Here is a 72,089-nt window from a genome sequence, read left to right as displayed (position 1 = left end):
CATTGCTCTTGATAAAAATCACACATGGGAACTTGTCAAGTTACCACAAGGAAAAAATGTTGTTGGGAATAAATGGATATATAAAATACAGTACAATAGTAATGATACAATTGAGAGATACAAGGCAAGGCTGGTTGCTATGGGATTTACTCAAACGTATGGAGAGGATTACAAAGAAACATTTGCTCCTGTTGTTAAAATGAACACTATTATAATTTTGCTCTCCATTGCAACCAACCTTGATTCGCCATTGTACTAACTTGATGTTAAAAATGTGTTTTTTCAAAGAATCTTGAAGAATAAGTTTACATGAAAATTCCCTGAGGTCATCCAAAAGAAAACTCAAATATGATTTGCAAGTTAAGAAAAACTATCTATGGCCTGAAGCAATCGCGAAGAGCCTGGTATGCCAAATTGAGCTATGCACTTATTTCTTAAGGTTTCTCTAGGAGCTCTGCTGACTCCTCTATGTTTGTATAATCCAGAAAACAATGTAAAATTGTTATTCATGTTTATGTGGATGACATCATAATCACTGGAAGTGATGTTCAAGGAATTTCTCTATTTAAGAAAAATCTTCATCATGTTTTTTATCTAAAGGATTTAGGGAAATTAAAGTATTTTTTAGGTATTGAAGTTGCATACTAAAAAAATGGCACTTTCCTCTCTCAAAGAAAATATACTTTGGATTTGCTAAAGAAAACTAGTAAATTAGGTACTTGTCCTATTGAACCATCAGTTGAAAAAAATAAAAAATCAACTCTTGATGATGGAGAACCAATCAAAGATATTTCAAGATATCAACAACTTGTGGGAAATTAATTTATCTAACTATCACTAGACCAGACATCACTCATGTTGTGTGTCTAGTTAGTCAGTTCATGCATGCACCTCGCACCACACACATAGAAGCTGTCAACAAGATATTAAAGTATCTTAAAAGTTCTCTAGGAAATAGAATTTTAATGAAGAAAAATGACCATCCTGCTATTATGGGATATTGTGATGCAGATTGGGCAGGAGATCCTTCTGATAGAAAATCCACTATGGGATTTTGTACTTTTGTTGGAGGAAATTTAGTCACTTGGAAGAGTACAAAACAAAGCGTTGTAGCTAGATCTAGTGCTAAAGCTGAATACCGGGCTATGGCTTCTGCAATGTGTGAACTCATCTGGCTCGAGGCTCTTCTCCATAATCTTGGTTTCAAAAACTCCAGTCCAATTAAGCTCCATTGTGATAATCAAGCTGGTATTCACATAGCATCAAAGCCTGTGTTTCATGAACGAACTAAGCATATTGAGGCTGATTGTCATTTCATCAGAGAAAAGGTTCAAGACAAGATCATTTAAACTCCTTACATCAACAATGGAAACCAACTTGTAGATATTCTTACAAAAGCCATCCGGATGGAGAAATTTAAAGAAATTCTTAACAAGTTAGGTGCTTTCAATCGTTTCGCACCAACTTGAGGGAGAGTGTTGGAATTGTTGACTATAACTATGTTGACAAGTTGTATATATCGGTTACCTCAAAATCTGAGATTTCTTTCTATCACTTCTATCACTTTCTATTTTTACTCTTCTCTCTGCTTTGAAGTTGTAATATATATAATGTAAGGGAAACAAGGAGCTATGAGATAATAACAAGCAATATCCTTTCTCGTGGATATAGGCAAAAACGCCGAACCACGTAATTCTTTTCTTCTTCTTATTTTTCTTAACACACTCTCTCTGAGGGCCATTGTTGTGGCACTTTGAATGCGAGAGTTTAAGCATTAAACACAACAAATTGCAAGAGATGTGGCTAGTCGGTGAGGGCCTCAGTGAGATTTTCATTTTTTTCTTTTGGGACAAATATTTTGGACTTAATATATAATAAAATCCTTACAAGAGCAAGAGAAACAAAGATTACAACATATCCTTTCTTTTTAACATTGTCAATAACTTTTAATGGTGAAATGTGTTCACAATGGAATCACATAAACAAAACATCTGAAACCAACGGTTCTTGTAGAGAATCATTTGCTCGTCTATATACATGTGAAGCTGTTACATATATCCAAGACCTTCATCTATATATATCTCAAGGTCCATGGTGGTTCAAAATTCTTATTGCACCAGGTAATAACGTTGAGCGAGTTCCCCTCCACCATGCAACATCCACCATTATGCCTTTCCTTTCAAATTTTTAGTCCTTGTAACAAAGTAGGAAACTCTGCCTTATTCACTGTAGCATTTCTGCATGGACCTATTGATGGTTACCATACTTACAACTGCCTGGTAATAAGGATCAAAATGGATTGCCCAATTAGCAAGATATTGAGTTCCCTATTTTGTGGAATTATATATATAATGGGATTTGTTTCAACAAAACTAAAAGTTATAACGCTATAAATCTCAGGGAAACCAGAGTAATCCCATGAATAAGAGACTGGTGTTACCCTTGGTAGAAGTAAGCACCATTGTCGAACCACGTATATGTCGTGTTGATCTTTATCTTTCTCTCTTTCGTCTCTATTTCTTTTATTGCAAATTCTACATGGTACCAAAGCTTGTCGATCTATCACTAGTGATCCATTGCTAGCCGGTGATTGCTTCTGTTACAAATAGCCATGATCGTGTTCTCATGTGCAGCCACTGAGAATATCCGGCTGCAACTTCAACCATCTTTGGGTCTTCAGTTCGTTTCGATTAAGGCATCTTCCATTCTTTAATTACTTTATACTACTGATCAGGACAGTCTTCTGGTTATGCTTATCTCTTTACAATGGTGAATCTGGAACCTAACTCTAACATGAGACTTACTATTGTCCCTTCGAATAGACTTAATCATCTTAATTGGTCGGAAGCTATTTCTTGTTCTCTTCTGGGAAATCTAAACTTGGACACATATAATGGGAAGAAAAAGACTCCTAGCAAGGAGGACCCCTCATATGAGGAATGGCAATCCAATGATGATCTTGTGATGTCAAAGATCTTGAATTCTATGGAACCTAAGCTTTTAAAAGATTGGCGTTTGCTGAAAATGCCAAATATTTATGAAAATCGATTTAGGAAATGTATTGCAACAAAACAATGTTGCTCAATTTTTCCAACTAAAATAGAAAAGTATCAAACAAAAACAATCATTGAATATCGTGGCGCTCTCATGAGTATTTGAGATGAGTTGGCAATGTACTTACAACTACTGACTTGGCAATCTTGCAAAAATTTGCTCAGTAGGACAAAATATCTCAATTTTTAGCTTAGTTAAAAAATGACTATAAATAAACCAGGACTCCATTTTTTATGACTACATAATTTCCTCCCTTTAGCAATGTTTATGCTACTATTGAACTTAAGGAAACTAGAAAGAAAATCATGAATCATAATTTCAAAGCCTCTGAAGAAAGTGTTGATAAATTTACCTTGGCTACTAATAATGAAAATACGAAATAAAAGAGGCTCAAAATATTGGTGGAGGTAGATGTTCTAACAATTATTACGATGGTGGAAGAGGTCTCAATAATATAGGGCATCCAAAATGTGACCATTGCAACAACATAAGACATGTGAAGGATAGGTAATAGGTGTTATATCTATATTTAAGACCCACAAATGACAAAACAACCAAATAAGCTACTGCTCAAGCCACAACCACTCAGACCCATCCTGTAATTGGGATAATTTTTGGCAACTAAGTAACAAAAGTGGTTCTTGCTATACACATCATCTTTCCTCCTCTCAGGATATATGTAACATTTATGCTTTCATGTCTTCATGTAACACTTTTCTTTGGATAATAGACTCAGGTGCCACATATCATATGACAGATAACTTGAAGTGCCTATCTAACTTAAAAAACAATGGTGGTATGAGCCCTATGTTTAATGCCAATGGTCCTTTGATGCATGTTCATGGCGTTGATAAGATTGTTTTTTTCTCGAAGTCTCATAACTTTGATGTTTTATTTATGTCCTATTTTCCCTCTAAGTTGATTGTCCATTAGAAGAATTACTTAAAGCAAAAGTTTTTCCTATGTTCAAATAATTTTCCAATTTGATTTCCAGTCAATATAATGTCAAGATTAAAATTCTGTGATTTCATAATGGCCCATGGTATGTAAACATAGATTTTTCTGAGCTTTTATGTAATTTTGGTATTATACACTAAACATCATGGGTAGGGACATCTCAGCAAACCGAAGTTGTTCAAAGAAAAAATACACACCTTTTGGAAGCTACAAGGTCTATGTTCCAAAAAATTATTGGTCAGAAGTTGTTTTAACTAGGGTTTTAAAAAACGCCGAGTTGAACCGAACTCGTCCAGTTCGACTCGAGAATCGCCACCGGACGAGCCAGTTCCACACATAAAACGGGAATCGCCGAGGTCCAGAGAGAACCGGGCGATTCCCAATAGTAGACTCGTGATTCCGTCTGTGTCAGACCAAGTCACCCGGAAGAACACGGGCTGCACAGTGTTCTTCACGGGATTTCAATTTTTTTTGTCATTTTGTGATCGATTTTCAACGTTTTCAGCCTTATGAACGAATCTTACAGGCTTTAATTCAAATTTCGAATCATTTCCACTCAATAAAACGAATTAAAACCACCATTTTTTATCAACAAATTTGGATCGAAGAGTGAGTTTTAGGGTTTTGCCCATTTCAGTGATTTCAACCGAAATAAAGCTTCATTTTTTGTAAAATTTCAGGCTGAGTGATTGTAAGAGTGTTGGTCAGAATTTTGTGTTCATAATTTGTAATTATCTTGGAGGAATACATATCAATTTTGAGTTTGAATGCACAGATGCATGAAGAATAGGTAAAAACTCTGTTTTTTTTTTTTTTCCGCCATACGTTCAAATCTAGTCAATATTTTACAAATCATGTATTAAATTTATAGGGTTTTGATTCTTTATAGTGTTGTTTATCATTAGATATATTCAATTTGATTATATTTATTCAATTTGAGTTGGATTTTATAGAAAATAAGAGCAATGTCTGTTAAAAAAGAAGTAAACTGTTTTTTTTCCGCCATTTTCATAATTTCAGTAAATATTTTTCAAAGAATGTGTTAAATTTATAGGGTTTTGATTCGTTATAGTGTTGTTTATCATCTCATGTATTCAATTTTATCTGATTTATTCAATTTGAGATTGATTTTTGAGATTGAATGACTAATGTCTGTGAAGAACTGTGTTTTTTTTTTTTCTTCCCTCAATTCAATCTATTTTATTTAATATTTTGACAATAATATGTTAATATTATAGGGCTTTGATTCATTATAGTGTTTTTTATCAAAACATGTATTAAATTTGATGTAATTTATTCGATTTGAGGTGGATTTTTGAGTTGGAATGACTGATGTTAGGTTGGTCTATGAAGAACTGGGTTTTTTTTTTCATGATCAATTTTTTTGAGAAATTGTGATTTTTCGAAAACTTGTTTTTGATTATCATGAGGAATTAAACAATATTTTTAATTTTTATTGTTAAATTTCTAGTTCAAAAAATTGCATGTTGATAGATTATGTATGCAAAAAATACATGTTATTATGTTTTTAATGCAAAACTGTATTTTTTAATTTGTTGTTAATGCAAAAAAATACATTAACAAATACATGCTGTTAAACTGTATTATATTTTTAATGCAGTTTTGCATTAAAAATTATTTTTAAATTTTTAAATTTGTAATACAAAAAATACATGTTGTTAAACTGTATTATCATGAGGAATTAAAGTGAATATTATTGTAAAAAAATCGTGGCGTGTTGTTATATTTTTAATGCAAAACTGTATTTTTTAATTTGTTGTTAATGCAAAAAAATACCTTAACAAATACATGTTGTTAAACTGTATTATATTTTTAATGCAGTTTTGCATTAAAAAAGTTTTTTTAATTTTTTAAATTTTTAATGCAAAAAATACATGTTGTTAACTGTATTATCATGAGGAATTAAAGTGAATATCATTGTAAAATATCATGTATGATAATTATATTAGCTTGCAATTATACATTTTATTATTAAATTTTTAATGCAAAAAATTTATGTTCTTGATAATTGAGTTGTAGGCATGTTTGGAGCTTGCTTTTTTAATTATATTATCTTGCATATTTGTGATTGAGATGTATGAATATTTGGCATGTGTGACTTATACAGACTTTTTTTTATCTATAATGTTGCATAAATATTTTTTTTTCTCAGTAGGAGCTAATTCATATTTGTCGAAATGAAGATTTGTGACAAGTCCATATGTAATGGCATTGTGAATTACTATACCATTGTAAATATATTTTTTATTGATACTATATCAAATTTATTGTTCTTTATGTAATGGCTGATATAGGCTATTTTTATCTATAATGTTGTATAAATAAATTATTTTTCCCAATAGGAATTAAAATATTTTTGTCAATAAAAGTATTTTGCATTAACTAACAAATATAACTTCATGAATTACCCCTACATATTAGCACTACACATGGTGATTCTTTTTCATGTTCAACTGTCAGGTTAATTTTGTAATTACTGTTAAAGAGTGATAAGTAGTGGGGTACATAGGTTCAAGCAACACTTGGCAGGGGTTAAGGGAGATGTTTCTGCGTGCAATAGTATACCTAACAATGTAAAAAAGCAAATTGCGGCATTTCTCAAGGCTACCAAAGGGAAAAAAATTGCAAAACGGACGATGGATGAGGGGATAACTAGTTTATATAGGCCATCAAGCGGGAATGATCTAAAAGAGCAATATAATAATGACTTGGAGATGGCCACAAGAATGAGTTTACATGAAACATACTAGAGGGAACGCGAGTTTAGAATGCCTGGTGGTTATGACATGGGCATACATGGTGGACCTAACTCAAACATGCATGGCGGGCCCAACTCGAGCATGTATGACAGGCCTAGCTCAAATATATATGGAGGGGTTGGTGGCAATATGTATCAAGAAGAATAAGACATTGAAGAAATTGTTTCTAAGTTACTTAGGAGTGCCAGTATTGCAGGTCATGATCGTATAGACCCATTTCTCTCAAAGCCTAAGTCACAACAGATGACTCTAAAAGGCATAGTTAAAGGTACAAGAAACATGTTGGGAGATATGTTGGTAAATGGTTCTACGATAAAGGGATTCCCTTTAATGCAGCCAATAGCCCATATTTTTCACCTATGGTCAGTGCAATCTAAAGAACCGGGCTCGGGGTAAAACCCCCGACGACATATGAGCTCAATGGGCTAATATTAGATGAAGAGGTGGAGGAAGTTACAAAGTCGATTGAAGAATATAAACAGAGTTGGCCAAGGACATGCATTACTCTCATGAGTGATGGTTGGTTTAATAAAGTTAGCAAAAAGGAGTTTTTAAACTTCTTGGCCTATTCCCCAAAAGGTACAACTTTTTTGTCTAGCAAAGACAAATCAGGACGAAGGAGGATCCAAACTTCTATGTAAGACTATATGATCAGATAGTGGAGGAGGTGGGAGATAAGCATGTAGTCCAGTTTATTACAGACAATGCGCGTGCATGTGTTTCTACTGGCAGTAAGTTGATGGATAAGAGGAAGCATCTAGTATGGACCACGTGTGCTGCACACAACATTGATCTTATATTAGAAGAGATCGGTAAGATCAAAATTGTGAAGGAGACTCTAGAGGAAGCAAGGTTGGTGTCGAGATTTATATACAACCACTCTAAAATTTTATTTCTATTTAGAGAACACTCTAAGAAAAAAGAGATAATCAGGCTTGCCATAATCCGCTTTTCGACTGATTACTTAGCTGTGGACTCCATTCAGGAATCTGAAGGTGTATTAAAGAGATTGTTTACCTGTGAAGAGTGGTTAAATGACCGCCTCTCGAAGTCTAATACCAGTATAAAAGTGGATGACATAGTCTCAAATAGGAGGTTCTAGTCTCGATGTTCTAGTGTTGTAGAGGCCACTGTCCCTTTGGTTACGGTGTTAAGAATGGAGGATGCTGACAAGAAAGCTACCATGGGCATCCTTTATGAAGGTATCGAGAGGGCAAAATCAGCTATTGGGGAGAAGTGTAGTTTTGCTAACAAAGTGATCGTGATTATAGAAAAGAGGTAGAAAACCAAATTTGGACGTCCAATTCATTATGCTGGTAAATATATATTTATATCATTAGAATGTTTCATTTTAAATCATTTTTTTATGAAATTGTAAATGACATTTTTCTATCTATATATTTTCTAGGCTACTACTTCAACCCAAAATTTTTCTATTTGACACCTGAACATCCCTACAAGATTATGGAAGGAGTCAGATACATTATTAGAAGGTTGGAGAGAAGCCATCGAAACCAAGTAGTTGCAATACAAGAGGTATTATTTAATGTTTGGGTAAGAACTTCATTGAGTTGTTATATTTATGAGGAATAATGCACTAAAACGAAATATATTTGTTTTAGCTTGCTATGTATAAGGATGCTATAGGATCCTTCGGAACTAGACTTGCCAAGAATTCTCGAACTAAGATGGATCCAAGTTATCCCCTCGCTAATATTTTGTTCATTCATATATTTAATCTTATGAATTGTTCTTTCCCTTACAATGCTTTTTGTATTTTAATCCAGCTGAATGGTAGGAGATATATGGTACTGATGCACCTCACCTAAAGAGGATAGCAATCAAGGTGCTCTCCCAGACATGTTCTGCTACTGTGAGCGCAACTGGAGTACGTTCCAATGGTTGCACACTACTAGGAGGAATCGACTCGCTTCGGAGAAGCTTCATAAACTAGTCTACATTTATTATAACTTAAACCTCCGAGAGCGACAAATAAGAAGGAAGCTTGAAGACTATGGGCCAATAGATTAGACACAATATTTGTCACAGACACAGCAGACCAATGGGTAGTAGAAGAGGAGGAGCCAGTGTTACACAAGAGAGTGTTCCTTGAGGCTATCGGTAAGGAAGATCTTGAAGAAGGTGATGAGCAGCATGAAAGAGGAAGCAACTAGCCAACGTATCCACAATTCCTCGGAGATGTCGGTGATATTGCACCTAATGAAGGAGAGTGGGCAGGGGGTCTAAGGGAAAATGAGAGAGATGATGATTCTGAGGCCACCCTATCCTAGCCATATTATTCACATATTGAGTCCCAACAGCAACAATGTAGAGATGAGCACGATAGTGTAGGTGAGTATGATGGATGGACAAGCTTCGGGGATTTTGGATTGGGAATACAACAGAACACTAACACTCAAGGATTTGGGTATAGTCAGACGACTGCTAATATCGATGATTCGTTTTTAGATCGAATCAATGAATTGTTAAACGAATTCAATCAATGGTACCAGCGTGACCAAGAAGAAGAACGACGTTGTCTGTCATTTTAGTTTTAGATCGTATGTTACTAATTGTATGCTTTATTGTAGTCCATGTATGTTGATATACTTATTCCATGATAATTCTATGTTTATCCTTTTGTGTGATGTAAATTAAATGATAAATAGTAGTTCATGCAGGGAAAGAACATATCAATATTCGCATATTCATACAAAGACATGAAAATTCTTAATGGAGTACCCTCATTTCTTATTGAATTCCTAAAAAACAATATTTATAATAAATTTTAATAATTTTTTCGGATTTTTTTGAAGCTTTAATCTGATCGATTCAGCCGATTCCCGATCTGGATTCCCAATTCACCGATCCGGATCGGTTTTTGAGGTGCCCGATCCGGGTCATCGATCCGCTTTTTAAACCATTTAACTATTGACTATATAATTAACATATTTCAAAGTAAAATTCTTAAGGACAAGTCTCCACTTAAAGTTTTGAAAAAAATTAAAAATTGATTTGTCCTACTTGCATGTATTTGGATGTGTATTTATATACATGTGGTTGAACACAACAAAAATGAACTTGATAAACATGTCAGTTGATGTATCTTTATTGGGTACCGCTCTACTAAAAAGAAATACAAATATTATGATCGCACAATAAAAAAAATGTATATTTCTAAAGATGCTCAATTTGTGGAAATTGAGTCCTATTTCCATGACACCTTGGAGATTAGTTTGGAAAATAGGACTCAGGGGAAATGTTCTAAAAGTCGTTTGGCCTTGGCTAATTTTAGTACTGATGATGTGTCTAACACACCTAGAGCAAGTCGTATGGAAGAAAACTGTCATGATGATTAAACCACAACTAAAGATACCAATGAAACCCAACCAGCTAGTTTGGAAGAAGAAGATTCTATAATGATCCCACCTGATCCTCATCTGCATAGGTCTTCTCATGTCTCTCAACCTTTTTTTAGGCTATGAGATTTCATACTTACTATGTTGTTTCTTATCCAGTTCAAAATCATATTTCCTATTATATATCTACTGGCTATTTTGCTTTTGTGAGTTCTACCTCAAATAATTATGACTCGATTAGTTTTCAAAATGCTATTTCTTAACCAATGCAGAAGAAACTATGAAAGAGGACATTCATGCACTTGTTGAGAACTATACTTGAGACATAGTCAAGTTAGTCAAAGGAAAGAAAACTATTAGGTGTAAATGGTTTTTAAAGTCAAACACATTAGTGATGGATCTATTAAGAGACATAAAACCAAGTTGGTGGCCCCAAGACTTACTCAAATTTATGGAGTTAACTATAATGATACCTTACAAAGATGAATATTAGTTGGATTCTTATGTCTATTGCAGTTAATTATGGATGGTCTCTACATCAATTGGATGTTAAAAATGTCTTTTTTCATGGTGACTTTGAAGAAGTCTATATGAGTCTTTCTCTAGTCCACCTCAAAGAAAAGGAGGAAGGTATTATATGCAAATTAAAGAAGACATTGTATGGACTTAAATAATCACCCAGCACATGGTATGCCAAACAACTCTATGTTGATGAATGTCGAGTTTATTTGAAGTTCAACTGATTCTTTATTTCCATGATAAAGCGGAATTCAAGTACAACAATTGTACTTATTTAATGTTGTACTTATTTCATGATAAAGAGGAATTCAAGTACAACAATTGTACTTATTTAATCTAGGTCAACTAAAGTATTTTTTCGGCATTGAAATAGCCCATTAGAAAATGGGACACTTTATTTCTCAAAAGAAATATGTCTTAGATTTGTTAAAAGAAACTGTGAAAATAGATGTCAAACCTGTTGACACCCCTGTTGATCTTAGTTGCAAGATTAATTCAACTAATAGTAAACCCCTTGATGATATGGGTAAATTAATTTACTTGACTGTAACACGAATAAATGATCTAAGTCAACTAAAGTATTTTTTCGGCATTGAAGTAGCGCATTAGAAAAGGGGACTCTTCATTCCTCAAAAGAAATATGTCTTAGATTTGTTTAAGGAAACTGGGAGAATAGGTATCAAACCCGTTGACACCCCTGTTGATCTTAATTGCAAGATTAATTCAACTGATAGTAAACCCTTTGATTATGTGGGCAGATTAATTTACCTGGCTGTAACACGACTAAACATAATGTATGCAGTTAGTTTTGTGAGCCAATTTATGCATGCTCTTAAATCATGTCATATAGAAGCACTCAATGGGATTCTTAGGTATCTCGAATAGTTACCTGCCATAAGTGTTTGGATGAATCAAAATGGTCACACTAATATTACTAGTTATACTAACGTTGATTGGGCAGGTAGCCAATTGACAGAAGATCCATTACTTGTTATTGTACATTAATTGGAGGGAATTTAATCACTTGGAAAAGCAAAATAAAAATAAAAATGTAGTTGCTTGATCAAATGCAAAGACCAAATATGGATCTATGGCTGCAATTACTAGTGAATTGATACGTCTGAAATCACTATTTTGAGAAATGTGGTTCCAAACGGCCAATCTTATGGAACCGTTATGTGACAATTAAGCAGTTGTGCATATAGCTTCCAATCCAGTCTTTGTTTTTTTTTTTTTTTTTGGTAACTCAGTGAGGAAGACAAGCCCCTACCCATTCTTCCAAATAGATTAGGGTGTTAGCTTTTTTGAAGGTGTCAGTGAGTTGTGTCAGCAATATTGGAAACCATAATGTGGTAACTAGGTATTAGCATTCCTCATGTTTCAAGTGAAGATGTGTTGCTCTAAAAAAATGAGTTGCACTAATTTAAAATATTTAAAGAAACATCATGACTCCAATGAACAACTAGAGGGAAAATACATCTAGGGCCCAATTTTCCTATATATTCCATATCATAGAAAGATATTATTGGGAACGAAAGAGTTTCAGAGGTTCAATCATCTGTTACAATTTGCATCAGCTCCAAAGCTAGGCTGAAATCCTTGATTCGAGCCTTAAAGCTTATAGATACGATTCAAGGAAAGGAAAAATATAAGGACACAGAAAATAAATCAATACCAAGGGCATAACGAGTCCATATACCTAGCTATATGTAGAGGTGTTATTTGTATGGCCTTCTCCTTCTTTGATATCAGATTTCAAGTGAGTCTAAGTTTAATAACTTATCTCTCAATCATATTTTTGCACTATAGTTAAGAAAACAACAATATCAATGGGGTTGCTTGTTAACTAACAGTGGATACAGTCACTCTATCATACAATTATCACAAAAGAGTGTGTATGTCTCAATCTTTCTCTTTGATTGAAAACAACAAAATCGAATCGAAAGGTTCCCCCTCCCTCATCAAGAAACGAGGTTTGTATAAGCATTCACCTGTTGATAATCATAAAAGCTTGTGATGTTTATCCATCTGCTGACCACATGTTCCTATCTTCCACGATCTCACCTCAAGATGATAACCATGTTTTTTTTGCTTGAATTCGAATGCCTTCATAGGTGATCCTGATGATAACTATATATCTTATTGAAGTCTATCCATCTTGTGTTCGAATTTGAACTCGCAGCTCCTAGATTCAGTAAGGACAATGCCTGAGAAAAATAATAAATTCAGTTACTTCTTATCCGTCATCGGTCAAGTTGCTGCATCATAGTTCTGCTATGTCTTTGTATTTCTTCCACCACTTTCTGATGACGAATCTTTTGATCATGAAATTTGGAGAGATGATAGAAGACTCGGTGATGAAATTGAAGAATCGCTTCAAATGTATCATATTTGAGAGAAATATGATTCACTAAAGTGGACCCCTTCTTTGTTGGAAATTACATCAGCAGGATTATGGATTGTAGAGTCAACTGCTAATACCTCAGGAATTAATATAATGCCTTACCTTTTAAAGTTGATAAAGCATTGAGCCAGGAATCCAATAGTCCAGGTCGCATGAGAAAATTCCTCTTGGATAAAAAAAATCTTAATTTTGGTGACCCATAAGGGTTTTAACTGCCAATGGATGCGGACGATGGATTAAACCATCTCCAAATGATATGAAATTTCAAGGTGAGGGATACAATGCATTAAATATAAATCTATAAAAGTCTCAAGATTTATTTCAAACATTAAGTTTGGAATGTCAATCAAGGCATATCTTGACTACCAATTATAGGAATGTTGGGGTTAAGCTAACTTTCAACGATGCCTAATTTATATAATTCATGGACTTAATAGATTATATGCAAGGATACGTCTCATTATGATATCATACAATGAGGTTTTCGTAAGGTGATAATCTTTGCCACCCAGTGCTATGGTTTATCATAATAATAATAATAATAAATCCAAATGAATGTATACACAATAGAAAAATTCAAAAATAAAATAAAATAAAATGAATGTATATATAACGGCCCAAATTTATTTACACAAATCGGACGGACGTGATGTGTTTCTTATTAAAAAAAGATCCTATTAGTATGCAAACACGATTTGCCCTTTCCACTTGGGACCCTCTTTCTCTCTCTTTCCCTTCCCTTTTTTTCTCTCTCCTCTCTTGCTTCCCATTTTCCCTCTCTCTCCCCCCATGGGTGAACTAGGGGCAAAACCCACAACCTTGCCGTGAGGAGTACTAATAACCCACAACCCCTCCTCTGAGGAGCCCCGTACATGTCCTAACTCCATCTAAAATGCCCTGAAGGTACTCTCTCTCTCTCTCTCTCTCTTTCCGAGTGCTTTGGCTCTCTCTCTGTACCTCTCAATTTTTACCTCTTTCAATTCTTTAGGCTCTCTCCCCCCATTTTTCCTCTCTTTCTCTCTCCTGCTGTTTTAGGGTCTCTCTACCTTTCTCTCTCTTTCTTTCTCCCAATGTTTAAGGCAATCTCTCTATCTCTTTCTTTCTCTAGGTGCTTTAGGCACTCTCCCTCCCCCTCTCTATTGTGAAATGTTATTTTTCTTTTTTGTTTTTTTTTTGGTAATTCAGTGGCGAAGACATGCCCCTACTCGTTTTTTTTCGAATAACTTACGATTTAGTTTTTTTGAAGGTGGTAGTGAGGTGGTGTAAGTGGGAATGAAAACCACAACATGGTGAATAAGGTGTGGAGGTGTTACCACCACGACCTCAACCCCTTTTCGTGAAACTTCTATTTTATGGGAAATTAGTTTTTTATGTATAGTTTTTAATGCATGGGAAACACCTATTTGTTTTGTACATTTTTAGGAATATTAGACTATCGTGCTCATCCACCTCAAAAAATACTCATGAGATCGGAGAGCGACAACAAAAACTGGTCCACATCAGTTTCGCTCTCTCCAAAAACATTTTTCAAATAATAATGACGATGATAATATTAATAAAAATAATAATAATTTATTAAAATACCAATGAGAGATGTGGCTAGTCCAACAAATGGTCATATATTTTTTGATGCGTATTTTGAAATTAAATCAAACTACATGAAAAAATATTAATTAATTAAATAGTTCATTTTTTAGAGGGATTTCAATAAATTTCCTTGATAATAACAATATTTGTAGCTTAAAAAAGCTCCAAATCTATTGCCACCACCATATCACATGTGGATTCTCCATTTGGATGTGCACTGGATCTAAGTAATTTGGAACTTTTTGGGAGGTTCAAACGAAATATTATTTGGGACAGCAGCATTTAAAACGATCTACTTGAGAGAGAAAAAGGCTTGGAGCTCTAAATATGCTTTATATCTATTTCCAACAAAAGAGTAGATAAGGACAACCCATTTTAATGGCCATTGTATCTCAAAGATTTGGTGCCTTTATGGGACGTTTACAATTCACATCAAATCTTATTTCAAGGACCATGATTTGGATTTGGGAGTTGATTTGGAAATCTTTTTGGTCCTTCACTCTCTTCAAAAAGTGGTTTTTGAGATGGCTATTGTTAATATTTATTTGTTTATATTGACATTTGACTGCTAAACCTTAAATATGCAAATGTTTCTAATTGGATATGTGATTCACAATTTATATAATAACCGTACTGTTTTTGTCTTATGATTCATAGGAATTTTTAGACGACCCAAATACTTGGATAAGGCTCCAATGATAATAATGAATTATTTAAAAAATTTGTTGCCATTTACTTCCTAAATTATCCATCACTATTTCTTTTCTTTGGGTAGGTAGTCCTCATTACTTTAATGCATTGATTTAAAAAACGTCGGTTCGGCATGGAATTGGTTGGTCCAACCCGAGAATCAGTCAACCCGTCTATGTATATATAGGAAAACGATTGAGTCTAGTTATGCACAGTAAAATATCGATTCTCTATAATACAACGGCGATCCATACCGCCAATTCATCGATTCAAATCGGTTTTTGGTCCGTTCACTATTTTTCATGTATTTTTTCACCGGTTCATTTTTTTTCGGCATACTGAAATGATGATTTAGGACGGTCGATCCATTGATCCAGACCTGTTTTTGGGGTGCCCAATCTGGGTCACCCGAGTTACGAATCCGTTTTTTAAAACACTACCTTAAGGGAACATGCATGCTATATTTAATTTTTCCTTCATTATGCTAGCAGTCCTACACCTGACATTATTTTAAGGAAACATACATGCTAGATTTAGTTTTTCCTACATTATGCTAGCAGTCCCACTACTGACCAATGTCAGCTAGGAAGAGGTATGTCATTCCTCTACCCAGAAAATAGATCAAAATATAGTGCACTTTTCTTTATTTTTGAATTTTGACAACAAAATTGAGTTGTTTGATGAGCCTCTACGACCACATATAGAGGAACCACAGCCGTCGATTCATCTACACGGTCTATTTAAAAGTGGTATGAATCATGACTAGTACCTGCGCGTTTGGGCTGTCTTATTTAAACCGACCATGGACGCCAGGTTCACTTAAAACCGGCTCCAGTATCGATTGAAACTTTTGGACCCAGACTTTAGGTAGATAAAAAGTGCTTATGAAATTATTTGTTGATGAGTTCGAGATAGTTATATCCAAAATTTGAAGCCTTAAAAACTAAAAAAAATTTATACAATGAGACTGTCTATTTTTTATACAAGGAGGTCATAATCATTCTTGATTGTTAGATTTGAATTTGGATGATTGAGAAAGTGTAATTGTTTAGGCACAAAGTTCAAAACAAAATCTCTGGGATGTTGTGATACACTTTAATCTATTAGATTCCATATCCAATGGCTAAAAATAGTTGTGACCTCCTTGTATGAAAAACAAATAGTCTCATTATATATAAGCCCAAAAATAAAAGTATTATAGATAAAGTTTACCCCTAAGGGAGTAATTTAAGACATGAGCACATAACTTTTTGGAGTAGAATGCACCTTTTAAAAGAAGAACGAACCTAATGCTCCCATTTTTCACAAATAAAAGAAAGGAGAGAGATAGAGAGAGATGCTTCCATATAAGATATAAAAGGAAAAAAGAAGTAGGACAGTCTTGAATGTGTGATCATAAGGCCCCACATGCACCCCGTGACCTTTATTTCAACAACAGTGATCAAAACCATCAATTTTTTACGAAGTTCTTACTCTTTTTTCTTTTATGTGTTGATTTAGACTTGGGGAGAATGAAACTCAAGATGTCGTATAGTGATACCCACCACCCTAACCACCTACACCTAGAGCTCATCCTCGACTTTTTAAGAACTTCTTTCCCTACAATACATTGCTGAAGCCCGGAGCAGCAAGCATAGCAACTCATTGGGTGCTGAGAAAAATGGGCTGTGGTCTGTATCCATGGTCATTACCTCTGTTGGTGGCCAACACTTGATCATCTCCTCTTGCACCTCCAGCTTCAGTATATTGTCCTTCAATGTCTTTATATAAACTCGGGTTACCTTGTCAATATCTTCTGTGTGTTCTCCTTCATAGCATGCATTAAACATAGAACCCAATGGCCATGGCCTCAAGAGCATAGAAGCTAGGGTTGAGTCCTGTGAATGCCACATTTGGAATGTTATAACAATACATATTAATGTTAAAGCCAATATTTCAAAACCAGACAATCTGAAATGGGAATCACCGATCTAGATTAGAAGTTGACCTGGACCGAATTGGTTCCAAGAGGTAATCCAAACAATGGAGTAGTTATGGTGGAGAGGCATATTCATGTCTCTTAGGGGAGCTCAAAAAACATAAAAAATAAAAAAATAAAATAAAATAGAATGGAGTAATTATGGTGCATAATGGATGATCCATAAAATGTGTTAGGACAGTCTAGGGTTTCAAGTCCTTTTTATGTTTTCTAGTATCCATGATTATCAAGGTTAAAAAAATCTATTCATAGCAGGTGCCGAATTGCATTTTTCAGCAATATTTTAGGTGTGGCTTTACAAAGCCGCGGCTCCACAATATAAATGTTTTGAAAGGCTGCAGCCCTATCAGAATAAACCTCACCACAAAACTCACTGAAAATTGCAGTTTTAGTGCCGGAAGACCTTCAAATCGATCATCTCAGCCTTGATCATTATGGTTATGAAAAAACATAGTATTTCAAGCCCTAAAAATAATATATATTATAACACATTATCTAGACTGTCCATTTCATCCTAAAATAAGTATTCATGGATCCACAAGGTGTTTACCATTTTTTGAGCTTCAATTCCATGCTTATTGTCAGAAATTTATTATAGAGCATCATGAAGATTTTTTTATGCCCAAAGCGCTGTCTGGTAGGGTTTTACTTTATTTTCATAAAGCCTAGGCCTTGTAAAAATTGCATCCATTGGGAAGATTTGTAATCTAAGTGTTGTGCGACATATGCTGATCATGTGTTATGAAGAATACTTTTACATGGCCATTTGGGATCACTTTTACAAGTTGTATTGGACAATGAGGAAATAATAGTCATGTAAACGAAGTGTTAATTTAATAATTGAAAAACACCAAAAAGATAGCTATAAATGATCAAATGTTCTTTACATGTCATTTTGTATAGACAAGGCTGTTAATGGGCCTGGGCTGGCTCGTCTCTTCCAGGCTGGGTTCGGGCCGTCCACAGGACGGCCTAGCCGGGGTGTAATAGGCCCAAAATATTGTTTGGGCTAGCACTAGCCTTGCCTGAATTTTTTTTTGAAAACATATAAAAAACCTTTCCTATATAATTATACAAGGCCCAGCCTTATTTTTAAGGCTCGGACCTCGTTATTGTGAATATGGAATGGAAGCGGAAAATGAATTTTTAAGCCCGACCCGAACTTGCATGGTTTCAGGCCGGGCCCCGCATGGTCCTGGCTTATTAACAGCCTTGTGTTTAGACAGGGGCTACCCTAAATAAGTATTCATGACAACTACCATGACTTCATGAAAACTAAGTATATGAGTTTTTTTAAAACAAAAAGAAAAAGAAAAGAAAATGCATCCAGTCTTAGGCACTTGGATTTTATTTTGGGGTGTGATTGGTGTAAGGTTGCAACCTTAAACAATCAAATCAGGCGCTCCTCCAAACTGTATCGTAAATATAATTTTGTTGTAAAAAATATATAAGATGCCTTGAGAATCTTTTTTAATCTCTAATTCTAAAATTTTTAATTCCAAAATGGTTTAAATTATATAGATCTATAAACTCTTGAAAATCTGTTGGTAGAGACACTATTTTTAGGACTCGAAATCTTTTTGTCTTTTCATATTGTATACCCAATGTTGATATGATTAATTAGAGTTTTCCAACATCAAAACAATTTTTTATGGTGGATTTTTGAGGTGCACTTTAATCCCACATTTTAATATTGCAACCTTATATAAACTTTTTTTTTTTTTTTTAGTGTTGTTTGTAAGCGTTAGAAATATCATAAATGTAAGCGTTAGAAAATAAAAAAGCAAATAATTTTACTTCTAAGGTATTACCTCATCTGGACTCAGTTGGTATAGAGCTTCTCTTTGCTTCTCTCTAAGAAACATTATGCTCGTTGGAGGCTTATCTGGACCAAGCCCATAACCAAACTCCCACAGATCACCAAACCGTTCCTGTAATTCACAATTTCTGTTTTGGTAAGAAAGGGTTATATATATGTGAAACCATATTTAATGAAATAAAAATAAAAAAATTAAATTCCAGGCCATGTTAAGCTTCCCAGTCAAAAGAATTAAGAAGAAGTCAAACATTATTTGTTTTTTGTTTTTCGATATGTTGAAGGTGGGAATGGAGGGTGGGACCTTCTGTTGAAACATCTGCCCGTCTACTACCAATGCCCCAATAGGTATTTGGATGGATAGGATATTTACGTCTACTACCAATGCCCCAATAGGTATTTGGATGGATAGGATATTTAGAAAGTAAGAACATAAAAAATAAAATAGTGGGTGGGTATCTAGAGGGGAGCCAAAAAAATATAACATGAGCTTAACAAATGTATATATATATATTGCAAATTATGTTTTTGATATTTTTATTGTATTATTCTATTTTTGAAGAATACACATCTAAAATTTCAAGTTATTTAAATTTGTACAAAAAAATTAAAATTAAAATACGAAATGAGGTTGTGACCGTCAGATCGCCTCAAATTCAAATTGAGCAATTGGGTTCATATGAACTCATATGTTCATATGAGCTAGTGGGCTAATCTCAGCATTTTCTATATATATATATCAAGGAGGTTTTGTAGGGAACCAGCCATGACCCATACCATCTTGATGCCGGTTCGGTCTCAACTTATTTTCATCTAAATAGACGATCTGGATAGAAAATTGCTAGATTTTAAAACACTGATTAGAATGCATGATAACAATCACGAAAAAAATCAAATTTACCTTGGTATCAGAGGGTAAGCCTTTGTGCACCATGGCAGTCAAATATATTGCAAGGCTTATTTTCTTCCCAAAGAAGTGAAGGGCATAACCCAGGCTTAGCCCACCTGCACTGTGACCCACTAAAATAACCTGCAAAACCCAAACTAAGCTCATGAATTCATAGACAAAAAGGCTGGATCAGCTTGTTTGAGCTATTTTTAGCAAATCCTAGCGGATTTTGGAACAGTGTTTTAAAACTCAAGCAAGGGCAATAGCTTGAGTTATTCGGTATTGGCAAGATGCAAACTCCGAGAAGGAACCCGTCAGATTTAAGGTTTATATGCTTCCCCTACTGCATAAAGGATACATGTTTGCCTTCTTCATTTTGGCATGACAACTTATACAAATTTGGCCGACTTCCCGACAATTATTGTTATCGGGATATTATCGACATGTCTTAGTAGGAAAGGGATTTAACACATTATAAAACAACATTTTAAAACTTGGACGAGGCAATTCGGATTCGACCAAGTAACCCGGCCTCCGCCAATGGGCAAGGCGATTTTTGGAAGTGTCAATAGTACACAATAGTTTTAAACTTTAAATACAAGACTACCTTATATAGGATATGTTAGAATGATTTTTGATAGAATGGTTTACTGATTAGCTTTGACAATTAAATTTCATGTCAATCACGGTTTGAATCCCCCGGTCAGCTTTTTTTTAAGACTTCATTTTGTTCTACTTCAATATTTTTTTTATGGGTGCGGTTTGTATAGAGCCGAGGCTCTAAACAATCAAATTAGAGCCCACCTTCAAATAAGTTGAGAAATATAGTTACAATACTGGAAATCTTTTTGATACCCTTAAAATATATATTTATCTCTAATTATAAAATTTAAAGCTTAAAAAATAGTGTAGATTAAGTAGATCTATGAAAACCCAGAAATCTTGAAAATAGACGGTCCAAAATTGTGCTACAATATGCACTATTTCCAAAACTTGAAATCTATTTTTTTTCTCATGTCCATGCATCTTGATACCGAGATGATCACAATTTGAGGATATTTGGGCATCAAAAGCCCACCAAAATCAAACTAGAAACCTCTTATAAAGAGGTCCTTTAACCTTAAATGCATTAACCAATATGCCGTTTACTACTTGGTTGACAAAAGAATAGCCTATATTATATATAACTTAATTTGTTTCGCCAATTTTTTTTAAAAAAAATGAGTTGAACTTGAGCGAGTTACTCAAACTAACTCACCCGAGCAACTTGCCTCGGCCAGGTCCTGATTACCTTGGCCGAGTCGATTTTTTTAATACTGTTATAAAATATCTACTTTTATAAAATTAATAAATAAAATATCATTAAGGAAAATATTAGTAAAATGATAATAGAGATTATACAAATCTCATTGCTTGATCTCTCCCCCAAGAAAATAAAAATTTTACAAATTCAAAAATCTGATTTTTTAGTTGGTTTGAGTTCCATATTCAGCATTAACCATAAAAAAGAAAGGAATTTGTTTTCAAATTTCAAATGCCAATCATCTTTTTTAGAAATGGTAGGGCGTCTATATTCGTCATGCTTACTCAAAGAAGGACAAAATTTTCAATTAAATCCTCTTTCTTCTTGTATTCTTATTATAAAAGAAGGAACAAAATTTCAAAATTTAAACTTAATTTTATTAACAATAACAGCATATAAATTACAACGAATACCATTATTTCTATATTGATAATGAGTTTTTTCAAGCAAGTTGGTGGTTTGAATTAATACGATTATTATCACCGAAATTAATCAGCGTGATATTATAGGATATATAAATTTCATCATAATAATTTCAATTTATAGGGATAATATTGCAAAAAATATCAATATTACAAAATATCACGATAAAAAAACCAATAAATATAAATTAGCGGCGACAATTGCCACTAAGTCGACCAAGTCACTGACATACTCGGCTAAGTCTGTATGGATGACTCAGACTTAAGACCCTGCCAAGTCCCTAAACCGAGCCTTCTTTTTGAGCCATGGTTTGAACCTTTGACCTCTCTCACCCAAAATGATGTTACCAAGCTGAAACTGAAGGAGAGTGGATAAAAATTTAAGTGAATAGAATAAGGGTGAGGGTATAAGGTGTCAACCTGCACATCAAAATCTCGTTAAAAGATGTATTTTTGTGTCGAAACTCTGATCATAGCTTAAGAATCTATTTTTCACTTTTATTATTAAATTGAACGTTCCAAAATAGTGTAAATCTATGAACACTTAAAAACAGTGTTTAAAAAAACGCTGAGTCGAACCGGACTCGCCCGGTTCTACTCGGGAATCGCCATGGACGATTCGAATCGGTGGAAAAAATGGTCTAGAGAGAACCGGACGATTCTGCACAGTGACTCGCCGATTCACTGTACGGAATCGGCGAGTCCCGTACGAAAGAACAATTTTTTTATTTTTTATTTATTTATTTATTTATTTTTTTATTTTTTTATTTTTTTATTTTTTTTTTTTTTTTTTTTTTTTTTTTTGTAATCCATGATCGAATTTTTTGTTTTTTTTTTTTTTTTGGAACCCATGATAGAATTTTTTGTAATCCATGATTGAACTTTTTGTTTTTTTATTTTTTTTTGTAACCCATGATAGAATTTTTTGTAATCCATGATCGAATGTTTTGTAATCCATGATCGAAATGTTTGTTTTTTGTTTGTAATCCATGATCGAAATGTTTGTTTTTTTTTTTGTAATCCATGATCGAATTTTTCGTTTTTTGTTTTTTTTGTAACCCATGATAGAGTTTTTTGTAATCCATGATTGAATTTTTTGTAATCCATGATCGAATTGTTTTTTTCTTTTTTTGTAATCCACGATCGAATTTTTTGTTTTTTTTTGTTTGTTTTTTTTTGTAATCCATGATCGAATTTTATGTAATCCATGATCGAATTTTATGTAATTCATGATCGAATTTTTTGTAATCCATGATAGAATTTTTTGTAATCCATGATCAATTTTTTTGTAATCCATGATCGAAATGTTTGTTTTTTTTTCTTGTCATTCATGATCGAATTTTTTGTTTTTTTTTTTTTTTGTAACCCATGATAGAATTTTTTGTAATCCATGATTGAATTTTTTGTAATCCATGATCGAATTGTTTTTTTCTTTTTTTGTAATCCACGATGGAATTTTTTGTTTTTTTATGTTTTTTTTTTTTTTTTGTAATCCATGATCGAATTTTATGTAATCCATGATCAAATTTTTTGTAATCCATGATTAAATTTTTTGTAATCCATGATCGAATTTTTTGTAATCCATGATCGAATTTTTTGTAATCCATGATTGAATTTTTTGAAAATTTGTGATTTTTTTTTTTAATCCTTGATCGAATTTTTTTTGTAATCCATGATAGAATTTTTTGAAAATTTGTGATTTTTTTTTTTAATCTATGATCGATTTTTTTGAAAATTTGTTAATTTTTTTTTTTAATCCATATTATTCAAAGAGAAAATGAGAGAGATGATGCTTCTGAGGCCACCCTATCCCAGCCATATTATTCACATATCCAGTCCCAACAACAACAGTGTAGGGATGACCACGACAGTGCAGGTGAGCATGAAAGATGGACAAGCTTCGGGGATTTTGGATTGGGAACACAACAAAACACTAACACTCAAGGATTTGGGAATAGTCAGACGCCTGCTAATATCGATGATTCGTTTTTAGATCGAGTTAATGAATTGTTAAACAAATTCAATCAATAGCACCAGCGTGACCAAGAAGAACAATAAAGTCGTCTATCATTTTATTTTTAGATCATATGTTACTAATTTTATGCTTTATTATAGTCTATGTATGTTGATATACTTATTCCATGATAATTCTATGTTTATCCTTTTGTGTGATGTAAATTAAATGCTGAATGGCGGTTCATGTAGGGAAAGAACATATCAATATTCGCATATTCATTCAAAAACATGAAAATTCTTAATGGAGTACCCTCATTTCTTATTGAATTCCTAAAGAACAATATTTCTAATGAATTTTAATAATTTTTTCGGATTTTTTTTTAGCTTTATTCTGACAGATTCACCCGATTCCCGATCCGGATCGCCGATTCGCAGATCCGAATAGTTTTTTTGGGTGCCCGATCCGGGTCACCGATCCGTTTTTTAAACCATTGCTTAAAAATCATAAAAACAGACGATCTAGATATTGTGTTACAAGATGTATTATTTTTAAGATCTAAACTTCATTTTTCCTTTCATATCTATAAATATTGAAGTCAAGATGATCAATTGAAGAATTTTCTAGCGACGAACAACATTTTTTGACGGGTTTTTGAGGTGCACCTTCCTTCTAAAGTATAAGGTGGACACCTTATATAAATTTTTTCCGTCGAATAATGAATCGTTTAACTCAAGGCTGGCAACAGGCCGGGCCTGGGTTGAGCTAGCATTGGCCCTAGTCCCTATAGTGTCAGCACAGAAGTAAACTAGGCCAAATAGGCTCTGGCCCAAGCCTAGGTCCAAGCCCTATCATACTGGGCTAGAGCAAATAAAATAAAAATGAAAGGAAAAATAGGGCTGGACTGGGCCGAACTAAGCCAGCCTAGTTGTCCCTTGCATGACGGGACCGGACCAAGCTGACAGGCCATGCCAGGCCGCCCCGCCCAGCGCATTGCCACCCCTACTTAAATATGTGTAGTAGTAAAAGTGGTATTCTTTCTCTCTCTATACCTTCTCATTTTCTCTATCTATACCTTTTCATCATCTGGGATCGTTGAGATGAGATCGATAAGGGGCTTGTTGTACTCTTCAAAGGAGAAAATGGAGTCTGCATCTCTTGGATCAATTCCTGCACCAGCAAGGTCCACGGCTGAGACCTTATGTCCTTTATTCCTCAAAAGTGAAACAATTTTATACCAACACCAAGCGCCATGGCAGGCCCCATGAACTAGAACAAAGTGTTGAATCCCTGGATTTTCTCCCATGAGATTTTCCTATATACAATTTCTTCTGACACAAAAGGGGAGAGAGAGAGAGATGTGTGATACAATTTAAGTTGTATGAGTTTATATACTCTAATGAATCAAGAAAGGGAAGAAAATGTTAGATAATATGACAAATAAGTAAGACTCGGGCAAAACCAATGTCATAGAATTGTGTTTCTTTTTGTTTGTCATATTGAAAAGTAGCCAACAATAAAATATAAGCAAGGTGTGGGCCTGATAGTGGACCAGGTGGTCCGGCCTGGTCATCCCGGTCCTAAAATACTTGGACCTGGGCCACAAGACGTAGCATGAGGACCGTGCTACCATGGCCAAGTGGCCAAGGGGACAGCCCTTGTTTCTCTTACTTTTTTCTCAGTTCTTGAGTTGCATTTGGCTCTGCTGTGGCCTCTTCGGCGTTGTCAGGGCCAGGCCGAACTAGGGTTGGTTTAGTTGGGTTTATGGCCCAGGTCCAAGGCTAGCCTGGCCGGTTGCCAGCCCTAAAAAGGTGTGATAATTGAAAATGTTTTGAGAGGGTCACAACCCTATCAAAATAAGTAACACCGAACCTCAAAACTCACTAAATTTGCATTTTTGTCATTAGAGTACCTTCAAATTGATAATGTTAGTCCTAACCATTATGGTTATGAAAAACAAAATTGAGGATTTCAAGTTCTAAATATAATTTATATTATAACATATTATCTAGACTGTTCATTTCGCCCTAAAAACAAGTGTTCATGGATTCACAATGTCTATACTATTTTTTGAACTTCATATTTCATAGTTGGTGTTGAAAATTGATTTTAAAGTCTTACTGAGATTTTTGATGCTTAAAGTGCTTTTCGAACAAAAAATCGAGGTGAGGATTTACTTTGTTTTTCATAAAACCTAGGCCTTATAGAAATTGCATCCTTTACGAAGGTATTGTATACCATGAGACCATTTACTTTCAATACAACAAGGTCGCATTCAATTTTAGCCACTGGATGTAAAATTCGATAAGTGTAAATGTGTCATAACATTAAGGAAATTTCATTTTTTACTTTATGCCTAAGCAATGACACATTCTCAATCACCCGATTTAAAATCTAACGGCCAATGATGATCGTGGCCTCGTTGTATCAAAAAGTAAATACTCTCAGTATATATATTTCCCTCTACGAAATTAAAATACATTTCTAAATTGCATAGTTAATATCGTTTTTGAAATTTAGCAAACCATCAAATTTAAAACGTGATAACAAATTAAGATGAACCACTACGTGGCAAACTATTAGATACCCAATCTTAATTAATTACAGACCGTTCGTAGGAAATGGATGAGTGCCTGCGACTATGTATAGGATCGGGGTGCCGTGTCCTAACAAGTTTCCAAAGAGTAAAGTTGGACTGCTTTTGTCTAAGACTACGACTGGCCAGGCGGCCTGGTCTGCCCAGCGCTAAAAAATTAGGTCATGGGCTACAAAAAGTGGCCCGAGGGTCGGCCGGGGGGGTCTTTATCAAGGCCAGTCCGGTCTAACCCCTTTTCTTTTCATTTTTTCTTTATTTTTTTCCTTTTGATATGTTAGGCCCCGTTTCGCTAGGCCCAAGGCTGGCTCAACTCATTGCTTACCCTATTTTTGGCCTTTTTATGGCCTTTGTCAAGCCTAGGTAGGAGCATCACTCCAAATCTTGCATTAATTATAGCAAAATAGTTTGATAAGACTACAACCCTATCAAAATAAATAAAGCCTCATCTCATAACTCATCAAAAATTGCAATTCAAGTGTTAAAAACCTTTAAATCGATCATCACAGCTCGAACATTTGGGTTGTACAAAAATATTAGGATTTGAAATTCGAAAAAATAGTGTATGTTGCAACAAATCATTTAAACCATCCATTTCGCCCTAAAAATAAGTGTTCACATATCCGCAAAATTTATACCATTTTTTAAATTCCAAATTTTATTGTCGGTGTTGAAAATTAATTTTAGAGCCATCATGAAGATTTATTATGCCGAAAGTGCTTTTTAGATGAGGATTTGAGATGAAGCTTTATTTTGTTTTCATAAAGCCTAGACCCTATAGAAACTTATCCTTAATCATAATATTATATATATATATATATATATATATATATATATATATATATATATATATATATATATATATATATATATATATATATATATATATATTATTATTATTATTATTTTTTTTTTTTTTTTTTTTTTAAAGGATAAAACTGACGAGACAAGGTCCAATCCTTGTAATCCTGTGTATAAGGGACAAGGCAAGCCTCGGGTCAGTGTTGTTGACCCGGTAATTTGATAGCTCCACCCCAAATAGCTAAAAATAATCGGTCCTTGTTGGTGTTGGTGGCGTCACCACTGCCGGCGATGATAGCGAAGGCGGCAGCGACGACAACAATAATAATAATAATAACGAAAAAACAGTATGAAAAGGGCCCACCAATTGACCTTTTGGCTTTTTCACCAGATTATTGACGCTTGTTTTGAATAACTTGATTACCAAAATCATGAGGGCTCATACGATAAGGTTAGTGATAGGATTTGAGAGGTGGTATTGCGGTTGTCAACAACTAAGCAACCAAACTCAAACTCAGTTTTTGTATTAGATAAGGGTGTCATTTGTATAAACAATCAAATTAAAGTTCACCTCCAAATTTTATCATAAACATAATTTTGATATGGTACTTGCCTAAACACGTCTCAAGTTCACAAAAATAGGAAGTTATCAAAATACTTATAAGAGATAAAGTATTTAACATTCTACCTACTTGATCATGTAGTTTCTATGGGTATTTGGAATTTAAATCAAAAAATTATTGGTGACGTGATAAATGATTTTTCTCCAATGAATAATTTGATACATTTTTCCTTGTAAAAATGAATGAATGAGAAACATCTGGACCAAACCCAAACTAATACTCATTGGAGTAAATTGTTGATGTAATTCAAGCTTCTTTTTTGTTTTTTGCTAGTTAAGCAAATTTTTTAAATGTGAAACCAGATTACATAAAATGAAAATAAAACAAAAATTGCAGACCATGATAATCTCCCCAAGAAAAGGACTAAAAAAATTAAATTAAATTATTAATAGAAGGCAAATGATTGTAATTGGTCTACTAAATAATATATGCTAGACTGCCCAAATTGAATGAGAAAGAAATATGACATGTACTGCAGTTAGATTTTTTTTTTTTTTTTTGGGGGGGAAATTAGGGATCCAATACAATTCAAATTTTACAAATCCATTCCCGATTAAAAAGAAGGGTACTTAGAAAAATAGAAGGTGAAATGTGTCTATCTTTTTGGGCAGCGATGCGCCCCATATTTCCTGTAATCTAGGGTGTCCGGCCGATATAATTCTGAACAAATCAGCTCACATAATCAAAATACTTAGAAGTTTGAATCATACTCGCTAGGGTAACAGGGGCAGCAATTGTCCAAATTTATGCCAAAACATATAGCCTTGGCCAATTATAAATCGATTCATTCGCTCATTTCATTAGTAAAGTCAAACGTCACTCTTAACATGAATATGATCAGAACTTTTTTTTTTCTCTATATTTTCAATTCTTACTCACCACCATCATCATCGAAATCTTTTCCCAACTATTTTGGCTCAGCTAATAAAAAGTTTTGACAAAGTTTTAAGTAGGTAGCCTACCTAATACAACCCACCTTGTTTACCTAGACTTGGGATGGGTTAAAGAAAAATTTAAGATCATCACCCTTCTTATACCAATTTTCAATCCTCATCAATTAATCGATTTAGATTATGTCCAAGGTTTTAAAACAACTGCTTCTTGAAAATGCTGGTCGTTATATCATTCACGAGCTTAACCTGTTATGATATATGACAGTGATGTTTAGGGAGGTAAAGATGGGTCTCAAAAGGGTTAAAATGATCATTTTTTGGCATTTCTAAAATGACTCATGGTCTACATAACGGCCCTCAGTTTATATTGATAAAATTAGCCTTCCAAATGAGAAGTTACTAAGTTAATGGCCATTATTTTTTTAAAAGCTGTTTGCTCAAAAAGATTAAAAAGAGGTTCTTCAAATATTTTCAAATGCTCTTCTCCATTACTCCTCATTCCTTTTCCCTTTCCTTTATTATTTATTTTATATTTCTTTTTTTCTTGATAAAAAACCAAATTCCCTAATATAACAGCCAATACTGCTGTAAAATGGGAGTACACTAGCCCCGACCATCCCGTTATATCCGTTTTCTAAAACTTTGTTACAATGTATCATAATGTGTGTGTGTGAGAGAGAGAGAGAGAGAGAGAAAGAGAGGGGCGGGAGTGGGGGGGTGGGGGGGGGGGGGGGGGGGGCTCAATTTTGTCAAACACACAAAGAGGCAGAGTAAAAATTTCTATGCATTAAATATTATCAATATGTATATATAATATAACTAGAGGTAACTTGCCTTGCAAGTTAATGTGTGCAACAAGATAAATTACAATAAGTAATCTACATATAAAATATACCCTTTCTATATAGATATGACAAATTAAATACAAGATCTCCAGTGGTCTCTACACTCCCCCTCAAACTGAGGTTGGTAGAATAACAACAATTTGTCAATGAGATAGTTGGGATGAGCACGAGTCATTGCCTTGGTAAAAATATATGCTAGTTATTATTGTGAGGCAATATGTGGGAATGTAACTTCGTCAGTCATGAATTTTTCAAGAATAAAATGACAATCAACTTCGATAGGTTCGTACCGTCTTGGAACATTGGATTGGAGGCAATGCTTATTGCACTCACATTATCAGCATACAAGGCGTAGGAGATCGATGAAGAATATTTAGGTCATGTAAAAGAATACTCAACAAGTAATTTCACAACAAGCTAAGGACAGTGCTTGGTATTCGGTTTCTGTAGAAGATTTCGACACAGTTTGTTGTTTCCTACATTTCCATTATATGATAGAATCTTTAAGAAATTTACACCATCTAGTGGTCAAGTGTCGAGTATTAGAGCAACCTGCCTTGATATAGGATCGTAAGTAGAGAGAAGAATCAGAGGAGAAGAACAGGCCTCTGTGGCATATACCCAGTAGATAACGAATGATATGATGGACAACCGAGAGGTGGATACAATGGGGATCTGTAACAAATTGGCAGACAACTTTTACTGCATGTGATATATCTGGATGAGTTATAGTGAGATAAAGCAGATTATCAACCAAGTGTTTCTAGAACAGGATCTGGAAGTCTATTTTCATTATCGTTTTTGTATTTTGCACTCACCTTCATAAGTGTATCAACCCATTTATCATCAGATAAGTTGGCTAGTATGATCAAATATTTGGTGTGCTTCTTTTGGTTAACTACATATCCATTAGGGGAATAATGAACATCTAGGCCAAGAAAGTAAGTAAACGGACTCAAATATTTCATTTTGAATGAATGACTGAGACGCTATTCCAAGTGTTGTATATTATTAAGATTGTCTCTTGTGAGAAGAATATCATCAACATATAGGAGAATGATTGTTATCCTTGAAGAATAATGGTGGGTAAAAAGCGAATAGTCATATGCACTTTGTTTCAATCCAGCATTCATAATGACCTCTTGAATTTGTTCAAATCATGCTCTTGGAGCTTGTTTTAAACCATGCAAGAATTTTTTCAAATGAAAGACCTTAGACTTGTAATAGCAATACCCAGGAGGAGCATTCTTCATATCCATATGAGAGATAATCTATTGAAGAATAATTGAGAGGGAAATTATTGTACATAAAATGGCCATTTTAACAACTGAAGCAAATGTTTCTTCATAGTCTATGCCATAATTATGTTTTTAACCTTGAGCAAGTAATCGTGCTTTATATGGCTCAATCCCTCCATCAGATTTAAGCTTCACAGAAAAAACCTATTTACTTCCAATAATAGATGTATTAGGAGGGCACGATATAAGATCTCAATTGTCATTTTCCAACAAGGCACTTATTTATGCATCCATGGCCTCTTTCCAACATGGGATGGTCAAAGCTTACTGGTAGGTGAAAGGAATAGCAACTGAATCTAAGGGGGTAAACAACGTTCTAGGAAGTAAACAAAGATCTAGATGGTTAGAAGGAATCTCAACAATATCAAGAGAAGTACACAAAGATCTAGGTTGTAGTGAAAAGTCAAAATCATAAAAAAAACCATATCAGTCAGATGGGTGAGTTAGATGTGAAGAACATCGTAAATAGGTAGAGTTATCAAAAGAAACAAAATTAGGAGAAAAGGATGAGAGAAGAGAATCACTTATAGAAAGGGTGGGTCCGACCTTGCTTTAAGTGGTGAGATGGAGAAGGGGTGGATTGGTTTTGTTTGCCCTGTTGTTGATGCCTCAAAAGTTGTAGTGATTTATCATAATTATTAACATCTGAGAAATTTGGTAAGAAAGGAGTTGAGGACTCTATTGATTTAACAATTGAAGAGTAATAAAATACGCTTTCTAGAAAAACGACCTTGCGAGAAATACATACACGAGGTGTTGGATCATAACATAGAGTCCCTTTTGGTCAGGACAGTAACCCACAAAAACACAATTGGCTGCTAGAACATAAAAATTTGTTATTTCATGTATAGGAAGATGAATAAAACAGACACATCAAAAAACAAGCAAAAAGGAATAATCAGGGTGAACATGAATAATGAATAATATGGAGATTCTTTATGCAAAATTGAGGAGGGGAGGCGGTTTATGAGGTACATAGTTGTTGATGCAGCACCAACACAAAAACTATGAAGAATATAGGAGTCATGTATAAGGGTCCCAATAACTTCCAAGATATGACAGTTTTTCCTTTTAGCTATGTCATTATGTTATGGAGTATAGGGACAAGTTTTATGTGATTGAATATTCTGAGTTTTCAAATATTCTTTAAAATCATGTGATAAGTATTCCCCACCCAAAGTCTGACTGTAAGATTTTTACTTTTGTACCAAACTGAGTTGCAACCATGGATAAACAAAGTTTTAACATGGGATAATACTTCAGATTTATGGCAGATAAAGTATATCCAGGTATAGCATTGGACGCTCTGAAATGTGGATGCTTAAAATGAGATTGTTTGGATAAACATTAGACTCTAAATAGAAACCCAAAGGACATCACATTTGGGGTCAAATTCACCTGTGTACTTCATATCAGAAACACATGTTTTATATTATATTGGGCACTAAGCAATTCAAATGGTTTAATCCTCTATTACAATTTACATCGATTGAAGAAAATAAAAATAAGTCGAAAACCTTTGATTCTAGCCTTGAAACCTATACATTACTTTCTAAAAGAATAAAATATACAAACTAATCAAAAGGGAAAAGATAACATCGAAGGCATATCGACCCATATACCTGTGGTTGTATACAGGGATATTATCCTTTGGGTTTGATCTTCCTAAGAAATTGGGTCTCAAATGAATGGTAGGAGGCGATTATCTCTCTCTCTTTCTGTATCTTGAATATCTCACTCTCTTTTCCACTCTCGATTCTTACTGAGGCAAGACCTCGCAAGAATACTTCTCTATTGAACTATGTTTATAAAAAATTTGCGTCCCCTCTTCAATCGAGAAGTCCCCTTTTTATATTGCTAAATTATGGTTTTTTAATGGATAACCAAGCATTTCCCATCCTCGAATCTTCATTCTCTATCTTTATCTTGGATTTATCCATTCATTTGAATCACAAAGTTTGCAAGGTGTAATCCTTATCTTCATAATGCTTTTTACCTCTTGCGTTTATCTTTTCGCACAACCAATTTTACTGTTGGGTTGTTCATGCAGATATAATCATAGGTGGTTCATCTTTGAATTTCAAACATTTGAACCTCATGATCATGCAGGAGATCCGTCAGTATTGTTAAGGGGCTGAAACCACTTCCATTGTTCAACTTTATCAATGCTACACCTTTTAAGGGTGATGAAGCAATGAGCCAAGAATCCGAAGCAATGAGCCAAGAATTCAACGGTGCTGATTTCATAAGAGAACTCCTTGTATTAATGAAGGAATCCCCCTTTTGGTAACCAAATATCGTACGGTACATAAGCCTTTTAAGGCCTTGATTGTCAGGCGATGATGATGGATTAAGCCATCTTCAGGCAGCTTGAGACTGCCGATTGATGTGGTGATGGGTTAAGCCATCCTCAGGCAGCTTTAAACTGTCGTTGAGGTGGTGATAGTTAACCTATTTCTGAACAACTTTAAACTGCTGTTGAAATGGTGATACGTTAACCCATCCTGGGCAGCTTTAAACTGTGATTGACATAATGGTGGGTTAAGCCATCCCTAGGCAGCTTTAAACTGTCGTTGAGGGCGGTGATGGGTTAAACCATCACTAGGCAGCTTTAAATTATCGTTGACATGATGATGGGTTAAGCCATCCTCGGGTAGCTTTAAATTACGATTGAGGCGGTGATGAGTTAAGCCATCTCTGGGTAGTGTGAGACTATCGATTGATGTGGCAATATGTTTAGCCATCTCGGCATAACTTGAGATTGCCGATTGATATGAGACTTAAATGGGGAGGGTTATAATACCTTGAACATAAATCGTTGAGAGTCTTAGCTCAATCTCAAAACACAAAGGCATAACCCAACTAACATAGGTTAAGCCACACTCAAAAATATCGTCAAGGGCACACTTAAACCGTGTCATTAAGAACCATGCTTATTCATGACCATCCACTAAGGACAGTCATCCAGAATGTGTCATTGACTTTGTTGTGTGTCGTCTTCCAAACGTTTGTTTAAAACTTACTTAGTCTTATATGGGGACTAAGCAATATATCTTATAGGAAAAGCTTATTAATAACTTATCCCACGGTCAGTCACACCTTAATCTTTATCAAGTGTTTATTACAATGTATCTAGTCTTGTATAAGATAAAAAGTATAGCCAACAAGCATGTACAATTATCAATGAACAAAACAATATACTTATATCTCATTCTGGATAAAATTGGAGCATGATCCCACACATCACTATGAATAAAATGAAAATGCATAGTTGTTTTATGTACTCTAATAAGAAAAGGCAAACTAGTGCTTTTATTAAAAGAACAACTGATACAAGATTTGTTGACAGAATTTAAAGCAAATGATTTATTGCATAATGAACCAAAACGAAACAAAGTATCTAATTCATTTGTATTCAGATGACTAAGTTTGATACCACATATGTTATTATTTATTAGAAATATAAAAATCAGAATCTGATGGAGACTGAAAGAATCATCACGGCTGGGTTTCTCAAACTTCAAGGCAAACAGACGACCAATTCTATGTCCCTTCCCTTTCATTGTCCCAATGCGTACGTCTTGTATTACACAACCATCAGGAGAAAATTAAACAATGGAACCATCATCAACAATTTTTCCCACAAAATTAGATTAGCAGTTAATTTAGGAACTAAGAGAATATTAGGTAAATGAAAATATGCACTAGGGGAGACAGAATGAGAGATTATCAATGCCAGTAATATTCAGTTTTTTCCATTAGCTGTGAGAATCTGACTATTGTCTTGATATGGTTTAGTAGATGATCAACTTGTGTGCATTCAAGTCATATGATTAAAGGTTCCCAAGTCAATAAACCAAAGGGGATTCATACTAGGGGATAGGTGAGAGTTTATACCAACAAGCCTATAGCAAAGAAAATAAAAGAGATAGTCGTATACACAGAGTTTTGTACAAATTGTCGAATATCATTTGACATAGCTGATGTCTAGGAGGCTGTCATGTTTGAGGCATGACTAGTATTTCTTGGATAGGCCTTTGACCTTGTATGTATCATTAGTCACTTTGATGTATCATTAGCAACTTGGTATGCCTTATAAAAAGGTTTTCTTGTATGTGATGTATGATTGTCTCGCTAAGGACAATCTCGATACTCTGTGATAATATGCCCAAGACGTTTGCAATAATTATAAAAAAAAATCTTCTTACAATGGGAAGGTATATGACTATATTCTTTACAGTTGTAGCATTGCAGCGAATGAGTTCTTTTGTGATGGTTTTCCTCTGGCTCGTTGAGCTACAAAGGTAGACTCTATATTCTTCTTTCCCTCAATGGTGGGTTGTGTTGCACTTCTTGTCTCCTCAAGAAATAACTCACCTAGAATGATATCCATATTGGGCAATGTTTTGCGATTCAAAATATTAGCTCGAATGATCTCATATTCTGGGCGCAACTTCATTAAGAACTGCATCACCTTTTAAGCTTGTAATACAACATGCACTGGTAATAGCTATCGAACTTATAGATTCATATTTTGTTCACAAGTTCATAAAACTAACATAATATTCCTTAATGTTTTTCTCCCCATGTCCATAGGTAAACATATCATACTCGGTTTGGAATAGCCTTACAAGATTTGATTGTTGATAAAAAATTTTCAGATATTTTCACATTTATAGCGCAGTGCGAAAGCCTCTCATTGGCATTCTAATGTTCATATCCACGGAGCCGAGGATCCATAAAATAATTTTTGCATTGTTGATTTTCTATTATTGGGTTTCTTTAGTATTGGATGGATCAAGTTGAGGTTCAGTTCCATCAATAAATCCCCATAAACATTTTCCTTCAACAAAAAATTTAAAATGCAAGTGCCAATCGGGATAGTTTTTCCTATCAAGTTTTATAGCCAACACATTTTCTTTTTCAAAAGCCATGTAGAAATGACTTGATCACTCTCAATCTCAATAAAAGAATACTCGATTGAGGATAAAAAAACTTGACAATTACCGGCTTAGTTTTGAGAAACTGTAGTTGTTTTATGATGGAAAAAAAAAACTTTTGCATAAAGTTGGAGCAAAGAGAAGTACCTGGTGAACGAACGTAACAAGAAATTGTTTTTTTAGTTGATAGCGCAAAATCACAATAAATTGAGAAGAAAAACAAGAACCATTAATAAGTTCCTAATGAAGAGAGAATAACAACTGTCAAATAAAAATCATCAATATGACATGAAGGGGATTTGCAGAAGGGGGATAGAGACGTCAAAGCAATGGAGGGAGAGAGAGATAGTGGTGGCAATTGAAAGGGAGTGTTGTAATGAAAAAAAAAAAAAAGGCAAAGAAATGGTAGAGAGAGATAGAGACAACAATTGAAACATATAATAATGAAATTTGCACAAAAACTAATTTATGAAAGAAGAAAACACCAAAAGAACCTGATTGGCGGGAGAAATATCTGATTCACAAAAAGCTGCCAAATTGCGTCGATCAATTAAACTATGATTTGCCGAAGAAAATAGTGATAAACAACACAATAAAGAAAACTCCAATCCTCCACAAGAATATGAACTAACCATTCAAAGAATAATTTATCTTAGGTACAACAATCTTAAGCAATAGACGTAGCCGATTAGTGACTCTGATATCATATCAAACACACAAAGGGGCAGAGTAAAAGCTTCTATGTATTGAATATTATCATCATGTATATATAATACAACCAGAGGTAACTTGCCCCACAAGTTAACTTGTGCATCAAAATAAATTACAATAAGTACTATACCTGTGAAATATACACTTTATATAAAGAGAGAGTAAAAACTTTTATATATTGAATATTATCAACAAATATATATATGTATATATAATACAACCAGAAGTAACTTGTTACGTAAGTTAACAAGATAAATTAGAATAAGTAATAAGAAAAAGGTTGCAACCTTAAAATGTAGAATTAAATATGCAACTCAAATATCCATCATAAAAAGGTTGTTTGGATGTTGGAAAACCCTCTAATTGATCATCTCAACATCGCGATGTATAAATATGAAAAGGAAAAAAGATCTTGAGTCCTCGAAATAGTGTATCTTGTAGCACATTATGTAGATCGTCAATTTTCAAGATTTTCATGTAATTACAAATCCACTTGATTTGAACTATTTTTAGAGTTCAAAATTTTATAGTTTTTCATATCAGAATTACATTTATTATAAAATTTAGAAGGGCGCCTTAATTGGATTGTTTAAAGTTGACCACACCCTAACTAATATACCTATGAAATATACACTTGCTATGTATGATATGACATAAAATAATTACAAGATATTCAACGATCTCTACAAATTTAGGTTTTAAGAGTTTATATGTTCTAAGGAATCAGAAGGCGGTGATTGAATTTAATGGAAGATGATGGTAGAGAATAGGATAATAGATTAGGAGGGGAGCAATACTGGTTTTATAGAAGTTATTTTCTTTTTGTTTAGGGTGTGGTTTGTATGAGGTTGCAACCTTAAACAATCAAATTAAGGTGCACCTCTAAATTTTATCATAAATATAATTTGGTAAAACAAATTCTTAGGATGGCATGAGAAGCTATTTTTATATCTAATTATAAATTCTTAAACAACAAATATGGTTCAAATCAAATAGATCTATAGACACTTGAAAATATTAAAAATGAACGGTCCAGATAAAGTGTTGCAAGATACATTACTTTTAGGGCTGGAAATATTTTTTTCTTTGCATACTCATACATCTCAATGTCAAGATGATCAATTAGAGGGTTTTCTAACACAAAAAAATCCCTTGAAGATGAATTTTTGAGGTGCACCTTGCAATCTTATATAAACATTTTCCTTTTGTTTATTACGTTGAAATGTTTTCATCTATTAATATAAGCAAGGTGATAGGTCTACACCCAATTTTTTTTTTTGGTAAATATTTGCACCGGTTTTATGAATTTGAAATACATTTTTTAAGTTACATAATAAATAAGGATTGTATACAATGAGATCATGTACATTTGGTACAAGATAGTCACAATTACTTACAACCATCCGATATAAAATTTGATCGCTTGGGTGTGTTACAAAGTTCAAAAAAATTTCTTTTGAAATTTGAGCTTGATCAAGGGAATAAATACAACCATCAAATTTCACATTGAATGTTCGACATTAATTGCGACGATCCAGTACCAAAGATAAATGATCTCATTGTATACCTTTTATAATGTATATTGTCTTAGAATATATCAAATGATTAAAATAAATACATGATAATCACTTCAAATGAACCTCTACTCTCTATCTATATTATATTTATCGAGATAAGACCAAATTGGTAGTCAAACTACGGATCAAGTCTTGACCGGTCTGGTCCAAAGTATAAATCTAATTTAGTGAAAAACCATTCACCAATTGTTCAATCTATTCAGACGAACACACAAATTTTGATTGTCTAGACCAGCCACACAAAGTTGGGCAATTTCTTTTTGTAGACTTTAGCATATATGATTTTTAGTAAAGATTGCCCGCTATTTCATACATAAAGCCATTATTTTATGAAAATATTAATAGACATAACCAACAATCATCAATCCAATATATAGTCCCATTACACTATTACTTTATATAGTCATTATCTTATTTTTCAACTTTAAACCCCAATTCTACGTATTAAGATTGCTGCAATGAACTTGTTTACCTGTGGCATTTACAATTGAGAGGGTATTGAAAAACTCTTAGAACCAACATTTTGCAATAAAAAAATAGGTTAAAAATGGACCTATCACGAAGTATTTTCTTTATTATTATATTATTTAAAATGATGTGCTTTGGCAATAGAGTGAGAGGGGTTGACAACACGCATGTTTGGTTCCCGTGAAAATATTTTTTATGTAAGAATATTTTCACACTAATTAGTTGTCAATTAATCTGAAAAGATGCATTAGGACCAATTGGTCTGAAAATACTCTCACATCTAACCACACAAGAGAGTTATTTCACATGAAAATATTTTCATGTGAAACTAAGATGCCCTAAAGTGAGTATATAATTTTTATGGAGAAGTATAAAATACAAATCATGAGCTATTTGTATAAAGAGGTCACAATCTCTCTTAGCCATTGATGTGGGTCGTTGGATGTTACTATTGACAAAGGTTGAAACGGAAAAAAAAAAACTTACTTTGTGACACACCTCAAGCAGTAAGATTTTACACTGACCACTAAAGATGACTGTGACCTCCTTATAATAAAGACAAATGATCATTTAAGTTATTATCCCATTGTTACTGAGTCTATATCCATCTAGCATTTAGTTTTCTTATAGATTAACTAATGAACGATGCACCAAATCATACACTAATTATAATTTTTATTTGACATCAGAAGCCTCCAATTCAACCTCCAAGGTTGGGTTTCTAGTGTACCGGTTTGCCTAACCCAAACTAATCAAATGAATAAGTTCATGTTCATATGATGCTGATGATGATGAAAAAGGCCCAAAAAGGTTGTTTCATGGAATTATTCAATGACCAATGTTTTAGATAACTTAATTGCCAAAGTCATAAGGGCTGATATAATAAACTAAATGTGGTGCGGCGTACCATAGGTAGCAGTAGTTGCCGACCTCCTCGGCTGGTGACTATTTTGTAATAATTATATTAAAAAAGAATTATATACAGTGTCAACCTTATAGTATAGAGTACTATATATAGGAAACAATTGTTTCATTGCTAAAAAATTCTCCAATTAAATGTTTCAATCTTGAGATGTATGTATATGAAAAAAAAAAGAATAATACATTTTGTAACACATTATCTGGACTGTCTATATTCAAAATTTTCAAGTACTAAGAGATATGCTTGAACCGCAGTATATTTGGAATACTAAATATCACAATTAGGGGTATAAACAGATTTTCAAGCCACCTTAAGACATTTCAATTCTGAAACTGCTTCTGCAAGCAAAGTTTGGATGTGCACCTTACTTCGACTTTAATGTGGGAAGTTATATTATAAGTTTATTTTTCTCTTTTTTAAGTAATTTAGTGGTATGAATTGAATTCGGATTTAATGTTGTAATTATCAATAGCTAAAGAATCATGCACAATCCGGATTTCAATAAAAAGAGAGTTTTGCTTCCTGGGCATCATCTCCTCAGGACAGTTTTGGTATAGAAGTTCATGTTACATGTCAAGATGAAAAACATGGGTCATTAGTGGATTATCAGGGCCCAAACCATTCTAGTATCATCAGTGAACACTGGAAGACACTGAAGTCATAATTATAAGTCACAAACGAGTCATGAGCCCATAAAAGACTCGAAACTTGCTTAAAAAATATTAAAACTATTAGAAAGAAAGAACACACTAATAAAACAAAAGAGGTTATAAAACATCTTAAAGGTCTACAAGAGATAAAAACAACTGTAACAACAATTGAATATGGATAAAATTGATTTACAGCTCGAAACAATTAAAAGAATCCAAATAAAATTAAAAAAAAATAAAATTAGAGCCTATAATTAGAAAAATCCACAAATCAGCATCAAAACTAAATCAAAATTAAATCTAATTGTAGATAATTTATTTGTGATTTAGTAATAAATATATGAATTTATTAAGACTTTTCAACCAATGCGAGTTTATACCTTGAACTTGAGGTGCCGAGGTTGAGTAACTCCGAAGTGACTTGGCCAAGCTTTAAATCACTGAGTAAACCTGAATTAAAAATTAATCATACTAATAGGACTCATTGAACATTAATGGTCCCATGGTCCTTCCTGCTTGCCACAATATACAACAGAAGCTTGGATCAACAAGATCGATAACTCGCCAGATGCAGAGGAGAATGAGTTGTGGTCGGAATCAATAACCATCACCTCCACTGGAGGCCACCACTTGATTACCTCGTCCAGTATCTCTGGCATGAGTACCTTATCTTTCTTTGAATCTATATAAACTCGGGTCACCTTGTCAAACTCCCCTCCAAAATGTTTGACTTTGAAAAAGCATTGTAGGTGTCGGCCTTTGAAGCACTAAAGCTAGGGTTGAATCCTGTGGATCCCACACTTTAAATATTTTATCCAAAGACACATGAAATATGGGATTTATATGAACCTTATGTGTTTTAAATATTAGAAAATTATAAGCCAGAGACATGAAAAGAAATATTTTATCCAAAGACACATGAAATATGGGATTTATATGAAGCTTATGTGCTTTAAATATTAGAAAATTACAAGCCAGAGACATGAAAATTTGGATTCGTGGGAAGAATTTGTAATTTAAACATCGGAAATTTATAGTCAGAGGCATAAGAAAGATTGGAATGATTGGTAAAATATGCTTTAAACATTGCAAAGATATAGCCAAAGGCATAAGAAGCATTAATTAGGCACAATTTGTATTTCCAAATATGGCCTTTATAGCCATAGACACATGAAAAATTGGATTATTGAGTGCAATTTATTTAGGTTATATAACAAAATCATTTACCTTTTATACAAGGAGGTCACAATTATTTCCAACCATTCGATGTGAAATTTCATAGTGTGAATGTATCACAAAGTTTACGAAAATTTCATTTGAAGTTTGAGCTTGGTCAATGAAATAAGTACAACCATCCAATTTCACATCCAATGGTCAAGATTAATTGTGACTACCTTGTATCGAAGGTAAATGATCTCATTATATACTTTTCCAATTTATAATAGCAAAATAATATTACATAAATGATTGAGATTTAGAGAGATAGAGAGAGCCTCCATACTTATAGCTATGTCGGAACTAATTTCTAGCCAGCTGAACAAATTAACCAATTTTCTTTCCAATAGGTTGGAAATTTGTTCTTCAAAAAAAAATTTCTTTTCACTCTACTGCAATTGTTGACACCTTAACCATCAAGCCATTGCCCATATGCAACATTACTTTTTAAAAGCATTAGAAACATACCTCTAATTTCGATACCAGTTGACATTTTGGTGATTCAGTAGCCGAGCACCAACAAAACACTTTCCAATCTAGATTGCTAATTCAGACGGGTATCGGTCGGTGACAAACCGGTTCTTGCATAGCAAAGGTCCCGGTTCTTCCTTTTCTTCCTTGTTTTTAAGCTTGTCTAGCGATTTCTTAGGTCACATTAAATCCCCACCCTATAAATCCCAATTTTAGTTTGTATTTTATTTTATTTATTTTTAATATATTTGGACATTCAAATATTGGATATTCTCACACAGACTGGAATGTCTATTACTAAGCTGAAGCAACTCTAATCTTTATTTCGCTAAATAAATCAAGAAAGACCCTCGAAAAAATGAAAGAAAAGTGAAATTGCAATTGTTCTCTACTAATATTGAAAATCATGAACTTCGATTTTCCTCTGGGGCGTTACCCCATCAGGGCTTAATTGCTATAAAATTTTTCGTTGCTTTTCACAGCGAAAAATGACGCTTGTCGGGGCCTATCCAGCCCGACCGCATACCTATGCTCACACCCATTTCCGATCTTCGGTCTAACCTGTAGAAGAAATTTAGAATATTTTCATATTAATAAAATTTGAAAGAATAATTCCAAGAATTTCTATACAATTAAAGGAAGCCAAAGGGAAATTATGATTTATTGCAGGGGACTAATTCAGCTCTCCCTACCTGAACACATTTACATTTTCTTTTTCTTTTTTTATTTCTTTAATATTTTAATCAAACAAATAAAAAGCGAAAAGAGGCTTGTCTAGCTATGCCACCATTGTTTAATGTTCACACCCAATGTAATTTTTGGTAATTGCACCCATCTCATCATGAAGAATTTATGTTTTAGTCAAAAATAAAAAATAAAAAAAATCGCTTGTTCAATGATGTTTGATTAAGGGATACGGTTTCCGTGAGTTAGCATAATCTTTTATTTATATTCTAAAGGTACATTTGATTTCTAATGCAACACTTCCAAAAATTGTAGTACTTCCCTCTTCGGAAGTGTTGTACTATTTCTGGACGTTATGGCTTCCAAAACAATGTTAGAAAGTGGAAGTGGCGGCTTCCTCTGAGGCCATGGAAGTGGCCATGCACCATCCCAAAATAAGCACGCCCTTAGATGGGGATTTTAAATCCAACACTCGAGGGGTCGATAATCTCAACTATGATGATCATAAATTTTTTTAAAATTAAGTTTTAAATTTTAAAATTGGTTTTCTTTCACCATTCATTTTAAATTTTTTGAAATCCATTTTAAAGAGACTTCTTATGCATCAAGCTACCCAACTTAATAACTATGTGATGAATTAAATATTTGCTAGTATTTTCCAGTGACTTTTTATTCAAAAATATTGTTATCTTCTATTCACAAATAGGATCTATAGCGGTGAATGCCTCAAAATTTAAAAATAAACAAATGAGAAATCCTTACCAACCGATCTTTATAAGAGGTGAAGCCAATTGGCAAAATAGCAGCAGCTACATAAATTGCAAAGAATATTCTCTTTCCAAATACATGAACGGCATGTGATATGCTCAGTCCACCTGCATTGTGCTAAAAAAGTATAGAATGAGACTATTTACCTTTGGGACATTAATGTTGATCATTGGATGTGAAATTTGACGGCTGCAATCATACTATTAACCAAACTCAAACTTCAAAAAAAAATTTCTTGAACTTTGTAACAAATCCAAGCTGTAAAACTTCACATCGGATGGTTGTAAGTTATTGTGACCACCTTGTATCAAAGGTAAATGGTCTCATTGTATATAATCCACCTTGTATCAAAGGTAAATGGTCTCATTGTATGTAATCCCCATTGTGCCGTACCAAAATCACCTAAAAATAAATAAATAAATGGGTAAATCGACCTCTCTAGAGAGAGAAAGAGGGGAAGGGAAATGGTTGACAGAAAGTGATGTATCCGCATGTGGTCAGGTGTGCGAATATTTTCACATCAATTACTTGCCAATTAGTGTGAAAAGATGTACTAGGACCAATTGATGTGAAAATATTCCTATATCTAACCACAAGAAAGAATTCTTTCATGTAAAAATATTTTTACATGAAATAGAAAATTTAAAACAAATATTCAAAAATAATTCACAAAAAATAAATTAATGAAAATACCCCTGAAACTTTTTATGGATATTTTGATCAATTTATTTCATAAATAATTTTTTAAATATTTTTATTAGGTGTGCCTTGATGAAAATAATAGACGTCTCAAATTTCATATGATTTTGATCTGTATTAAAAATATTTAAATTATATTACGAAATGAGGTCGTAATTGTCAGATTTATTAAGATTTAATAAGTCTCTTAGATGCATATACATGAATCCCAAAAGTTCGATTTCACCAAGATTGTGTACTTATCCAGCTAGAAACAAAATATGTCATAGTACGAGCTATAATACGAACAACAAAACATAAAATGCATAAACAACAATAACACAAAGATTTATATGATTCACCTCAAAGGGGCTATTCATGGGCATGGCAAACTAAAAGCTGTTACGCCAATAAAAAGTTACATCACATGTTTTGGGACAGAATTACCTCTAAACCTCGACAAAACCTAGTCGAGCAAACCCTTTTAGACCTACTCTCCCGACCAGCACCACCGCCGATATCTCATCTCTATTCCACATCTAAACCACTATCCAAGTAGACACCATCGCTATTCCACAACGAACTACTGTTAAAAAAGAGACCTTTGAGAGTAACTGTGATTTTTTCTTACTAAAAGGAGAAACCACCCAAAATCTCCATAAAAACCAGCCTCTTAATCTAAGCTCTCTTCTATCTGAAAGGAGGTCTTACCTCTTATGCATATGAGGCCCCTTCCACTTTCTCTCTAGAGAAAGCCACATTTCTTATATGGTGACCCAAATAGGACACACTTATTCTTTACACTTTCATCTGATATGAGGTTAGAGGTCCACGCAAAAAAGAAACTTATTGAGATGTTACATATATCTTCAAAAGCAAAATATATACCCAAAAATCCTAATTTGTTTAGATTTTAATTCTAATTTGTTTAGATTTCAATTCATCTAAAAAACTTGTCAATATCAATCTCAATATCCCATTGAGAGGTTCAATGAAATATTTATAAAACTGGGGTTTTTTTAATTAACATGGTCTAACGTACACCTTTATAATCACCATTTACTCCCAAGCCCAAAATCTCATATTATCCTATTTATCAACTAAAAGCTCAGATGAGAAGTCACTCCACCACTCTTTTTTTAAATGCCCACCTTTGTTATAATATTTACCACATTTTTACCTCCCAAAACATGGGTGATAATATAGATTAATTTGATCTCTAAAATGTTGGTAGACTATAAAAAAATGTGAGTGACTAAGTGTTGTGCGTTTGATTCATAGCCATGTCTTTCGACCGTCTGATCTAGATCTAACATCACATAGTATGTCATTTTAAATTTTTTTTACAACTCATATAATGATGCAATTTGGTACATGTCATCATCTCAATAGGGCGCTCCTAGAAAAAATATTAAAAATTATTTTCAAAATAAGAAATCCCTAAAACTTTCAGGGTATTTTGATCATTTTATTTTATCAGGATTATGGTTTTATATTTTTTGCAGGTGCGAGTTTAAGAGAGGAGTAGATGTCCTAAATTTACTGTCGAAATGTTTCGTAGAAAATTTTAAAATAAAATCGTGTACAGGCGTGATATTGGGGTTGGGGTCATCTCAACCATCCATTCAGATCGAACAGTTAGAAGATGAGGGATGTAAAAAAAGTACATGTAGGTGGTGAAGTATAACAAGTTTTCACTGATGTCAAAACCCCCTCTATCTTTGGAACATGTACATGTTCAAATGAGTACTCTTTTGTTTACAAGTCAAAACCCAATAATAGAAATAGTTTCTATTTTCAAAACCCAATTAATACAAAACATTATTTTCAGGTTGCTAAATGGAGTTCTCATGCAAGCTATAAGAACAATATTTTCTTCTCATGTTGGGAAACCCAATAATAGAAATAATTTTGAAGGCCAATAATTTAAAAGTAAAATGGAATATTTTTAAAGAAAATATATACAAATGGATCATTTATTTTTGGTATAAGGAAGTCACAATCACTTTTGTTTATCGCATTTTAACTTGGGTATTTGTAAGAGTATCATTAATTTCACTCAAAGTTCTTTTTAAATAAAATGTATACAAATAGATTATTTACGTTTTGGTAAAAGGAGGTCACAATCATTCTTAACTCGGATGTTTGTAAGAGGGTCATTGATTTAACACAAAGTATAAACAAAAAAAATAAAAAATATTGAACTTTGTAATTTAAACCATCCAATTTGACAACCAATGGCTAAAAATAATTGCAATATCCTTATTACAAAGATAAAATATTTCTTATAATACAATCCCCTTTTTAAATCAAAGTAGTTTTCAATAAGCGTATGGTTTATATAAGGCGTCAACCATAAACAATCAAAGTAACCGCACCTTTAAATCCAGCTAAAAGTTACTGAGGAAATGTATATTTTGAAAGTAAAATGGAATTTTTTTAAAAGAAAATGTATACAAATAAATTATTTACTTTTGGTACAAGAAGGTCATAATCAATTTTGTTCGTTGGATTTTAACTCAGGTGTTTGTAAGAGTGTCATTGATTTGACTCAAAGTACATTTGAACTTTGTAACACACCTCAAAGCATCCAATTTGACATCTAATTGTTAAAATTAATTGCAATCTCCTTATGACAAAGATAAATGGTCTCTTATAATACAATCTCTTTTTCGAATCAAAGTAGTTTTCAATAAGGGTGTGGTTTACATAAGGTGTCAACCATAAACAATCAAAATAAACGCACCTCTAAATCTAGCTAGAAGATACTCATATTGTATTCGAAGCTTTATGACAGCCTGAAATTTATTTTTACCCTCAATTATGAAATTTAGAACTCAAAAATTACGTATATCGATAAGATCTATAAACTCTTAAAATTTTAGAAAATAGACGATCTAGATAATGAGCTATAAGATGCACTATTTTTAAAATTTGAATTTTTTTATTTTTATTTTTTCGTGACTATAAATCTCTAGATTTAGATGATCAATTGTACTAGTTTTTTACCTTGAAATAAACCTTTTGGATAGATTTTTAATATGCGCCTTTCTTCTATAGTACGTTGTTGGACTGTATATAAACGTTTTCCTTTCAATAATTTGCTTTTAGAATATGAAATAGTTTAAAATTTGATACACTATCTCCAATCCTAAAAGACACCTTATTTTTAAACTACTTAATTTTTTTATCAGTTTTTGTACGATTCCAATTCAAAATAATGTATTTGAATGGGTATTTTAAAACTAAATCAAAATAGAAGAATAAAAGGGAAAAGTTTATATAGAACTGAGGTTCTAATCAATCAAATTAGAGCCTACTCAAAAATTTCATTAGAAGATCTTGTTTTGATGCCCAAATATGCTCAAATTGATCATCTCAACATCAAGATGCATCGACATGAGAAAAAAATGGATTTCAAGTTTTTGGACCGTCAATTTTCAAAATTTTCAAGTTTTTATAAATCTCTGGATCGACACTATTTTTGAAGCTTTAAACTTTATGAATAAAGATGTAAGCATATTTTAAAGCTATCAAAAAGATTTCTAGTATTGAAATCGCATTTGTCAACACTATTTCAAGGTAGACTCTAATTTGATTGTTTAGAGCCTAGACTCTATGCAAACTGCACCCAATGTTAAATAGTTACTATATTAGATGCATTTTAAAAATTCCCCTTATTTGTTATTCTCTTTCATTATTTTTTATACCACACATGTGCATTCTCTTGTCTCTTTTGACTTTTGTCAGGAAGAAAATCCCTATTTTTATTAAAGTAGAAATAAGGAATAAATAAATTTTTTAAATGCAATTTTTATTGCTTAAAAATATTCCTCAGAACTTTAAAATGTACAATCATCGACTTTCAAAGTTACCACGAGGTGACCCAAATAAAGATGACAAGGCTTGTTTAGATAACAATTTTATCTGGAGTGCTCAATTTTATTTGAAATTAATGAGAAAATATTCTTTTGTTATTATTTGGTATGTATCTTGTATATTATTTAATTTAAAAAAAATTTGAGCCATTTTTAGCTAGTTTTTACTAAAACATGTGTCATTCAACAAAATATTTTGACGGCCATCACATTTAGGCGACAAACTAAAACTGACTTTTCTGTGCCGCATTGAGACTTCGAATTCATTTTGGACACCAAATCAAAAGAGATTCGAAACCTCCCACTAAACCGCCAAAAACAAATTAAATATAAAAATAATAAAAATCGGGCTTGAAAATTAAATATAAAAATAATAAGAATCGGGCTTTGGGTGAAAGCGGTAGGAGTTCAGTTTTTATTGCACTACATCTCAAGATCAATTCTCATGTAAACGACATTTATTGACTAATGTCACCATTCCACTCTTTTATTCCCCTTAGATTGGCACCATATAAACCCGAGGAGAAAATAAACACTATATATAGGGGAAGAGAGAGAGAGAGATTATTTATCACTAATAGCACTAATGAAATTTGAAATGTAAATAGACAAAGTACTAAGTCTCTTTCTATCTAAGATATCATTCAAAAACAGAAAGAAAAAAGTACAAAGTAAAAAAAATGGATGACTTGTGAACCCTTTCCTGCATTGCGATATTATACAGTCATCCATTCATACTCTATGCATATGGCCTACAATATAGATGATGCATAGAAGAAAGAGCAAACAAAAGAAATAGAAGTGTTTCATCCTGCACTTCAATAAAGTCATCATTTATTGACTATGCTTTCCGACAAGTAAACCACCAGCCATTGAATTCCCATCACAACTGCTGCACGAAAGCAAGCACACAAGCAGGCACAAAAACCCATCTCCCTCTCTCTCTCTTTCTCTCTTGAGGTTATAAAATCATCCCTCAAGTCGAAGCCCCATTTATAAGCGAAGAAATTGTTTTTTAAAAATAAGATGTTTATCATTTAATCAATCCTGGCATTAACACTTCTCGTGAAGGAGGAGGGAAAGTTCTTGAAAATTAAAGAAAACGAACGAATACATAATGAGGTGAGGCGATGAAGTGTCCATGCATACATGCAACCATTAATAGTATTATTTAAAATGGTGCAATGTTCCATGGAGATTTACCATTATAAGTTGGTTTCCAGAAATTGCAGGATGAGAATTAAATAGAAGAAGAAAAATGGATGGAAGATTAAATCAAAATCTCTCTCTTTCTCTCTCTCTCTCTGTCTTGGTTACTCTTTATCACTCCAAATGGCATTGAAGGAAGTGACGTTGAAACGCACATTTTTATAATTATTTTTTCTTTTTTCTGCTTGTTTGTTTTTTTTTTTTTTTTTAAATAAATGATATTTTTAGGAAAAGTATAAAATGAAACCATTTACTTTTAGTATAAGGTGATCACAATTAATCTGGACCATTAGATGTGAAATTGGATGGCTCTAGTTATTTCCTTTACTAAGCTCAAACTTAAAAAGAAATTTTCAACTTTACAACGTACCCAAACTATCGGATTCACATCAAATTCTTGCAAGTAATTGTGACATCATTATATGAAACGTGGAGGCGAGAATTGACCCGATCTTGATCCGAAACCCAGATTTTAGACCTTATTCGGATCTGGGTATGGATCTAAAAATCTAAAATCTGGATCTAGACCCAAAAGTTTGGTCTGATTTGAAGTCCAGATTGGATCCGAGTGCAGGTCGATCCGATCCAAATCCGAATTCAACCTCGTTTTTTTTTTATATAGAAAATATATATATTTAAATAATATATATATATATAGAGTAATCCAAATCCAAATCCAATGTATACTATTTGGACCTAGATTTGATCGGATCCGATCTCATTATGTACAATCCCATTTGTATATTTAGAGACATTGGTAGTTCAAGCAAATACGAGGAACTTTTGATGTCTCCCCATTTTTTAGTGGGTATTAATAGAAATAAAATTTAAATAAGATAGGATAGTGTATCTCTCTTAAAATTTCTATACCTATTACCCATTCAGGGTGGCCAAAAGATTTCAAACAATCACAATTATAGCATTACTAGCTCTCCAACTAAGGTCTAGGCTGACATTCTTACCTAACCCATTAGAAAACCACTAACAATTTCAAAAAATAATGCGGGGCTCGTCATCCCCACTGAATTAGCCAAAAAAAAAAAAAGTTTGGATATTATATTGTCTCCAGTTTGTATGAATCGCTAAACATATTTTGCACTATTATCTTCCTCTCCTCGTGTGCCACTAGCACTGCAAGTCAATTGCATTTGTTACTTTTCTTGGGTAGGAAACCAAAGCAAACGAATACGTAACCCAATTTGGAAGGGCGAATATGGTAGGAGTTAGTTCGCTTAACTTGCGAATCGAATTTTTCTATTTTAGAATAAAGGAAGGACAAAAATTTGTAATATTTTTTTTTTGACAACGTTCCAACTTTATTTATAACAAGCTCACAATTACATCAAAGAAACAATAGAATCAGCAACCACTATAGAGTCTAAAAGTACTCTTCTCTTGGCCAGCGAATCAGCCACTAAATTTGCCTCCCTATTGATATGTTCAAAAGATAAAGATAGCCCTGCTATCAAATAAAAAATCTACAGGCCTATCAATTTTAGTTGCCAAGGGAAACGTTGTTCTTTTTTACACCAATTACTAACATTCATCGAATTTCTTTCAATAATAAAGCCATAACCAGAAAACCTTGCCAACAAAACTTTCAATCCATATAGGAGTCCCAATAATTCAGCATTGTTAGCGGTAGTTGAGTCACATGGACCTGCATAAGCAAGTAACACATTACCTTGCCAATCATGAATCACACCCCCAAAACCCGCTGAGCCTGGATTCCCCAAAGAATTGCCATCAAAATTCAACTTTAAGACTCCCCGATGTAGTGGCTTCCATCTAGCACTATGTATATTTCTTCTAGGCACATCCAGCTTAAATAGATACAAAAGATTAATTAGAATATCAGTTTTAGAAATACCCCTCCATTTTTTAGTACTAGAGATCCAAGACCAGAGAGATAACTTGATGGTACTAATCACTTTCTCAAAACTATTCACCTTCCCTTCAAAAGTTCCCTGATTCCTCTCCAACCATACTTCCCATAGAATAGCTCCCTGTAAAACTTTCCAAATATATCCCCCAAGCTTGGGCAGAGGCACATCCATTTGAATAATCAAATCCACGACATTTAGCGGCAATATTAAAGTGATCCACATCATTTGAAAACACCACCACCAAATTTTGGAAACAAATGAACAATGTATAAAAAGATGCGCGCCTGTTTCTTCATCTGCCTTACACATTAAGTGTATGTTTGTAATTATCTTCCCCCTCTTAATGAGATTATCCACCGTAAGGATTTTATCATGTGCCGCTAACCATAAAAATACTTGCACTTTATGAGGGACCATCCATTTCCAAATCCATGAAATCTTTGGTAATCTCCATCTCACTCTATCAAAAAAGAGAAGTCTGTAAACAAATCTAACAGAAAACTGGCCATCATTATCTAACTCCGAAACTAATTCATCATCAAAATGAGGACGGATTACCACCAGATTGATATCCTCTAATAAATTGATAAACGATTGATAAAGATAGCTAGGGATTCTATCATAAGGGAAAGAGATATTCCAACTAACCTTATATCCTCTCACTTCCGCTAGTTTTGTTACAGAAACATTGGAAGTGCTAACCTTCTCATAAAGAAGACGATAAACATATTTTAACGGCATATCCCCCAACCACTTATGGTTCCAGAACGAAATCGATGCCCCAGACCAAGGCAACCATCTGACATTGCGATCAACCACTTGTAATACATAAATATCTCTCCATAGAGATGAAATATTTTCTCTTCCACTTCCCCTATTGATCCACATCTCAACATTATCGACTCCATATTTAGACATCAGCACTTTACACCACAGGTGATCTTTAGAATAAATGCTTCGCCACCACCATTTGCATAACAGTGCATCATTCATAAGTGGCAAACGTAGTAATCCAAGGCCCTCTTCACCCTTTGGTGTGCATACCTTATCCCACCTGATAAGATGATACTTTCTTTTTTCACTAAAAGAGCCTCACAAAAAGTTGTGCATCATAAGTTCAATCCGTCTAATCACACCCCTAGGCATATGCATCAACGACATCTGATATATCGGAACGTTTGCTAAACATGAACACAACAAAGGTATCCTTTCCCTAAAAGAAAGATACTTAGGCTTCTAGAGGTCCAACTTAAATTGAACTCGTTGGATCACATTATCCCAAACCGCAACAGGCAGATTCCCAATTGAAATAGGCACACCCAAATATTTGAAGGGGAAAACATCCACCCTACAACCAAAATTTGCCGCAAGAACTTGAACAAATTCATCAGCACAGTTCACCCCAATCAATGTTGTTTTTCCAAATTAACTTTCAAACCCATAAGCACCTCACAACAAATCAGAAATAACTTAATATTATTATCCTGAGCAATATTCACATCACCAAAAAGTAAAGTATCATCAGCATATTGAAGATGGGAAATTCGAATGCCACTCTGAACAACCTCAATGCCAGTAAAGTAACCCTTATCTACAATATTGCCAATCATCTTGCTAAAACATTCCGCATACTGAGTGAAAAGAAAATGGGAAAGAGAGTCACCCTATCTAAGACCCTTAGAAGCCCTAAAAAAAGCCTTTGGGCTTCCATTAATTAGAATTGAAAAATGAGCCGTCGAGAGGCAGCCAAAAATCCAACTCCTCCATTTAAAACCAAAACCCATATTTTTTAGAACCTCCAACAAAATACTCCACTCTACCTTATCATAGCCTTTATCCATATCCAACTTGATCACAACTCTCGGTTCTTTACTTAAGGACCTCGAATGAATACATTCTTGAGCAGTTAGCACACTATCCTGGATCATCCTATTTTGAATAAAAGCCGATTGAGTATCAGAGACTAGAAAAGGAAGAATAGTTTTAAGTTTTTCGGCTAAAATTTTGGCAATAATCTTGTATAGACTGGTAAGAAGGCTAATGGGCCTAATGTCTGAAGAGAGGAAATGACAGATCTCTTTGGGATCAAAGCTATAAAGGTAGCATTGACCCCTTTAAAGAGATCCGCAGTTACCATGAACTCCCTAACCATCTCCAACAAATCCGTTCTTACCACCGACCAAAACCTTTGAAAGAAGAATAATAGGAAACCATCTGGTCTAGGGGATTTATCTCCCAGCAGTTTAAACGCAGCTTGATGTAATTCTTCCATTGACACTTCTACTGCAAGACTATTCGCAACCTCTGAGGAAATAGAAGCAAAAAGGAATGCCCTCCATTGTGGGTTTAAAAGGTATTTCAGAAGAGAATGCCTTTTGAAAGTGAGAAATAATACTAGTTTTCAAAGCATTATTATCATCACTATCAACCCCAGGAATCTCTAGGCTCGAAATATCATTTTATCTCCATCGGGCACTAGCAATTTCATGGAAAAACTTAGTATTACCATCCCCTTTTTTAAGCCATTTAACTCTAGACCTTTGCTTCCAATAAATTTCTTCCAGATGATAAAATTCATCCAGAGATGACACCAGCCTACTACGAATGGACAAATCACTCTCAGTCATAAGACCTGCCAGTTGAACCTCCTGCTCCCAACTCTGGCTATCACTAAGAGTCTAATCGATTTTGAATTTAAGAGACATTCAATTCTCATCTTTCCAAGCTAACCGTCTATGCTTAACCAAAAGGACTTCTTTATGAATCTGAAAATCTATTGAATCAACAGTGATTGAATTTAGCCAAGTATACTTAATTAAATCAACCACACCAGGTTCAGCCAACCACCCCAAATCCATCTTAAAAGGCTTCTTCCCTCGACTAACTACCTTAGAATTAAGCAGTAAAGGGATGTAATCAGATGAAAACCTAGGCAAGGCTTTTACTAAAGCCAATGGAAAGGCATCCATCCACTCCTGAGAGACTAAAAACCGATCAAATTTAGACATAACCAAGTTAGATACACTATTATTGGACCATGTATAATTAACTCCCGCCATAGACAAATCAAGTAACTGGAACCTCTTAATAAAAGAATTAAAAAGTCTCATCATAGGATTGATGGAAATATTTGAAGAAGTTTCATCAGGCCAACGAATAAAATTAAAATCTCCACCCAAACAAAAAGGCAGATTATGAGAAAGTAAATTATTACCCACAGTATTTAAGAAGTCTTCTTTGAAAGCAGATAAAACAGGACCATAGACATTTATAATTCCCCAAGAACACCCATTATTGAAACTACATTTCTCGACTCTATTTGAAGGTAGGCTCTAATTTGATTGTTTAGAGACTAAGCTCTATATAAATTGCACCCTTGAATAAAACCCCGCTTCATTCTTTTTAAACTTTTAAAAATATTAATATAAATAAAGCTTTACATAATTAAAAGAGGGCATTAAATTATCAATAAGAAAAGCCTACATTAAGTACACTAGGTGGCACATGGAAACATGAGATGAGGTGCAAAAGGGAGTAAAAAGTGGTGATGGTCCCTAAGGACCGCAATACTCATATGGCCTAACACATACAAAATGATTGTTTTGAAACACATCTTAAACAAAAACCAAACACAAAGTTGCAGATATGTTTATCATCCAATACTCACAATTGATGCTAGATGTAGATCAAGTATTTCATTGCCTAGGAAGGGAAGATGAAATGATATGGGAATTGGTATTAGATGGAGAGTCGTTCCATTCTTTTTATTTATTTATATTGTATGATAGATTCAAATGGTCTTAGTCCAATGTAATAAAACTGGCCATTTACATATAAAATACAAATGTTTCTATGCTTTTAAATGTTGGGGCAAACTTTAGCAATGAATATGCTGAGGAGAGGAGACGAAGAGACATGAGAACATTATGGTTATGGGCAAGGAGAAGTAGAGTATTTAATTGAATCTTCTGATATCATCTACTATTATTATTGATCATATAATGATTAACGATATAATATCGATTGCAAGATCAATGTGTAGTGAGAGAGATATTTGTGATCCTAATCGATGTTTGTATTATACCGATTGGATGATGATTTTTGTAGTGAAATAGTGAAGTATGTTTTCAATTGAAATTTGTAGAAACATACAAATTGGAAAGACATATCAGTATTTTGAGAATGTGGTTTTTTATACGAGTCTCATGAGTGTACAACCAAGGGACTCAGGAACTGTATTTTGATCTAGCTATATCTTGGTAGTATACTCGTAGGACCTGTTTGTACCTCGGAATTTTACTAAGATAGGGGTCTTTAACACTTTGAGGAAGGTGAGAGTATCTCGTGCCTCCAGATCTCCTAGTTTTGATCCTAGTTATTTGGGGGTTTATATCCACCAAAATATATATTTAATTGCGGTGAGACCCAAATCAACCAACACCTTGCTATGTACGCAAGTGACATTTGGTTTGATACTTTCTGCTATGTATCACATCTATAACCATATTAAATTGTTTTGTAACTTCTAATTAAATTTTTGGATATTGATGTTTTAGTATACAACATACTCTCCATTTATGACGTTCGCAGTGTACGATTTCTTTCCAAACTCGTGACAATGTTCTTGCACCAAGTCTATCACCTATTAATAGAGTATTTCATTCTAAACTATACTTGTCTTCTTTTTTTTTTGACAAACATTCCAAATTTTATTAGATCATACTAAACAAAATAGATTACATCGTTAGAGACCACAACGGAAGGCACAGACTCCCCACCTTTCGCGAGGGAATCTGCAAGAGCATTTGCTTCCCAAAAAACATGAGAGAAAGAAACAGATAGAGAAGCGGAAAGGTCCAAATTTTCCAGCCAGATTGACCGCAATTTCCACGGGATGCGTAACTCCTTATTGCACCAACCAATAGTATTTAAAGAATCCCCTTCAAAGATACAACTATTGCTAATGTTGCTAGTGATAAATAGCTTTATTCCTTGCAGCAAGGGGGCAAGTTCCACATGGTTAGCTGTGGTAAAGATTAATGGACCCGTAAAGGAGAAAATGACCACTCCCTGCTCATTTCGTAAAATGCCGCCAATACCAGCTGGCCCAAGGTTGCCTAACGAGCTTTCGTCGAAATTCAACTTGAATCGACCAAGTTTCGGAGGAGACCAGAAGCATTTGGATCTCATCTTCACTTTCCCCAGTAGCAATAAGTTATGCAAATTGAGCATAACATCTGCTTGGGATACACCCCAACCCTCCTTAGTGACTAAGAACTACTGCCAAATCGTATGTTTGACATTATCAAACAAATGATCCTCTGATAGGCTGACACCATCAAAGGTACGCCTATTCCTTTCCTTCCAAATCCTCTGGCAGCTCTAGGATGTATAAATAGACTCCAACCACTTCAACAATTCTAACCATCTTCGGTAAATAACTCAGTTAAGCCTATCATACGGGAAAGAGATATGCCAAAACACTTGGGATCCTCTTACCTCCAATACTTCAGAAATCAATGCATCAGGATGAAGAACCTTGGCAAAGAGGTCAGGAAAGCTAATTTTCAATGGAACGTCGCCAACCACTTGTTATGCCAAAAAGCAATCGAAGTACCACTACCAACAAGCCAACGAAGATAGCTACCAATCATCGGTCTACATCTGAAAATAGGCTTCCACAAAGAGGACGCTTCATTAAGCCGTCCACCACCTAACCACATCCCCTGCCTATCTCTCTCATACTTCGAAGATAAAACCTCCACCCACAATTGGTCGGAACACTAAAAGTTGCGCCACCACCATTTACAGAGCAGAGCTTCATTCATAAATTTTAACTTACGAATGCTTAGACCCTCTTCACTCCTAGGGGTGCAAACCCGGTCCCATCTGAGCAGATGAAATTTTCGCTCTTCACCAAAGGACCCCCATAAGAAATTGCACATTGACCTTTCAATTTTCTTAGTAACCGAGGCTGGCATGTGCATAAGCGGCATAAGGTATATTGGCAGATTCGCTAAACAAGACGTTAGCAGAGTAAGCCTCCCTCCCATTGATAAGAATTTTGATTTCCACATATCCAACTTGACCTGGACCCTTTCCACCACTTTATCCCATACCGAAACAAAAAGTGTAGAATAAAAAATAGGCATGCCCAAATAGGTAAACGAAAACGACCCAACTGTACAACCCAAACGTTGAGCCAAGGAAAGGCTCAAATCAGGGTGACAATTAATGCCAATCAGTGCAATCTTCTAATAGTTAACCTTAAGGCCCAAGGCCGTGTCACAACAATCTAGGAAACACCCAATATTATAAATTTGAACCTCTGAAGCTTCACAAAAAATAAGAGTGTCTTCTGCGTACTGCAAATGGGAGATTCTAGGGCCATGCTCCAACATCAAAAAGCCAGAGAACCTTTCGCACACTTCTTCCCTTTGGAGCATGAGGCTAAAACATTCTGCATAGATTGAGAAAAGGAAAGGGGAGAGTGGGTCTCCTTGGCGAAGCCCCCTAGTAGCCTTGAAAAAGCCAAAAGGGCTACTTCTAAACAGAATCGAGAAGTGGGCAGAGGACAAGCAACTGTAAATCTAGCTCCTCCATTTTTCCCAAAGCCCATATTTTTAAGAATCTCCAATAACACTCCCCATTCCACTCGGTCATAGGCTTTTTCCAAATCTAGTTTTAAAATGACATAAGGAAAGTGGCTCTTCAATCTAGAATAGATACACTCTTATGCCACCAAAATGTTGTTAGTGATCTGGCGATTTTGGATAAAGGCATATTGGTTTGGAGTGATAAGATCATGGAGAACAATCTTCAATCTCTCAGCTAGAACTTTAGCCACTATATTATAAAGGCTAGACAGTAGACTAATAGGTCTGATGTCAGACAATTCAGCAATCACTGACATTTTGAGGATAAGAGCAATAAGGGTGGAATTAATCCCTTCGAAGACCTTGCCTCTAACCATAAATTCTCTAACCATCTCAAGGAGCTCTGATTTAATCGAAAACCAAAAATCTATGGAAAAAGGACAAAGGGAAGCCATCCGGGCCTGGGGCCTTGTCACCCCGTAACGCAAAGACTGGCCTTTTGAGCTCATCCATAGTGATCTCCTGTTCCAAGACAAACCCTGAGGCTACATACAGAGTTTTAAAAGGTAGTCTCGATAAACCTGGGGTGAATTTGACCTCCGAAGAAAAGGCCTTTCTGAAATGGTCAACAATATACCTAACCCATTCATCAACATTATCAACATCTAGCAATGGAATGAAAAAAATTTGCATTCAGGTCCCCCTCCTTAAGCCAGTTGACCCTAGATCTCTGTTTCCAATACAACTCCTCAAACCTACGAAGGCTAAGCAAGTCATTCATCTTAGAATTCCTTTCAGCCACAATCTCATTAGTCAGGATCCCAAAAGACTGAACCTGTTGATCCAAAGCATCTATATCCCTAAGGAGTTCATCAATTTGATGCAAAACATTAACATTGTGTTCTTTTTTCCAACATATGAGCTTATGTTTAATGTTAACCAACTTCTTGTGTAACTGAAAGTCAAGGGCACCAAAGGAGATGGTGTTAAGCCAAGTGGATTTGATAAGGTCAAGAGCATCTGCATTTTCTAACCATCCCGTATTACAAGTACAAAGAAGAAGGGGAGTGTGATCAGAAGGTAGAAGGGGTAACGCCCTAACCATGGCAAGGGGAAAAACATCCACCCAATATGGCGAGACCCTGAATCTATCCAACTTAGACATTGCGAGGGCAGTAGTACTGTTATTAGACCAAGTGAATGACCCTCAGTAGTACTGTTATTAAACCATACTTATCTTCCATCACGTGTCTCCATAATTGATTATCTTTCTGCTTATTCCATCGCCATTTTGTCGACAATGCCTTATTTATTATCTTTAACTTTCTAATGCCTAAACGACCCTCTGTTTTTTGTTCACAAACTTTATCCAAGCTGACCAAATGATTTCTTCTCATCTTACCACTTCCACCTCACCGTAATACATTTGTCATCCTTTCTAATAACCTTATCACTGAAGTCAACATACAAAAAACACAGATTATATAAACAAGAGGATTTGAAACTATAGATTTAGTCAAAGTATTTCTTCCTCCTAGCAAAAGATACTTTGCCTTCCATAGATCAAATTTGATCTAAAATCTCTGAATGATGGGTTCCATATAACACTTGGCAACTTGGAATATGACATTGGCATGCAAAGATACTTTACAAGAAAGTGATCTACTTTACTTGTCATTATTCCTTCAAACTTAGAAACAAATATCCCCACCATTGTTGTCTTAACTAGATCAATGTTGCTTAGACTAATTTCTGCATATTATAAGAATATTCTAAAATTTCTTATTTGACTTTCCTTAGCATCATAGATGAAAGCCGCATCATTAGCATACTAAGACCATATATGTTAGGAACATCTTGTCACCTTAAATAATAAGAATAATCTTTCGTCTTTGACTCTTTTCTACATGATGCTTAAGAAGGAAGATAAATGATCTCTGTCCAACTCCCCTTGTTTCTTTGTTGCATTAAAAACAATCTTTTGGTGACTAATTAGTTATTACCTAAAAGTAATCCACCTATCTCCAAACTCTCATAATTTATTTGAAAAACCTTTAGAAAAACCCTGTCGTTTTTCTTTTCCCCATATGCTTTCAATTGTCTTTTATCTTATTTTTTTGGGAAAATATCTCACTGCACCCTCTTTTTCTGTTACAATTTTCAATAGACCTAAGGTTTCAAAACATATATGGCGGCATAGAGATCTCATGTATTGTTATTATATCTTCTAACCCCCTGGACGCCTCTTGGGATTCTCCCACGCGCGCAACACCCGGGACGGTTTTGTTGGGTGTATTTTTAGTAACATACAAGACTAGATACATTCTGATGAGCACTCGATAAAGATTCAAGTCATTATAACACAAGGGTCTAATGAATATCGGATAGATGTTTTATGGTGGATAAGCTTGATAAGCTTATGACCATAAAAAATATGCCTCGATTGGTTATGCTTCTAGTCATCATATAAGACTAAGTGTATTCTAACCCACTCTTGATAGAGATATCAATATGAAAGCATGAGTCCTTGACAAATGTTGGATGGAGTTTTAACATACGCTAGAAAAGATATGCAAGCTGGATATGCTTAGCCATCAAAGTTATGGTTGAGACACTAAATGAATTCTTAGTCACCATATGCAAGACTCAGAATGTCGTAACCGACGTTGGAAGGATTAAAGATAAACATGATAAGGCGAAGTCTTTTCACGTACCTGGATAATTGTCTTGATAGACGGTTGATAAGATATGAGCATGGTTCGTGATAACACTTGCTCAAATACTCCCTAGATATGATATGAAGATATGAGCGCCCAAGATTCGTCGTACAAAGGCTCCAATATGCCTTCAGAGTCTTAACTCGTTAGTCAATCCCTATATGTCCTGATTTATGACCGATATGATACCAATAGCTCGTCGTTTATGCATGTTCAAGTTTGACTTACAGTTGATGATAGAAGATATTAAAGCCATCTCATTGTGAGACAGGTTCTAAGTTACATATAATCCTAAGGCCCCGATATGCCTATCCATGTGATATGTAAAGGAACCTAATGCGGTTTGATATGCATATTTTGTTGAATTCATCATCAATTACACATGTTCATTGTGACTTAAGGTCTGTAATAAGTGATCATGAATTCATTTCAATTTGAGATGAAACTCTAGAATAAATATACTCCCATGGCCCATATGTGCATCTCCACTGGATACTAAAGGAGTTTTGGATGAGATGTAATATGACTCTTTGAGAGTATATTATTAAAAAATATTAGAATCTAATAAAAATATTAAAAATAATAATTTGAAAATATAAATTGATCAAAATACCCGCGAAATTTTTGGGGGTATTTTGATCAATTTATATTTTTCGAATTATTTTTTGATATTTTTATTAGGCGCTTCTTGATGAGTAGAATATACATCTAAATTTTCAAGTAATTTGGATTTTTAGAAAAAAATAAAAATTTAAATACGAACTAAGGTTGTGACAGTCAGATCGACCCAGATTCAATCTGGGCCATTGGACTATCAACATCCATTCCCTATATATATATATATATATATATATATATATATATATATATATATATATATATATATATATATATATATATATTAAGGTTGCATATGCCTTTGAGTCAAAGAATGATATAACTTGGGCAATTTTTGGAGCTGGCATAGCCCAGTATCCGTATCCACCATAGTATCCATGTCGACCGTCAGTTACGATATGCCTTGACCGACACCCCAAAACTTTGTGTTTTGAAATTAAGCCAAATTCCCATGGAATCATATTTGAGGCATGATATCCCTCCCCCTAAAGTTTCATATCATTTTGGAGGTGGCCTAACCCATCATCCACATATCCCAGCAGTTAAAGCCCTAAAAGCTGTATTCTCCATATGTCACAGCTAGAATGATCTCCAGTCGTTAAAATAGGGATTTCATTCTAGATATGAAAATTTTTCCTATGAGCCTAGGACTATTGAATTTTTTACTAAATACCCTATCACCCTTAAATAGTGTGGCATTGTTAGATTCATATGTTGGAAGCGATTGCATCCACAATTCACGGGTTTTGCTGACGTGATATCCAAGAGAAATACAATAACTTGAATGGATGATATCTCTCTCCTCTGTGATCCATTTTAAACGAGATTTGAACCATAGTGTTCGTCTTTGAGTCATCTTTCACTTCACCAAGTTTTGTGACCAAAGGACTTGTCATTAAGAAGTGACTTGTCATAAAAGATATATAAAACCATCTCTAGATTGAAGAAGGGTTCATATAAGTGGTTCACAAGTCTGATCTTTTTATACTAAGGGTAAGAGATTGAGAGTGATTGTGTACACAATGCGCATGTACCTAAAAGAGAGAAGTTTGTTTGTTTTTCTTTGATCCACTTGGAGCCCGATTTCGAAGAAGGAGCTGACTGCACAAATAATACCCCTGCATTTCAGTTCAGGTATATGGGTCAATATATCCTTGGTATAGTATTTCATTTAAGTGAATATATACATTTTCCTTTCTAGAATCGTATGTATAGGTTACAAGGCATGAATCAAGGGTATCTAGCCTAGTTTAGGCTGATGTAAGATTTTTGCTCTTGCGAAGCACTCTCAAACAAGAGCTTTGCTTCACTTGCTAAGCACTCACAAACAAGAGCTTGTAACAGAGCATTAAATATTTGGGACTGTTCTGTTTGTAGTATATAATATAAAACCTACGTTTCTATGATACGGATTGTACGAGTGAATTTGGCCCTAGGTGTGATATCCTCTAGTCATATATTTGGAGTCTAATGTTTGTCAAAATATTTATATTCAATATCATCATCACATTTTTTGGATTGTCCAACCTAATACCTTTTCGTTGGCTCTCGATAATACCTCCTAGGGTGTTAATACCGGAAGGTTGCCAGATTGGTAAGTAATCATCTTTTCTCTTTGCTTCTGTCTTCTTTTTTCTCTCTTCTTCTCACTATCTTCTTCTTCTTTCTCTCTTCTATCCCTCTTTTTTTTTTCTTCTTTTCTCTCTCTTCTCGTCTTTTCTCTTCTCTCTTATTTTCTTTCTCTCTCTTCTCATCTTTTTTCTTCTCTCTTATATTCTTTCTCTCTCCTTCTCTTTCTTTCTCTCCCTCCCTCCCTCTCTCTCTCTCTCTCTCATGAACCAGGCGGCCTAGCCGCCTGGCTCTGCTTCCTCTCTCACACTCATGAACCAGATGGCCTAACTGCTTGGCTCCCCACTCCCCTCACATCAACATGAACGAAGCGGCCTAGCTGCGTGACTCCCCTCTCTCTCAATCCATAGATCAAGTAGCCTAGCCTCCTAGCTCCCTCTCTCTCTCTCTTTCTCTCTCTCTCTCTCTCTCTCTCTATCCCCCCTCCTCAAAGGCAAGCAGCTAGGCTACCAGCCCCCTCTCCTTATTTCATTATCTCTCTCTCTCTCTTTTCCCCTCTCCATTCTTCTTCTCTCTTCTTCTCCTCCCTCATTCTCTTTCTCTCTCTTCTCCCCTCTTTCTTCTTCACCTCTCTTCTTCTTCCTTCTTCTCTCTCCCTTCTTCCCCCATCCTCTTCTTCTTCTCTCTTATCTCTCCTCTTTTCGCTCTTTCTTTCTCTTCTCTTTTCTCTCCTTCTCCTCTCTCCTACTCTCATCATTACTCTTTAAGGAGGCCCGAGCACTAGGTCAACCTTAGGGCTATCAAGTGCCTAAGAAGTTTGCACATTTTCGTCGTGCCTCCTGGGTATTAGGCTTAGCTCTAGTACTTTTCTTCTGATAATCGGAATAGCCTCTTAGGCGAGGCGACGTCAGAAATCTGCAGGATCACCGTGTAGTTCTTTCTCTCGTTTCCTTCTTACCTTTTATCTCTTCTATACCTTTCACTTGTCTATCCTTTCTACTCCCACTTTCCCCCATCTAAATTTGAACTTTGCCCACTTAAGCCTATCACCTAAAACCATACAAAGGATGAACCAAGGGCCCTCAACCCCCAAGTATATATACGAAGGGCGCGTGAACTAAAAAGTAGGACATGAGCAACAAGGGAGCAAGGTCTAAACCAAGCCAAGAGGCCGGTGGGCTTTCTTTGTTATCTAAGAGGGCTAGCAAACCCGGGTGTATCTCGACCCCAACCGCATGAGATAGGTGCCTACCGGCCTCGCCACTAAAATATTTTTCTCTTTGTTGGTTTCTATTTCGCACATCATTCACGCATCGTACACACACACGTGGGAATGGTTTTTCGAGAATGGGATCTCGAGCTGGACCCCACATTGGGCCCCCAGCTGTGACTAGCTCCAAGGCCGACCACTCTTGTGTTATTACACCGGTCATCAAAGGTAACATGCTTTATGGCTGTTGTTGCAACATCATTCTTGATTAGGACATGGATGTCCCACTCCTGCTTTTCATGCCGGCAGACCAACCCTTTCTCGGCAAAACTTTGGTTAGGCCCTGTGGATAAAGAGGGTTTAGTGCAGTAATGCACGCTGCAACCCTCCAAAGCCAAATTAAAATGCAAGGCTCTACCCGAGGTTGACATTGTCACAGGCAGTAGGCTACTCCAAGTTGTCTTGACTTAGCCAAGTCCACGCCAGCAAGTTGTGAACCACAATCGTGGTCTCAACAAATGTATGGCGAGCTCTTCTCGTGATATCCATTCGGGTGATAGCGACGTTCCTTTGAAGTGAAGGCACTTACAACATCGCCTAAACTCACACAAATGGTGAGTTTAGCAAATACCTCAATTATTATTTCTGATTCTTTAGTTTCTATTTCTACTGTTAACTTCAGTTTCTATTTCTCTTTATTGATTTATTACTTCGTTTCCGTTATCAAGAAAATAGGAAAATGGCAAGATAATGAATTCCAATATATATATATATATATATATATATATATATATATATATATATATATATAAACGTAAGCACAATATAAACCACAAAAAGCCCTAATATATAATCACAGAAACCAAAAAACTCGAAAAAGCCTCACCCAAAATCGATTTTCAGGCTTCCCTCGCTCTTTCTCTCATACATTCGTTCCAAGATGGTGAGAGCCCCTCTCTCTCTCTCTCTTGCCCTAATCTCTCTTTCTCTTGATAAAAAAAGCCCACATCTCTCTCTCTCACAGACACAACTACTAATTTCTCTCCACATGCTATGACTGTGGAGGACCCAATACAGCAACTTCACATCACTTGAACGTAAATGACGATCAATTAAAATTTAAATCATTTTAAACAATTATTTCTTAACGCTACAGATTTGACAACATCCATCGAAGACCCTAGATGGCTCTCCAAAGATGACATTACTGCAATTCTTGAGAACTACATATTGTTCCAACAATTCTTATCCCCCTGGAATTTGAATTCTCGCCCACACAGTAAAGTATTCATGTTTCATCGACTTTACATTTACATTGTATATTTTTTCTTATGTTGTCTTATACATGTCTTTGTCTTGTCTCCCAAGGTGGGATGCTCTTTTTGTGTACAAAAGATTTTTTCCACAATGTTTTACCTGGGAAAACCAAAAAACTAGTCATGGAAATGTAATGGAAATTTGAGACAATATGGATTTCATTTTGAGTAATTCTTTTCTTAGTGATATGAGTTTTGTGATGAATTCTTTTGGTGCGAAATCATAGAATTCACATATCTCATGATGCATATCAACATACTAAAGCTAGGAAATGAGAGGAAAAAATATTCAAACGAGTTTCACACCTAAAGGGAAAGGAGTACCCAAAATTCTTGGTCCAATGTTACTGTCCGAACTGTTGGGTTTATGTGGTCTTTAAAGGCCTTATGAGTGCTTGTAAAATGAAATAATATAGTGGAACGTGAACTCAGTGGAAGTGTGGTCCTTCGGGGACCATACTAAACAAACAATGGTTTGCTGATACTGATATGTGCTTAACGATCTAGTCTAGTCGGTTGAGAAAAACCCATGTTACCTGGGCATGAAAGACAAACCGATGAGGGTTTATGGGTTAGCTCTTGATGAGGTCGGAGAACATGCCTAGATGAGTGAGCCGAGGAACTATGTGACCCTTGTGTGTGATGGTGGCCTACAGAGACAAGGGTCAAAACCTCATCCATGTACCATCACACGGCATGCATATCAATAGATCGTTCGGGAAAGTCAGAAATCCACCTTTTAGGGTGAACCGTATGTATATGCGAGAGATACCCCTAAGCGCTATAGAGTTGTAGTCGCATAAGGTCTTGGTGACCTTGACTTGTCTCTAGGGGAGAACCTGTAATCCACAGACTGGGATTGTGACCCCTTGGCTCATCCACCAAACTTTGGTAACCCGCTAATGAGCCCCTGCTTGGATTGTGGGTCATGGGAAACACTGAGTCAGTAAGATAAGGCAAGTATGGTCTGCAGTCCACAGTTGAAGGTGGAGTGTCCCATGATCGCAGATTAAATTCCTTAACCATTTGGATCCATCTCCCATCAAGTTAATTTAATTATGTTTGTTTTATGATAGAAATTATTTTAAAATTATTATTTGAATTTTTATGGGTCATTTGATATTTTATTTATATATATTTTTGTTACTTATAAAAATGAAGATATTGATTTTACAAAATTATAACATTCAAATAATATTTTAGACTTTTTTTTTTTTGAAAATTTAAAATTATATAAAATATCATGGAGGGTCCCATAGTGCACATAGGCCCACTATGTGTTAAGTGGGTGGGGCCCACATGTTCCACACATGGGTGAGGTGACACGCCCCACCCATTGGATTCTTTCTTGGAGTTTAAGTTATTTCATGTTTTGGTAATATTATGTTATGACATATGGTCAAATAAGATATGGAATATTTTGACCATTTATTGACCAAGTATTGAAAGTATATATTGTCTTGATATATCTTTGGAATATTTTGTGAAAGATTATGGAATGCATAATATTTTAATTAGATTTAATTTATCTAATTTTTTTTTATGGGAAAATGGTTAAGGAAAGGGGGACAATTTTTCATGCAGCTTCCATAATGTTGATGGCCCATTTATGGAATAGATGGCTCAGATCTCTCACCCCACAAGTCACCCTTGATCGACGGTCTATGTTCAATCTCACAAGAAGTGGCAAGCCAAGGAAAACCCTAAGGAACCATAATCTTGTTCTAGCTTATAAAAAAAGGATTGTCTCTACCCAAAATCTCTACACTTTATCTTTCTGTCTCTCTCTTAAGAAATTTTCTCTCTCATATTTGATCTCTCTCTTCCGCATTGCAAAAGAACCTAAGGGTTTAGGTTATGAAGTTATTCTCTCTTCTATCTCTCAAATATGGATTTATGGCTAAGGGTTTTAGGGTTTAACAAAAAGAGAATCCATCTCTCTCAAACTAGGTTGCTAAGAGAACTCACCTAGGGTGGGAGTTTGTGATCAAAAGGTTCATGTTCCATTGGTGTGGCTTAGCCGAAATTTTCTTTCCCAGTTCGAGATTGAAGCTAGACAGTTGATCTCGCGCCATCGGATGGTAGTGACTCGGTGTGGGGTGTAATAAGCACAGTTGAGGTAATCTCCGGCACTCTTTCTTTTGTTTCTTGCAATCTTATCTTTTATTCTCAAGCATAGTGTATAGTTGTTTCATTGGCATTAAGCTGTTAAGATATTGGTTTTATAGTTATGTTGATTTTATTTTGAAATTTATCTCATTATAATAAAAACCACATGTAAGTGATCTTTTGTCAAACGAAAGGGGTGAAGAAAAAAAAAATTTTGTATTCCCTAGTAAATATCACATAGGTCTTTCTTTCATTGGTATCAGAACTATTGACACTTGATGCCATTAGTTATCTTTTCTCTTTACTGAGTTTAGATCATGCTTGAGAATGAGATATAAGAAAGCTAATAACCTTTGTAGTCAAGAAATACACCATCGATTAAGAATTATTGAAATATTCCAACAGCGAAAAGGCATTCTGCATAATGAGTATTCTAGGCTATTTTGGAGTAGTGATACGAAGAATATAATGACGTATTTTTCTATTACATAGTACAGTGATATTTTGTGTATTTAAGAGTAGGATTTACCTCCAAAATTTCATTGGGAGATCCTATAGGAATTGAGAGTTATGGACTCAATAATGAAGGGTGTCAGTTCTGACTATGCAAAATTCAAGAACTGTCCAATGAGTTCTGTGATTTTTCTCACCAATTATATGATTTTATTTTTAGCTAAAATTAAACTATAACTCATAAAATTGAGTCTACTTTCACAAAAAAAAAAAATTCATCAAGAAAGCCCTTGTGGTTTTAAAGATATGATAAATTTATTAAAGGATGTGCAAGTGTTGTTTTCTGTAACGAAAATTATTTTCATGACTTGGAAGTTAAGATTTAATTTCTAGTATTAACAGAATGTTTTATGGTTCACACTAAGTTTTTAACTTTCATTCTGAGTCTAATTTGTAATAAAATTTATTTGAGAGAGAAATATCTATGGGAAGAGAGGAATACAAATTTTGGATTAAAAAGAGGTCATCCTAAATTTTCTATAATTTGGTATGTCCTTCATTGAAGACATAAATAACTATATTTATCAAGCCTATTTAAAAGAGTGATATAAGTCTTATGAAAATATATGTGTTACTAGTATGTGTCTAATTTCAAATAAAATTAGTTTGCAAGAGAAACTCCAAGATGGTAGAGAGAAAAGACAATTTTACTAGATAGTGTTCATCTTGAAATTCTGCAGTATGATTTATTTTGTGATGTGAATATTACTTATTTATTTCTCTGAAGGAAAGTATTATTTGGGATTCAAACTATGATATTATGATTTAGTTTTGAGTCTAGTTTTCAACACAAAAAATTTCAAGAAGAAATTCGTTGAGGATTGAGATAAACAAAGTTTTTATGAAGAGGTGTTCATCAACTAAAAAAATTGCATTGTGACGTAAATGTCACTAAAATTAATATTCACTAAATGGTATGATTTAGAGATGGAACTGAGCACTATTTTATATTTTTTTTAGTCTGTTTCAATACTCAAAAGGATTCAAAGATTAACTTTTTATGAGTTGAGAGATATCATATTTTATCATAGGATGCTCAAGTTCTATTCTGTTGTAAATTAAAAAGATGTGGCATGTTAAGACACATCTTTGGATTCTTAATTATGAAGACCTTTTTTTAGGGCTCATTTAAAAAGGATTTATATTGTGCTATGAGTATGGTTTATTATAATAAAACTTCAGATAGAGGTAATACAGAATTAACAAGATATGACACTCTATGTGAAGAGTATTCGATTTGGGAATAGCAGACAGAAGAAGAAACACAATACCTATAAAAACATATTGGTTTCTTCGAAATGATGGATATATAGAGAGACTCAGTGGTAGCATAGAAATGCTAAAGATTAGTGGGAGAATCAAAATTGTGATATTTGAAATAATGGGATGAAGAAATCTCATCTCCATGTGTATCACTACCTTAAGTAGTTCATGCTCAAGCACAAGGAGGCATAAAAACACAAGGTATTCAAAACCTGTACTTTCAAATTTGTTAGCACTTATCACTTAATGTCCATACACGTCATACTTATTCATAAAACAATTAGCCAAAATATAACTAAAGCACATTAAACAAAGTTATTAAACCATCTTTCCCTATATGACATTTCCATATAATGTGGGATAGATTTCATACCTCAAAACCATGTAGTGTAGTCCCTGGGCTTTCTTGATTCATCACTTTTACGTGTTTAACAAGCTTTTGTAATCTTGGAAGTGCACACAACTGATGGAGAATATATTGGTCATTGGTTTCACATGTCACGAAGAGTCCATCTTTTCGGCACTTGGATTCCTTACACCGTGAAGAAAATATCTTCTTGATCAAGGGCTTTGAGCCCTAAGGATGAAACACGAGTGTTGGGTGTGGCTCATTCAAATATGTAAGCACAAAAGAAGTGTTCTGATGGAACTTGGTTTTGGTGACCGTCCTCTCAATAATGCCTATAATATGATGTGTTGCATGTGATGATGACCTCTTGATAAATTCTCCATAATTGCCAAAAAGGAAGTATTTTGTCAAGGCTTAATAGACATTATTTAGTCGTGCTTTATTTTGGATAAAATCATAAGATGGTATATATGATTTGTTTTTGTGGCCATGAACTTGACTTGGTAGGAAATTAAAGGTGAATGCGGTAAAATAATTTATGAAGGCTAAGCATGTATTTTATATTTAAATTGGATGATTTGAGAAAAGCTTAAGTCTATGAATATCGTTTTGAGAAAACCACATAGTCTTGTAAAATCTATTAAGTTTTTATGAAAATCATTTTAAATTGTCATTCTACTATATAACGATTGCTTGTGAATGCATACATATATACCAAGTCATTTTTTTTTAATTAAAAAGAAAAACATTCTGTCTTGAAGGTATTTATAAAAGTGGGAGAAAAACTATCATGCCTTTTTAAAAAAAAAAAATACCTATATGCCTTGACCCATGTTTCTAATTATTTAGAATCCTCGATTATCTAAGACTTTGAACCATAGGGAATGTTGTAGGAATGTCATTACGCTGGGCTTCCCTGACACATATTGTGTTGATTAGATAACTTGATTTGTATGAATTTACTACCAAGATGTCTAGTGTGGTTGAACCTTTGTGGTTCATGAAAGTTTTTGTATATTGTGAAATCAACGGGTATTGAATTACATATTGGATGAGACTTGATATGCTACCTCATGATATATGCATAAAAATATTGAGAATGTATATGTTGTATGTGTAATAATTGAGTGGGAGCTGCTACAGTCCCACATTATTTTAGCTGCTTAGATATTCAGATATACAGGTGCAAGCTATCTCACAAATCCATATGATGCGAAGTCTACATCTAGATATGTGTTCATTCTTGGAGGGGGTACAGTTTCTTAGAAATCAAGGAAACAGGATGTGACGAAATTGTCCACCATAAAGGCAGAGTACGTGACGTGCTGTTTGGTGATCGAGGAGGCTGTATGGATTAAGAAATTTCTTAATCGACTTGACTTTCACCTAGTGCGTTGTGAGGTAGTAAGAATTTTCTTCGACAGCACGTTGACGATATGCGTGTCAAAGGAGCCATGATTCCATAAGAACTCCAAGCATATAAAACCATGTTTTTTTCACTTGAGGAATGATGTGAGATTGAAAAAGATCAAGATCTAGATAAACTAAATATTCCAGTGGGAGCACCTGCTAGTATTTGACATGCCAAATTGAACAACAAACTATAATGTAGTTCACCCATAGAACCCAAATGTTTGGTGCTGGTTGTATGGCTACAAAAGGGAGCAGCTTATTTGAAGAACTCTTTTGAGCCCATGAACATACGACCCATGCGATGACGGTATGTGATGGTCTTTTACGACAACAGGTCAATGATTCGCGATGCGATGTGAAAGATGAACTACTACCATTTTTGGAATGAGATTCGAGCAGCAAAGAGAAAAATATTTTGCCTCTATAAATCCTTTTGTGAAAGGATTGATGGCGAAAGCCATGTTTAATGTATTGCGATAATAAGTAAAAATGCTTGAGAGATATTGTAATTGGGAGAGAGATATAGAAATAAGAGAAATTGAGAAAGAGATAATGTAAGGCATTCAAAGGCCATGTGGGAGATGTTGGGTTTGTGTGGCCTTTAAAGGCCTTATGACTGTTTGTAAAATGAAATGATATAGTGGAAAATGAACTCAGTGGGAGTGTGGTCCCTCGTGGACCATACTAAGCAAACGATGGTTTGCTGATACCGATCTGTGTTTAACAATCTAAGCGAGTCGGTTGAAAAAAACCCATGTTACCTGGGCATGAAGAACAAATCGATGAGGGTTTAAACCCTTGATGAGGTCGGAGAACAAGCCCGGATGAGTGAGCCAAGGGACTGTGTGACCCTTGTTTGTAATGGTGGCCTACAGTGACAAGGGCCAAAACCTAATCCATGTACCATCACACGGCATGCCTATCAATAAATCGTTCAAGAAGGCCAGAAATCCACCTTTTAGGATGAAGCGTATGCATGTGCGAGAGATACCCCTATGCGTCATAGAGCTGTGGTCACATAAGGTCTTGGTGACCTTGACTTGTCTCTAGAGGAGGACATGTAATCCACAGACTGGGATTGCGACCCCTTGGCTCATCCGTCAGACTTTGGTGACCCGCTAATGAGCCCCTGCTTGGACTGTGGGTCATGGGAAATACTGAGTTGGTTCGATAAGGCAAATGCGGTTTGTAGTCCACAGTTGAAGATGGAGTGCCCCATGATTGCAGATTAAATTCCTTAACCATATGGATCAATTTCCCATCAAGTTAATTTAATTATGTTTGTTTTATGATAAAAAATATTTTAGAATTATTATTTGAATTTTATGAGTCATTTGATATTTTATTTATATTTTTTTTTTTGGACTTACAAAAATGAAGATATTGATTTTACAAAATTATAAAATTCAAATAATGTTTTAGATTTTTTTTTAATAATTTAAAATTATATAAAATATCATGAAGAGGCCCATAGTGCACATGGGCCCACCATGTGTCAAGTGGGTGAGGTTCACATGTGCAACACATAGGTGGCACTCCCCACCCATTGGATTCTTTCTTGGAGTTTAAGTTTTTTCATGTTTTGGTAATATTA

General features: G+C 34.5%; 1 protein-coding gene and 1 long non-coding RNA gene across 2 annotated transcripts; both read right to left on the bottom strand.

Moving 5' to 3' along the window:
• Positions 1–16,499: 16,499 nt before the first annotated feature.
• On the bottom strand, positions 16,500–25,068 carry LOC18441044 (methylesterase 17). Its single transcript, XM_006851183.3, has 4 exons — positions 24,788–25,068; positions 20,046–20,174; positions 19,140–19,259; positions 16,500–17,227 (listed from the first exon to the last, which is right to left on the bottom strand). The coding sequence occupies exons 1-4, from the start codon at positions 25,016–25,018 to the stop codon at positions 16,934–16,936; spliced, it is 774 nt and encodes a 257-aa protein (XP_006851246.1). The 5' UTR covers positions 25,019–25,068; the 3' UTR covers positions 16,500–16,933.
• An 8,986-nt stretch (positions 25,069–34,054) lies between these two features.
• On the bottom strand, positions 34,055–40,686 carry LOC148779863 (uncharacterized). Its single transcript, XR_016044988.1, has 2 exons — positions 40,414–40,686; positions 34,055–34,345 (listed from the first exon to the last, which is right to left on the bottom strand). It is a non-coding gene; the product is annotated as an uncharacterized LOC148779863 (long non-coding RNA).
• Between the last annotated feature and the right edge of the window lie 31,403 nt (positions 40,687–72,089).

Source organism: Amborella trichopoda, chromosome 11, assembly GCF_054954075.1.
Source record: "Amborella trichopoda isolate Santa Cruz 75 chromosome 11, AtrichopodaSantaCruz75HAP2 v2.0, whole genome shotgun sequence".
NCBI lineage: Eukaryota > Viridiplantae > Streptophyta > Magnoliopsida > Amborellales > Amborellaceae > Amborella > Amborella trichopoda.
Note: the sequence above shows the minus strand (reverse complement) of the source record. Positions and strands in the feature narration are given on the sequence as shown.

Excerpts from the sequence above, each read along its gene's own strand:
- LOC18441044 (XM_006851183.3), bottom strand. The coding sequence starts at position 25,018 with ATGGGAGAAAATCCAGGGATTCAACACTTTGTTCTAGTTCATGGGGCC. Across the intron at positions 19,260-20,045 it reads GCTTACCCTCTGATACCAAG|GAACGGTTTGGTGATCTGTG; the intron begins GTAAATTTGATT and ends TGTGAATTACAG. Across the intron at positions 17,228-19,139 it reads ACCAACTGAGTCCAGATGAG|GACTCAACCCTAGCTTCTAT; the intron begins GTAATACCTTAG and ends TGGCATTCACAG.